The 71,035-nt window shown below is 48.0% G+C and overlaps 2 long non-coding RNA genes across 3 annotated transcripts; both read left to right on the top strand.

Annotated features, from left to right (window-relative positions):
* Window positions 1-28,902: 28,902 nt before the first annotated feature.
* On the top strand, window positions 28,903-47,141 carry LOC106046710 (uncharacterized). Of its 2 annotated transcripts, none has more exons than XR_010825824.1 (3): window positions 28,903-29,052; window positions 32,049-32,160; window positions 45,023-47,141. It is a non-coding gene; the product is annotated as an uncharacterized lncRNA (long non-coding RNA). The 2 variants fall into 2 exon arrangements; XR_001213419.3 differs by lacking the exon at window positions 45,023-47,141 and adding an exon at window positions 44,629-44,808 and having other exon boundaries at window positions 28,904-29,052.
* A 2,639-nt stretch (window positions 47,142-49,780) lies between these two features.
* On the top strand, window positions 49,781-58,077 carry LOC125184260 (uncharacterized). Its single transcript, XR_007167992.2, has 3 exons — window positions 49,781-49,913; window positions 50,759-50,872; window positions 57,130-58,077. It is a non-coding gene; the product is annotated as an uncharacterized lncRNA (long non-coding RNA).
* The last annotated feature ends 12,958 nt before the right edge of the window (window positions 58,078-71,035 follow it).

A 71,035-nucleotide genomic window follows, 5' to 3' on the forward strand; every position in this document is an offset into this window, starting at 1 on the left:
CCAGCTGAAAGCATACTGCTTGGGGGATGCTCTGTAGGGCTGTCCCCGGTGGGGTTTTGCATTGCCCCCACCCCAGGAGGGGCTGCGCGCAGCCGCCCCAGCCCCACGCTGTTTGCTTGGGTTTACGTTCCCGCTAAGCCTCCTGGCATTAACAAGCCACTTCTCCCCGGACTGATGAAAGGATAAAAGCACCGAGTCGTGCCTGGGTTATTCGCTTCCTGGGGGATAACTCAACATCTTTCCCTTTCACCAAAGACTTTTCCTGGGGAATTTTTGGCCAGCTCTTTGCAGGATGGTTTTATTGCTGGCGCAGGGTGGAGACGGGCTTTATTTTAAAGTGCTTTGGCTGCTTCATTTCAGTCTTTGTCGGTTGTGTTTCCTTTCATATGAACTTTTTTTTTTTTCTTTTCTTTTTGGCTTTCATTTCCCAGGGCTCCCTCTTATCTGCCGTTGGAGACAGTCCTTATAAAAAAAAAAAAATCAAAACCCAAAGCACTCTCCCTGGGATGCTTTCAAGAGAAAGGCCCTGGCTCCTTTCAAACCTCTTTGGAGAAAAATAGATCCCAACCCTGCACACGCCACAGCCTCCAGGAAAGCCTTTGAAGTAAATTAAACCAAATTAGTGTCTATGATATAGATGAGCAGAGCAGCTCCCTGCTGTGCCACCGGCCTGGCCCTTTGCGTAATCTTTAACCCCGCTCCCTGGCTCCTGCTCGCCTCTAATTGACCATGAGGCACCTGGGGGGGATTTGGAGGCGATGCCATCTGCCCTCGGCGGGGCAGCGTTTCCTACTGACCACACCGAGGGCACGGGGAGCATTTAATAGCCCTGGGAGAAAGCAGGGCTAACAAATTATATTTTTCCTTCTCCATTTTTTGTTTATCTAATCTTGTTTTTATCTCTCTTCCCCTTAATGAGACCCCCCCTCCAGTGCCTTGGCCGTGCAGGTGGAGCTGCACCTGATCTCTTTGCAGCCCGGGAGCAGCAGAGCTGGAGGATTCCCAGCCCTGACAGCCTTAAACCTCTGCAGGTTGTGTTTTCCCTGTGCAGCCCTTTGTGTGGCTAATTTGCCCACAAGCTGGGATGAGGTACGCTAGTGTTTAACTTAGCCAAAAAATGTTTGATTTTAGCACGGGGAGAATGGGTGTTGGGGGGATTTGAGCCTCTTTCGGCTGCGGTGTCGTGCCTGGAAAGCAGCATGCGACTGGGCAGGCTCAGTGTGCACGCAGGCACTCAGCAGATACTGGTGTCCAGAGCTAATTGCATGAGCAAATTACACGTGTGCATGTGTGAGGGAAGCGTTGCACGTGTGAGGGTTCTGCTGGCACCAGGAGGTAGCTGCACACCCGAGAGTCCCTGGAGCAGCTCAGCCCTTGGTGCCCGACCTGCAGAGCTGGGCTGGGGCCTGGCTGCAGGTGCTGTTCTGAACGTGCACGGCTCTCCCGGGGGTCCTGAGCTGTGCCCCAAACCTGACTGGGTGTGCTGGGCACCAGAATAGGCCTCGAGTCCCCAAGTGGGCAGCCAACTGAGCCCCCTGTGCCCGCTGGGTGTGTTAGCTGCTTCTCTGGATGCTTTTGGTGCCCTTCAAAGGATGGGTGCAGGACTGGTCCCTCCCAGGGGAGAGCAGGGCGCAAGCACCGGGCTGGGCTCTGCCCAGGTGCCCCAGGCACGTTTAGCTCCTGGTCCTGGGGGTCCCCAGCTGTGCTGGGGGGTTGCAGCAGGTGCTTCCCTCTTGGGGTTCACCAGGGCCTTCACAAAGCTGCAGCAGGGCCGCCCACCCCTTTCCCTAAGAGGTCTCAGAGCAACCCCTGGGGACACCCCGGGACAAGTGTCACTGCGCTGGGACATCTCCTGCAGCAGCAATAGTCTGTGAAGGGCTTTGAGCCCTGACGGTGGCACCAGCTGAGCTGCTTCTGGCAGGGAGTGACCAGAAGCATCTGGATGTGGCCAGCGAAGGCAGAAATGGGAATAAAGGCGTGAAATTTGGTGTTAAAACCAAAAGGCCATGCTGGGTGCCGCCTGGCTGAATTTCCCAGCCTCAGAGAGGATGCTCTGCGGTCCTGCAGCAGCCTGAGAGCATTTCCTCTGAGGCTGTGCTTGCCCGACAGCATATGTGGCAATTATTTTGGTCCCCGCAAGCATTCGTGTGGACAGAGGCTTCAGAAGGGGCTGCATATTTTATAAGCACGGCTATAAATAAATCATGGCCAAATTACATCATGAAGCAAAAACAAATCCCCGTGAAGCTGACAGGCAAACAAACAAAATCCCTGATCCCTGGAAATATGCAAGAGCGGGCAGCAGGTTCCTGTGGCACTTGCAGCAGGCTGCAGGGCTCCGGGCCCTGATAGCAAACGTGACATTTGGCCGCTTGCCTGGACTCCGAGTCGTGCAGATATCTGCCCTGCTTTCACTGTGTCATGTCAAAGTGGCATGAGTCTGTTCTAGCTTTAAAATCACCTTATTTATTTTATTTTCCATGTATCTGGATCCTGTGCAACCTGCATTCGGATTTTGCTTATTGTGTGTAAGGATTCACAGGCAGGGTCAATTTTATTTTGAAGCACCAACGTTTTGTCTCTAGGCTGTGGATTCAATGCTACCCAGCTCAGACTGACACTTAGCAGTCAGCACAGCGGGTGGAATGTTTTGGGGGATGTGGAATAGGTCCATTTCCAGGAGGATTTGCACCCTCCCAAAACCTGGTGCTGAGCTGTCTCTGGGTGACCTGCACACGCGATGTCCCCTGCCTCTGCCAGTCCTGGGCTGCTCTGCCTGGAAAAATCAAGTGGTCCCACAATGGGGCTTAATGCTGGGCAAAAGGAGGAGCCAATAAATCTCTATGAATGTAAACGATGTCATCTTTAACCGAGGCCGTGTAGCGTGTGAAGCTCTTACCAGGAGGGTGGGCAGCTCCCCGCTGTAAGGTCAGCCTGGGTTATCTGGTGCCTGCAGGGCTGGGAAGCGGTCTGTCTCAGCAGGTTTATAGCCCTTCCTATTTCCCACCAGCCCTGTAATGTCAGGCACGGTGCTAGAACTCTCCTGCATGGAAAACCTGGGCTTGTACCTAGAAGAACGCAAGGAGAAGCTTTTTAGCTATGAATCAGAGCACCGAGAAGGAAATTCTCATTGCTGGGGTGGTAGGAGGAATTTCAGGCTGTCCCTGCTGCCTTGTAAGTGATCTAACTAAATGCTTCAGGTGCCCAGAGGCAAAAAATGAGAATAAGAAGGAGTGACATTGTCACTTGGAGGCTGCTGCTGGGATGTCAGAGCGTGCCCTGCACCAGCACAAGTTTGGGAGCATTTACTCCAGAGCTGGCTTTCCTGGGGCTCATACCCGTGTTTGGGTGCTGGGTGCTGCCCTGCTAACACCCCCAGCTGCTTCGCCTTTGGCCCTGGAGCTGCTTTGCCACCCAGGTGGGCACTGGGGCTGTGGGTGGGGATTTAGGAGCTCCAGGCTGGCCTCTCCACCTCATTTCTGCCTGGTGGCATCCCCTGGGCTCGCCCAGCCCAGCAGGCCTGGCAGCAGGGCCGAGCACACGTGGAAACCAGGCAGGGAAGCACGTCGGTGATGATGGCAAACCGTGGCAGAGCAGGGAGCTCAGCCGGGACCCTTCCTCTCCCTCATTCTTTGTTTTATGGGCTTATAAATAATAGATAGGGTGGGCTGGGGGTGAGGCAGGAGCATGGATGGCTTGCCCGGCGTGGCATTGCTTCCCCACTGCACAGCTGCTTGGAGAACCCTTGGTCCCCATCCCAGGGGCTGGGGCCGGGTGTCCCCCTCCCGACTGTCCCCCAGGGGTGGCCGGGTCCCAGCAGTGCCCTCCAAACCCCAGGCAGGGCAGCGGAGGTGGTGGGGAGAAAGCTGGGCAGAGGGAGGGGAGCCCTTAAATATTCCAATCGCTCTATCTTCTGGGAGATAATACTTTTAATTTTCGTCACACAAAGAATATGTCCTGAACCAGAAGGGGTTTGCCTAATTCATCATGCTTGCTTTCCACACAATAACGGGGCTGACAAGCATAACATTTTAAAATGAGAGAAGTGGACATAATTAATGCTCATGAATTGCAAACGCTTCTTTATTAAAGGGCTTTCGCTTGCCCCTGGACCATCTGCTTCATATCACTGGGCAGGGGTCCTGAGGCTATAATAACTTGCAGCTTTAATAATTTTACCTCTTAATTAAAGCTCATCTCCAAGTGCAGGAGCACAGACATGTTCCGGGCCCAGATTCGATTTGAATGGAGGAAACCTTGAGGGATGGATAATAGAATTTGCATCCTCGCCTTTGAAGCATCCCTCGGATGAGGGCCGTGGCCCCGTGCAGGACCTCCACATGCTGGTGCTGGCTCTGCCTGGGGGGCTGCGTGTGCCCCCTGCCTGGGGGGGGCTGGGGGGCCCATAGGAGGTGGGGTCTGCCCCTCCGTGATTGCCTTGTGTGGCTCCAATGGGGCCGTGCTGGAGGAAGGAGCAAAGGGACATGGGGTCCCTGCCTGGGGAAGGGTGAGGAGGGAACAGAGAGGCCATAAAGGCTGAAACTTCATCTGCACCTTTCCATCCATCCCTCCCAAAAATCCGTTGTGGTTTCCCTCTCAGGGCTTCATCTCTGCCAATGCCTTCCAGAAAGTCACCGTGGTTTCTGCCCAGAGATGGGAAGTCTGAGCTCTGGGCCTCCTGTGATGGCCGTGGCAGCGTTTTGGAGAGGCAAGGCTAAGACATCAGGTGGGCTCCTGTCTAAGCAATAGGAGAGATGATGGCAATTTTACCTGCAGGAGGGTCCCCAGGCCCCAAACCCTGGTGCTGGGTTAAATAAAGCCCTGGACTGTGCAGGGGAGCGGGTCCTGGGCTCTGTCTGGTGCCTCTGGAGCCTCAGGGCAGCTGTGCAGCAACCCATGAGCCCAGCAGGTCCTGCGGCCGAGCCAGCACCACCCGCATCTGCTGTCCCTGCAGATTTGGGATCCCCGGGCACCCCTCGGGGGGCTGCGCTCCATGCAAATGGGGTGAGCTGACAGCCCGTGAAATACGGGGAATTAATGCACACTTCATTGCTGCGAGGCGCGAGGCCGAAGGTCGAGGGCCATTAAGAAAACTAGGTATGAATTAATGCTCCATAATTCACACATCCCGGGCCTTCCTACAGGCAGAACATTTTATTCTAAAATGTTGTTTTAATTATTTACATGTTAATTGATTGGTATAGAAGCGGATTCGCCGAAGGTGCATTAATGAGGAAGTGGTTGGCTTTTGAGTGACACTTTGTTTGTCCAAAGCGAAAATCAATATGTAACTGAAGAACCAGAAAGACACCTTGATTTTATTTATTTATTTATTTATTTATTTATTTATTCTTCCTAGTGGCTGAAATGCCTTGTGTAAGGCAGAGATGCATATAGCAGAGATGTCCACTGAACTCCATCAGCCTTGGAAAGCTGTGTTAAAGGTAGAGGAGATGGAAACTTGTCTGGGTAGCTGAGAACATACAGCTTGATTGCAAACAGCTATTGCAAAGCCTCTGCCCCAGTGCTTCCCCCCATTGCAGCTGGGCTGGGAGCTTCAAGGGTCCCTTCTGCCCCCGGCAGCCATGCAGACGCCTCCCACACATGTAGCACTGGGTTTCAGCTCCAACATCTGCACGGAACAGCAGTGGTCCTGGTGGGGGCTTGGTCCCTGAGAGCCCCCTGGGAATTTCCCTGCTAGCAACCAAGCTCTGCTCCCCTCCTGCCATGTCGCTCCCCTGCGGCTGCGCTCACCTGGGGCGGGAGAGGGCAGGGGAGGCTCCTGCTGCACTGTGCAGCTGGTTGAATTTTCTTTACTTTCTTGGAAGCTCGGAGAAAAACAGTTATTTTAGTTGTTGCAACAGTTTCCTTTTGTTTTTGCTTTGCTGACCAAAGCAGCTGGTTTTCAAACACTTCTTCAGGAAAAATCTTCTGGTTTGCATTACAGAAAACAAAACAAACAGCTGCTTTTCTGCAGCCAATGTGTACTTTAAGGAAAATTCTTGCTTTTAATGAAAAATTGGAACAAATGATTAATCATGGCTTTTCTTTTTTCTTTTTTTTTCCCCCTTAAAAAAAATATTGCATTTCCAGTGACATGCCGCCAGGCAAATTCCCAGTTTGAGGGGACACACATGGTGCTGCCACTGGTTCTGTCTGCCGGGGCTCACCCAGGAATTTGGGCAACGGCCATTCCCACCCGTGATGCTGCAGGTAGCTCGGCTCGGCAGGGACCATGCGCTGCACAGGGGAGCACAGAGCACGGGAGCAGGGCTTTGCAGCAGCCGACTTCTCCTGGGCTCCTCGTGGGCTTTTGGAGCCTCATGCACCATGGATGGAGTTGGGTGGGAAGGGCTGTCCTCCCTAAGAGGTAAATCAGCCCTGAAGTGGGCCTGGGATTGTCTTTGAGAAGCTTAAACCACATTTCAGGAGAAACCCATCGAGCTATGATTTTTATCTTCCTTAACTGCAACCTTTTGGTCCCCTGCTGTCCCCGAGCTGCGGACCCCACCATGAGCCCAGGAGCTGCAGGGAGGGACACACCACCACCGCCTCTGCAGGCAGGCAGCGCTTATCCAAGCTGTCCCCTCTGGGTTGTGTTTTCCAGTAACTGGGAGAGCTAAAGACGAGTTGCGTGTGTTTCTGGAAAGCTGTGGTTCTCCAGGAGTTGCCCTGTTTGTGGAAGGTGAAGAAAGCTCCGAATGCTGTGATGAGCCCCAAGTGTTGTGTGCAGGAGAAAGGGGTGAAGGCTGGGGAAGGGCTGGAGGCTCCGTAGGGAGAAAAATCCCCTGGGATTAGGAGGAGAGGGGGAGACACAAATACACCCTGGCGGGTTTATTTCCAACCCAATACAGAATCAGACCCCAAATTCTGCAGCACCAGAGCATCCCCAGACCTTTGGGAAACATCCACCCAGTGCAGCAGCCCACCCAAAACACTGTGGAGCCCAAATGAGCCCCAGGAAGCCTTCCTAATTTTATGGGGGGTCTTGGAGCCATGGGGAGCAGGACAGGCTGAGAGAGATGGGTCTGGCCACACTGCTGCTGCTTCGCAGTCGCGCAGGAGGGCTCGCCAACGCCTGTGCAAAGCAGAGCCTGGGCTCTTTGAAGGCAAATCTGCAGCCACGAGAGGGTGCATTTGTCCTTACAGTTGAGCTCGCAGCATGCGTAAAAAGAGTTCAAAGGAATTAGTGGAAGGTCCTCGGAAATGCTGCACAGCTGGGGTCTGTGTGTCCTGAGGAGCTGGGAGGAAATTAAAGACCCCAAGCAGCTCAAACATATCCTAGCACTCCGCAGAATAAGCCACGTAATGTGCAAAAAATCACTGCCAAGGACTGGTTTCAGCCCCCTTTAACCCACCTGACTGTAGTGAAACCAAAAGAAAATTCCTTTGACACCAGCACTGTGTGTTTTTTACCAGGCTGTTGCAAGAGAGCATCGGTATGGGTAGTATATTCCAGGGAGGGGGGAAAAAAAAGCTTTGAGAGACTTTGTCCACAATAGGCAGGCTGCTGGAAGCTGCCCTGCATCGCCCAGGAGAGCCAGGGCCACCCAGGTGCTGAGACCTCAGCCCAGCCTCCTACTCCCTTGCATCTCAGCCCCCCAGTCTCCGAGAGGGGAGCAGGGATCCGTCCTGCCCTCCTGTCCCACGCACTGGGTACAAATCCAGCTTCGGCATCATGGGTGACCGCGGGTGCCTGTAGCAGCCAGGTTCTGGGTCAGGACCCAGCCCCTCAGCAGCATGGAAGGGGTTAGCGGGCTGAAATTAGCCTTTGTCTGCAGCAGGATCATGTCAAGGACGGGCAGCCTGTCTTTGGGAAAGGGCTGGAGGAAAGGTGACTGCAGGACCAGTGCAGGAGAGGGGAGCAGAGCGGGAACCCCGCTGTATCACTGATGCAGCCACGGGTTTGGATGAAAATGTTCCTCCAAACGGTCAGTGGCTCTGGGTTTCTGGCAAGGGCTCTTCTGAGCAGCAACCAGACTTTTCCTGCTCCTCCAAGAAAGAGAAGGTGAAGAAGTGGCGTTGGGAGGATGTAGGAGACCCTCCAGGGACGGGCTCCAGCCCAAGGCAGCTCCCACGTGGAGTGACGATGAGCAGGAAGGGGAGGTAGACACAATTTGGGGGTTGCAGCCACCCAATAAATGCAATCTGGTGCTTGAGGGAAGCAGCCTGCGGGGCAGGGAGTGAGAGCTCACCCCCAGCCGTCAGTAAATGAATGCTCCCAGGGTGAAGGCTCAGGGCTGTGGTGGGATCCCGGCAGTGGTGGCAGTGCTGCGGGGCACGCAGCAAGGCTAGGGAGGGTCTGTGCGGGGAAGGTGGCACAGACAGGAGGTATTTTGTGCAAAAACGGGCAGGGAGAGAGGGAAATGGTTCACCCTCTGATGCTTTCTAAAGAAAACTTCCAGATTAAAAGCAAAATCCCATAATATTGTCTAAAAAAAAGGAGTATTGCCCATAGGCATGGATCTCATAAAGGCTGGAAAAAGGCACCTCTCAAAGGAACTTTTCAGTGAAAAGCCCTCGAGCAGCCCACGCTCACGCCCCGCGGGGGCACACCTTGGCAGGGGGCTTTATTTATCCAGCTGGGACGTGATCCCAAGCCTTCATGGCCACACCAGGATGTTTAGCCCAAGAGGTTGGGGGTGACTGAAGATTTATTCTGTGCAGGAAATATGCGCCCTCAAAAGGAAGGAAAAGCAAGCACTTTGGGCACAGGCACGAGTGGAATATTGGCATTATTGGTTCCACTGTTTCATTGTGCACAGAGCCCTGGTTTAGGCATTAAGAGAAGGGAGCTGCAGGGACGTCGAACAGAGGATGGGAAGCACAGAGGAACTGCAGACGGTAAATGAATCTTCCCATTTCTCTCCAAATGAGTTATTAATCATCGCTCATTTACATATTCATTAACCATAACACACACCATATTTTTATTAATGTGGCAAAGAAACAATTATAGGTGAAAAATGGCTTGTCTGTTTATTTTATACACGGATCTTGTTCCTCATTTGCATGATTTAAAAAAAATGATGTTTCTTCTTGCCACGCCAAAAGGAAAGCGGCTGTTCGGGCTGTGTTCCAGTCAGAGACTACGGAAGGGCTACTGGGATGAGCAGCAGGGGAGCAACCAGGATTGGGTGCCTTTTATCTTTATTTTATTTTTATTTTTTTTTGCCAGGAACCGTCAGTCCTGGGCTGGGACGAAGGAGAGCAACCTGGTCCAGGTATTTCAGTCCGGTGGCCTGTGGGTACGTCCCGGCTGTAGGGCTTCAGAGGATGCCTTGAGAAGGGGCTGCAAAAAAACCCCAAAGCCCTCTCTATGCATTTCCACTCAAGCAAGTGAAAGGTGGGGAGCAGAAATAACAAATGAATATTCAAAGACTAATTTGGAATTGATTATAAAGGGGAACCATCGAACAGTCAATAGTTTCTTTTATTCTTAGGAACGTGACGTGAGGCTTGGGGATATCGTTCCTCAGGCACTTTAATCCAAAGTTCCTTCCCACTTCCTTCCCTGCAATTTTATGAGGAATATTACAGGATTTCAGTGAAGTTTTAGTAAACCAGCCATGAGGCACTAGTCCAAAGGGAAAGATTTGCTTCTCTCATGGTCATTTCTTTGGTCAGGAACATGAAGACAGAGTTCAACAAAATGATGTTGCAGTGAAAAAAAAAATACATTGCCAATTAAAATCTCTTATTGTGAGTTACTGCGGGTGAACAGTGGGGCTGGGGGTGTTGTCTGGGTGCTGGGTGCCAGGCATCAAACCCAGCTCTGGAAGGGTCCTTCCCATCCCCATCGCCAGCTCCCTGCTCTGACTGGCAAGGAAAGTAAGAGCCATTTGCCTCTTTTCTAGCAAGGGCAGAAGCCCATTTTCTAGAGTTGTCCCCACACAGGGTCCAGGGCTCAGATGTAGTCTCCAGTTCATCAGATTCCCATCCTGGGGGCAGCAGGACTGTGTTCTTACCTGGCTTCCCTACGTGTAGGCACTGCGGGACACGGCGTACAGGGATGTGCATGGGGAGTCCCTTTTGTCTGCTTTGCATGCTCTGGTCTCAGTACTTGGGAAACAACTAAGGTCTTTGGAACTGCCTCTGCTCTGGGAAATTCAAGAGAAATCATCTAAAAGCAAAGGCTGGAGAGCTGGAGGAGTAGACAGACAGACACGGTGTCATCTCCATAGGAAAGCTGGATTAGAAATTCGGAAAGCAAGGAGAGAGAGGACAGGGCTTCAGGGAGGGAGGCTACTCAGATGCATTCAGATGGTGGGGTTTTGGTGGAGAAAAGGGCATCGAGCATCAGGAGAGGGGGGCACAGCACAGCAGGAGGGCAGCAAGGGCAGTGGGGCGAGGAAGGAAATGCAGCTGCGGCTGCTTACATGGGTGAGGGGACTGGGAGTGCCCTGTACATGGTCCCCAGCACAAAATGCTGTTTGCAAGTAAAGAGGAATAAATTGCATTTTACTACAACATTTGAAGACATTGCTGACATCAGGCACCAGAGGACACCCATTGCAATCCTGGGAGGGATCCTTACGACTGTTGGAGTTTTATTTGTGCAAGCAGCAACCTTGCTGCAAAATGTTCTCCCTATACGAGGGAAAGGGACTCCGAGCAGCCAGCTGGTGGGAGGACATGTATCTCTGTCCGTCCTCGCTCCCCTTCTCATGCATGAATGCACTGGCTGATTTCATCCAAATTTGACGGGAAGGTAACTACCAAAATAACAAACGTGTGTACCTGCGTGGGAAATGGGCTGGGGTTTGGTCAGTGTCACTTTTGCTTCTAATTGCTTTGGGCTGACTCCCGCAGCTGAGCCCAGTGGCTGGCATGCCACAGCCAGCATCTCTGTCAAGGGAGGACCGGGAGAGGAGTTTTATGGGCATGGGCAGAGATGACAGCAATCTTAGCCCTAATTCAGTTACAAAATGAATCAAAGGGGAGACACACATCTGTAGGAAAGCAGAGCATGTTCATTCTGCTGTTCATGGGGCTGCCCATCTTCTGCGTATAGGTGGGAGCTCAGAACACCCCTTATTACTTCTTAACATGACCTTTGCATTTATTTCTTATTCAAATAATAAAAAAAAAGTCTGGAAGGGGGAGTTTCTTTCAGAGATCATCTGCCAAATCTGGTCCATTTCCATAAAAGTCCAGTGCAGGGAGAAATGGTATAGTTTCACAATGTATGAGAAACTAGAAAGCTTTGCCAAAAAAAAAAACCCAACAACAACAACAAAAAAAAACAGCTCTGGGTGTAAGCCTTCCTTCAGCATCCGGGGGTGGTTTCGCACTGCCCTGCTCCTGCTGGCAGGTAGCAATTCGTGACCCTCCCATTTACTGCAAGCAGGCAAAGTGCCCTGCAGTGTCTGGGGTTTTCCATGAACTTGAAAGAGTCTGTTCAGTGTATTTGTTCTCCTTTACTAATGATATTTTTGATCGACCTCTGTTTCTCCAATTTCTGGCTTGCATTTCTCGCCTTCTTATTTAATGATTATTATTACTTAGGAATGCTTTCCGGCCCTTGGTGTTAATGTGTCCTGGAACTGCACTAGAAGTAGGCTGCACAGCCCCGGTTTCTGTTCCCCAGTGTCACAGAGCATACGAAAACCAGACGATCAGACGTTCTGAAAATGTCTTGTATAATACGCAAATCCAAAGGAATCACACCAAGGGCGCTTGGTTAAAACCTGGGGGGAGCTGGAGACGGGAAGCACCCCATGGCTGCCTCTGCGGACCCCGTACGGCTGAGAGCTCCTGGCAGATCAGCAGGGCTGCGTTGCATGAACATCAATTCCTCTTTCAAGAGGGAAAGTCATATAACACAGGCTCCCAGTCAAGCTATACTTGATCACAAGCTTTTGCTTTAATTAATTACAGCGTAGCTGTTTTCTTGCAGTTTGAACCAGAGTTTGCCAGTATTGCACTAACAATAAAAACACAAGAATATGATGCAGCACTTTTCAATTAGTGTTAAAAAACTGGTTGGTATTGCTGTCTGGATTTTTTTATGGGAAACTGAGGCATGGGAATGGCTTTGGGTGTCTCCAAATGGCCTTGGAAGGTAAACATGCTGCTTTCCCACCTCGTCTCTGCATCCTGCTGGGGCAGGATGGGTCTCAGGTCCTGCCCCTTACGGCTGAACCAGACTGGTCTCGTCATAAACCAGGCGGTTGGCATCACTGTCCCCCTGAGGGTTTTCTGGGACTTGCTTACTCTGTTTTTATTCCGGTCGATCCATCAGTACAGGGAAAGGGAATGATTTTTATCTTCTTTATAAAGTTTGAGAAGCTGCTGCCGATGGTCTCCCACCATTGGGCTACCCGAGCCCCAGACCTGCCCCGGAGCCTCCCTCCCTCCCTCGTGCCATAACACCCATCTGCTCCCCCGGGACTGTTCCCATGCTCACAGCTCACACAGGAATCTCTTTTGACAGGATCAGGCCCTACCTTTGCAGAGCCTACAGACTGCCCTTGGTCAAAACGATGGCTTTAAAATTAAGCTCCGAGCTACGTGCCTCTCTCGGAGGTGCTGCCTTTGTCACTCACAGAGAAGTGCAGAGATTTATCAGCAGTGAAGCCGGGGGAGCTGGCTTTCAGCAGCTCCATTTCTGCTTGTGCATCATAATCAGCCCTATTAAAACCAAATCATCTCCCCCAGACTATTGCATTCAAGCATTTCTTCCCTCCTTTGTTTCCATCGGTGCTCTCCTCCTCGCCCAAGCCCTTAAACAACCTTGACTGCAATGAGTTGTCGATCAGCAGAAAGCCTCATCCGTTCAACGTGAAAATATTGATGCTTCTGCGTCATTTCATAGCACATCTGGGGTCCCTTGGGTCCGCATACCATCACTGCCCAGCAGGCCAGGCCAAGAAAAGCACGAGGAAGAAAAATAAATGTGATGACAGTTGGGCCCTTGCAAATGAGTCTGGGTCTGAAACAAGCCAGAAAAGGATAAGCATCTTGCGCTGACCCGCATGGAACGTGCGATGTTCACACCGTGGGGGCAAAGGTCTGCAACGTGAGCTTGCACCACTAATATAGGCAGATTTCCTGCCTATTGCTGCTAAAGGAAATATTTGGACACTTGCTGATCAGCTGTGTTGCAACGCCTACTTGTGAACCAAGAGGGGAGAGCCTGGGCTGCTGGGGGTGGCAAGGGGCTGCTCCGGCAGGAGCTCCTCCAGCAGGAGCTCCTCCAACCCTGGTTTTCTGGGCATGGCTCCTGCCCATGTGTGTGTTTGGGTTTGGCAATCCTACAGGTACGCCTTAGGCTCCCTTGTTTTTTAGCCAGCATGCTCCTGCTTGAGCTGTCTTGGCATACAAACCCTTCTGGCCAGGTGCAGAAATACGTGCTTGGAGTCTGTGCTAGGGTCCAGGGAGCTGCTTCTCAGGTGACTGAAATTCACTCTTCACAGGGACTGAAATTCACTCTTCACAGGGGCTTAAATTCACTTTTTAGGAGCTCAGGGTTGAAGGACAGACTTTTCTTGAAGGCGGGAGGAGTTTGACTCCATCTCCTTTGCAATGAAGAGTTAACCTGAATCCAAACAGCACATTCTGGCTTTTATTGTCCTCCAATGCCACCACACAATTCCTGGGGCTGCTTTTCCCTGCCTTTTTAGCTGTTCACATTCCTCTCCCTTCCTGCACACCATGAGTCTCTGGGTGGTTTATGCACACTTGGCTGAGGCTCAGTTCCCTGTGGTCCTCTCCATTCCTCAGCCTTGGGGCTCCAGCACATGCCCTGGGTTCTGGTTAACTTCTGCTCCACCAGCAACCTGGAAAACTTCTCCAGCAACGTCAGAAATCTCCAGCAGTTGATATTTATTAAGGCTTTTGCTGCCTGTAAGAAATGTAAAAGCCAATCCAAGTGATTGATAGGCTCAATCTGAATTGCTCCGTGTTTTCTTAGCCAGGCTGAGATTTGGCTTAATGAATGAAATCTGGAATTCTCTTCCCAGCAGCAGCACAGCTGACCGCAGCTTCTGGCTGGGCTGATAGCAGAGATGAAATAAAGGCTTAGCAGCACCCGGTCTGTGAGAGCCAGGTAGACAACTGCCATCTGAACCCGTGCCTGTCTCGCGTGCACAGCAGTGGCCTCCGGGGACTGCTGGCCCTTCCCTTCCCAACACCGGTCAGCTGAAGCCACGGTCAGCAGCAGCGATGAGTTGTTTTGGGTTGAGATCTGGCATCACCTCTATCTCGACATACATCTGCCCCTGCTTGTTTGGGAATAAACCATAACTCATGCCTTCAAAGCAAAGCCAAGCTGCCAAGTTTCAGTGCAGAGCCTCCTGTCCATTAAATCTGGAGAAGGTTCTGTGACTGCTGCTATACCCCGTCCAAAGCCTTTTGATCGCAGCTGCCCGTGCCACAAATCTGCCACAGCTAACAGACCACCTCAGCCAACACATAACGTGTGCCCCACATCCATCTGTCAGAGGCATTTTGTGAGCCCTGTCAGAAAGAGCCCTGCAGCTCAGGACTTGCAGGGATGCATTGCCAAGGAGGTATCTTTCCAGCAAAACAGCCGACACATTTCTCCTGCATGCAAACAGCCCGGGGTGGGGTAAAATGTGGGAGCAGAAGGCAACTTCGCGTGACAGCAAACAGAGATGCTGAATCACAGGGCATCCCCTTTCAGCACTGGGGAGTGGTGAGGAATTGCAGAGGCTGTGCCGGGTAGATGGCAAACTTTCTGGCACGCTGCAAAGTCTCAACACGCTGGGTTGTGCCTAGGCAGAAACCCTAGCTGGAAAGCAAGGCTGCAGAACCACTTGTTTCTAGGAGACTTGGAGTCATGTAATCCAGAAGAAAAATTGTCCAACTGTATTTTCAAGGCTAATATTGTATAGCACAGTAATTTGTAAGCGTTCATTTACTCAACAATTGTCTGATCTGTTATTTCCATGCTTTTTCCTTAGGTAAATATACTTCCTTGCATTTTTGCACCTCAAATCAGTTCTTCTCAATTTTGATTCTCCTGCTTCTACAAGAGAGGTTATAAAATGGATGCAAGCATCGCCCCTGAGATGATATTCCTCTACTGCTCAGGGCTGTAAGCTGGCATTTATGGGACAATAGGTCCCAGATTTTATGTTGGGTAACTCAAGAGTGAGTTTTGAGAGGTGTCCCCATGCCTCTGCACAAGCAGTGACAACCAGTCCCATCTGTAGGTACCAGTACAGAGATGTTCTGCAGGGTGAGGCTGCAGAGCCTTTGCAGAGACGCTGTTACTGATAGCAGGTGGGAAAAACAAGGCTGCAGGTGGGAGGAATAGGGCTCGGATTGGGGTGCTTTGCTATAAATCACAGCAAGGGAGAGGTGAAAGCTTTTGTCTCTCTGCTCATCAGTGGCCTTCCCCAGCCTCTGTCCTCCCTTTGCAAAAATCCCTGGAGGTCCTAAGAGGAAACCATCCCAGGTAGGAGGTAGCTTGAGATTTTTTCCCAAAAATAACATATATTTTTTTTAATATATGAAATTGCTTATCAACTGATTGGAAATCTTATGGTTGAAAATGTTTCTTTTCTCCTAAAAATTTTTCAAAATGGAAAATGGGAGCGTTTAAACAAACACCCAAAAACCAGACAGAGTCTGGAAGCAGAGTCAGTATTTAGAGGAAGCTAGACATGCCTAATCATAGTGGTCCATTACGGTGTGACAGGCGAGATAAACATTTCCTGATCATCTCCGTTGCAGTGGGCCTTTTGAGCAGAGGCTGAGCACCACAGAACAACCTGCACAAAACAATGAGCTCATGTATCTGTCAGCACAGCCTCCACGTCCAACTTCCACGCACGTGTGCGCATGTTGACAGCATGGCCCTGTTCTCGGAGCCCTTTGGAGATGCGTCTGACACATGCAGGATCACCAACCGCACGTAAACTTTGAAATTCGCTCTCAGGCTGCGTGAGCAGTTGTTGTGCTGGGGGTGGAAGGCTGCGTGCCCCTCTCTGGGATCAGGGCTCAGACTGTTTGTAAGGTTTTCTGCTACTTAGTCCTAAGTTTTGGGGTTTGTGCCTGTCTTGTAAGATTTGTTTAGGAATATTGCCACCTCGACAGTGCTTGTGGTAGCCTTTTTTGCATCAAAACCAGGGCAACTTGCAGCATCTACTGCATGCCCTGAATCACATGTACAGGGAAAACTGCAGACTGTGCTGTCCTAATGCAAACACCTGAATGTCAGTGGTGGAAGCACATGAAAGTCCATCTCTCCTAAAAACATAAAAACTTCTGCAGCAACATAATGTAGCAATGGGTAATTTCAACAGAAGGGCTCCCTTCTCTTGTCTAAAGAACTGAACAAAAACCTAACAGTCTGAGTCTGCTGTGCTCCATGAGCACAAATAAGAGCAAAAAGCAAGGATGCACCCAGCTGGGTCGGTTGTTCCTTTACATGTGGACACTACGAGGCCTTGGGAGTGTGTTACCCAGCTTCTGGGAGATCAAGTGGGGATGTCACATAGCTCTTCTCACCCGCCCTGGGGACGTGGCCAGGCCAGCCTCAGGCCTCTGTCAGAAGTTAGGTTAAATATCTCCTCTCTGGGCTGGAATGGGGCCAGAAGGCTGTGGTACAGGGCATGGGCTCGGCTGCCCTGGGCTGCTGGTCATCCCTGGGGGCAGGAGCACACTGCAGGGAGTTCTGGTAAGCAAGCACAGCATCTCGGGATGTGCTGAGCAGAAGAATTTTAATTTGCATTATTAAAACGTTTTGCATGACATTTAATGCTGGGGACGTAGTGTGGTAAACAGCCTTATAATTTATGCCCAAATATTACTTGGCACGTTGTCTTCTCAGTGACAAACAGGACTGATAGGGACACAATGCCATACCTTCTCCTTGTTCCTCCCACCATCTGCTTGCAGTACTTGTTTGAGCACATAAAAACCCCACTAATGTCCGTAAGAACTGGCCCATCTCGTCAAGTTAAATATGAACAATGTCAGAACAATTACAAAGGAACTGGGTAAAAATTGCTTAAACATATAGCACTCATCATTAATAGCTAGTTATTGGCACAACTGATGTATATTACTATCACATACTGCACTGATCCAGTACATAAATGTTTTCTTTAGCATATTTTTAATGTTGCTAATTTATCTGTTACTGTCACACTGGGGCTGTTAGCTTTGAACAAATGACTGTTATTAATCACTGGAGAGCTATTAGACGCCACAGCCGTGGTGTTAAATCAACTCAGGAGTGGCACTTGTAGGAATATTCAAACAGAAATTTAAAATTGCCTGGGTACTAGTGGTGTGGTTAACGCCTCTGGGATCAGAGCCATCGAGTGCCTGCAAATACTGCTCCTGTGTGTCCAACTCACCTGGTGGAAATTCCTTTCTCTAAAGAGCGATTGCAGCTTAAGACCTTATTTATTATAAAGTTATTTTGGTTAAAAACAAAGATTGCAACTGTTAGCATTCAGCACCGTGGTGTTAACACTCTGGGCATGCTTTACTCTTCATGAGTCTGGTGCTCTGTAAGCAGCAATGACTTTAGTTTCCCCACGTTGCCCTATTAACCTGCTGATGCTGGGGGAATCCAAGAACTCCTCATCTCAGGGACAGGAGGGTTAGTTCTTCATGACGGCCACCATTTTCCTAGGAAGCTGAGCCACTCTCCACATCTTTCTTGGGCCTCAGATGTTTGCAGAGGAGCAAAACCTTCAGTGCAGGCTGGGCTGCAGGAGGACTTGGCTGAAGTTCTCAGCGGGGGTCACTGAGCTACAGCACGAAGCTGGTATCAAACCCAGATGTGTCCCTTCCAGTCTCCTGCTGTTACCAGTGCCCCATGTGAGTGGGACATAACAGTTTGTCCAGCTCCTTGCTGGCGGCAACAAATAGCAGTGGATTAGGTTAGATCTCCTCACCCAACAGCCTGCAGAGCATCAGTGTGGTCCAGCTGCTTCCCAGGGCTGAATGGGAGAGGAAGGAAAGGTGGAGCTGAATGAAAGCAATCAGACCTCAGTGAGAGCTCTTCTAAAGGGCAGATGTTTCAGACAGCACACTTGGGGGCTCAGTGAGCTTGTATTTTCCAGCTAGGCTCTGATTCACGAGGAACTTTTGATCCACGAGACCTGCTGAACTCTCAGGCCCATTAAATGTAAAGCCTTGCTGGGGGCTGTAACAGGGCTGCCGAAAAGCAGCTGTGAGTGGGAGATTGCTGGTGGTCACAGATGATGCGCCACAAGTGTTCTTTTGAATGAAGTGAAATGTAGTTTGGAACACGCTTATTGCTGTTCTGAAAGGCTGCTGCAATTTTTTTCCTCTCCTTTATGTAAGCTGAGCATTTGGAAGCGGGCATCTCGGCAGCAGAGGGGCCTCTTTGCTGGCCTTGTGGCTGGCTTCTGAGGAAAAACTTGTGAAGGATTTTGGGTCCAAGGAAAAGGTGTTATCTTGGATTTTGTAGGTTGTCAGTACAAACCCACTACCTTTACAGCTTTTCCTGGCTTGTGATGACCACTTACATACACCTCCTTAGAGTGTGGGAGTAACAGGGGAGTTACCCAGAGAAATACCACAAATGGCTTGTAATTAATGGTGGTTAGATGTTATTAATGGATGCATAATGCACTGATCACAAGGGGCTGCTGCTGAACTGACTGTGGAAAATGGGAGTTTGTTTTTTTTTTCCACTTGCTATAGTGTCTTCCATACATTCAGTGGCCTGGGTGTGCAGGTGCTTCAGAAGGCAAGCAGCCAGCTGACAGGCATTTCTTTTCTGAGCAGCCAAACATGCAGGAGAAACCCTCCCCAAAACAGCCAAACCAGCAGGAGAAACCACTTCTGATAATGCTGAGCCAGCTGAGCAGAGGTGTGTGCTGCGGCTTTATATTGCTGCTAACTTCTGCATAGTGGCCTTGTGCTCACTGTCACTGACCAGGGACATTGCTGCTGGGATCTTGTGTTTGGAATAAAATTAATCTGAAGTCTTCTGCAAAGACCCACTGTGCAAAGCCTGCGAGGCCTTAGCAGACCATAGGGATAACCCAGGCTGACTTTCTGTGTAATTCAGGCCCAAGATCCCCACAAACTATTTGTGAGCCTGCTCATGCAGGGCAGCACACCTGCAGAGACAGCTAAAAGTATTGAATTTGCACTTGTTCCCTGACAGTGTTGTTTAACTTCTGGTTAACAGCTACCAAAACTTGCTGTAACTTCACCTGTTGGTGTCACAGCCTCTCCTGGAGGTTTTGTAATTAAATCACCTCTCAGCCTTTTCTTGAATGAGCTCAGTAATAGAGCACCCTGAACCTCTTTATGTCGGTCCTTTGGCTCCTGCTTCACATCCCAGAGCTCCCCACACTGGACAGCTGACCAGCAAATCTTCACCTGGCTGAGCGCTTAATGGAATTAATACCCCAAAGACTGCAGTCCTCCACGAAACAAGGTCCCCTGGGGTCCCCTGGCCGTCAAAGCCTCCTCCAGGCTGCTGGACCCGTGTGCCGCAGCCTTGGTCTCATGGTGGGCGATGAGCAGGGGACAGTTCCCTCTGTCCCCCTCAGAAGAGGAGGGTGATTTTTTTTATTTAAAAAAAAAGGGGGGGGGGATGAACTGAGCCCATGGGCTCTGACACAGCTCAGGGCTCCTCTGGGACCAATTGCTCCATAGCACCATCGTATTTGCAAGCAGCATCAACATTTGTGATCTTTGCTGGTGGGTGCTCCAATTCTTTCTCTCTTTAAGGCCGTGTTTCTAGCAGCCTGCGCTTAAGGTGCCAAAGTAATCTCTTCAGGCTGATGAGATGCAAAGTTGCAGGCAGGTAGAATACAGACAAAACAGATTAACTGCCTCATTCCTTTACACCGAGCTCCTTTCTGGCGTGTAATGGAAACCTAAAGCCTGCCTTTCTTTTAACTCGGTTCTAAACAGTAGCTGCTATAAAGTATTAGGTTGGAATATGAACTCTGTATGAAAGATGAAGGGGGAATGATGTATTTTAAAAAGGATCTCAGTAGGTCCTAACTTAAAAGCATCAGTATAAATTCATTGCAAGTAATATGCTCTTAATTATTCATTTTCCTTGGCACTGGTTAAAGAGCCGAGTAACGGCTTCTGTCTCTTTATATTTAGTCTATTATTGTTTGAAAAAGGCCAGGGGGAGGCCAGCCCTGTGCAGAAATGATATTCCCCCTTATATATACACACATACATATTACCAGCAGCCATAGTAAAGGGGAATATAATCACCAGCAGCTGAGAGACAACGACATTTTTATAGACCTCCTGGCAAACCTGCAGCAGGAGAGAGCCTGACAAGTCCTTGGCTTCCCACCACATTCCTGTGCTGGGTCCGTGCAGGAACTGGGGCGAGCTCCAAGGTGCTTTCCTCCTGGGAACCGGCTCACGATGGCCAAACTGCAGCTGCCTGCTCGGACCCCCCTGCTGGCCCTGGAGAAGACTGGGGTGGACCTGCAGGAGCAGGTCTTGCTGCTGACATGCTCACACATGGCTGATTTTTAGCAAGCTGGTTGATCCGGGTGAATGTGGGGATGCTGCTGAGCTTGTCTGGAGGTGGCAAGAAGTCACTGTCTGCCCTCGTAGAGCAGACAGCCCCAAAAGCTGCCTTGGTGGTTTCCATCAGCTGAACGTGGTCCTGTCCTTTGGCAAGTGAAGGTTTCTTCTGACTGCATGGTGAGAGCATGGCCAAAGTGCTTTGCTGGATAGGGCCATGGATGGGAATTGCTGGTCAGTGACATTCAACAAAATGCTCTTTAACTGAGACAAACATTAAGGGGAGTGCTGTTGGTTTTGAAAAGCTTTTGAGCTTTTTTCCTTGAAAAGCAAGGGAGACCTCCCTGGGGCTGAACACCTAGGGCACCTCCTGAGACCTGAGGGGGTAAATTCAGTGCTCTCCTTCGCCTGGTTGCACCTGTGGGCTTGGTCCTGGACCTCTCAACACTGAGTCAGCCATACAATTGCTTGCTTGTAGAATTAGCCCCTATTTCTTACATTCTGGTGGCATTTCATGTGCTGTTGATAATTTTGCTTTAATTAGGACAGACGGCAGCAGAATTGGTAGTTTCATCACTGCATTGAAAGCCAGCAAACCAGCCCCATCCCTTCAGCCAGCCTGTGCTGGCAGTGGGGGAAGGTTTTTGCTGGGTACAACCCCAGAAACGCACATCCACAGCTGGTGGCATGTCATTACTGAGAAAGGCACTTCTGTCCTGCTTTTTGTTGTCACCAAGGTCCTGTTGCACGTATATTTACCTACTCACGTGGCCCCAGGTGTGTGAGAAGGGTCTGCTCCATGCTAGCTCCTGTCCTTTGTAAATAATATTAAGGCCTTTGCTGTCTAAAGGCAACCCAGCTCGATTCAGAGCAGATGGGTTGAAGACAATTTCTGGGGGGAAAACTGTTGATCAATTGTAAATAAAATTAGTCGAGTTTTGTCTAAACATCAGAAACTGAATGTTCCTGACTTTTTGGCAGCCAATAAGCAAGCATTTCAGGTGTTTTTGTGGTAATCCATACCGAAGAGAATTAGCTGCTTCATCAAAATAAATAGGTTTTACTGGTGCTTTTTCTTTGATTGGTAGACATTTCATTTTTCAGTTGTCATGGTCCTGCAAGCCTTTGAGCTTTGAGAGAAAGTACTCAAAATATAGTTGGGATGAGCATTTCAATTGGGCCAGATTAACCTGTTTTAAAAATGTCTTGAATCGAAAATTTTGGCTGTCTGCAGCTGATGGAGCTGGCACGGAGTTTCTCATCATTGTTGCTTGAAATGCTGACTCCTCTCAGGTTTACTCAATCCCATGCCTTTACCCTGAAAACAGCTTGTATACCTCAGACAGCTGAGGTTGTGTTTAAATCTCCCCTGAAAACAGGCAAGTTTGGCCACTTCCAAGGTTGTTTTTTTCTTTTTCTTTTTTTTTTCCCCTGGAGCCTGAGCTGCAGCCCTCAGAGGTGGTGCCAAGCAGTTTAACACTGGCACTGTTTTTTCCAGCCAGCGCGTGGGAAGTCTGCGGCACTTACTACTCACACTTAATATTTAGTGTGGACAGAGTCCTGGTGTCTGACAGCTCTGTTTACCCACTGCAAAATTCGAGGGAAGATGTGAGAGCAACACCTTCGGGCCCCTGCATGATGGTGCTCTGCAGAAAGCCCCTCAGGAATGGACCGGGACGAGGAGCCCCAACCTTGCAGAGATGCCAGCCCAGAAGGGCAGTGTCCATGTGAGCCTCTTTCCCCCTCTCTAGGTGTAGGTCCCCCCAGCTCCATGCTGTCCCTGCAGTCCTTACGTTTGGTGACCTCTTATCCTGAACTACTCCTTTCTCTCCCAACTATTTTTGACTTTTATTCAATGTCCTTTCTTGTCCTCTTCCATTTGCATCTTGTGCATGCAGGGAGAGCTGCTCGTGGGGGAACAGTGTTGCCAGCTTGTGAAACTTCAGCAAGCAGAGGTCCAGGAACTACTCTGGCCTCCATTTGTTTGAATTTTCCCTCAGTTTTCATTAAAATCATTGAGCATTTGTCCAAGGAGATCTATATAGTTCTCTGAAACATCATGATTTTATGAATATATTCCTCCCACTTTGGACTGAAATATGTGATGAGTGCAAGAATAGTTTTTAGCATATCAAAGACACTTTTCTGCTGGAATTAGCTGTTTTTCAAAGTAATAATGTAGGAGAAATTGTAATTATTATTATTATTTCTACCTTTGATAGCTGCAAACTAACTGGAATGAGATTCCTTTAGCACAGCAAAATGCAAAGCAAATTTAACCATGCTCTCCCCTCTGGGAACTGCTTTCCCTCTGCTCTGCCCCCCCCCCCCCCGGTGCTTTAACATCAGAAAGCTGAGGAACTGCAGCTTCACCAAAATGAGTAACAAAAGGAGCTTTTCTTATTTGGGGTTTTGCTGCGAGTTGTCAAAGTTGTATTTATAACTTGTCTTATTCCTGCTCTTACCATGGGACAGATCGGAGGAATGGTTTTTCATTTCTGCAGCTTGTGCAGAACTAATCTGAGGGGGTGACTGCTGCTGACACGTTTTGATTTGCTGCTAGGAAACTCAAACTGAAGTGTGTGTTTGGATCATTTTCACAGTAAATCTCATCGAGCTGGTGTGCTGTGGAGCATCGCAGTGATTGCTCCAGCGCTGAACGTGGAGTTCGTGAGTTCAGGTTCAGGAGGAACCCTTCCGAACTCCTTCCTTTCCATGTCATTCCCAAAGTCCTCCTAAGTGTTCTCACTGGAAAAGGTGGGTGGGAATCACCTTGAGGAGAAAAATGGTAATTTCAGCTATGAAGTGTAATGTTGGATGAAATCAAGTAATTTATCCTGATGCAGAGCCGTCACCAAGCCTGTCCTCAGTGTGTCGGCGTGGTGAGGTGTCTGGCCCCGTGAGCTGGTGACGGCAGAGAGAGCCTGAGCATGGAGCAGCGGTGGCAGTGGAGTGTGGTGCAACAGGGAAAACACTCGGGTCCAGGGGGAACGGAGGGGAAAACTTGGTACTTCCAGAGATGTTTTATATTGCAAAAGTCGGATGGAGTCCCATAGGTAACAGTGTAATAAAGACAAATTGAGATGAAAGGAACAGAGGCCAGCTGAAATGCACATAATACAGATCTGTAGAAATGAGCCTACATATATATATATAATTTATAGGGAATAAATTCCTTTCTGTATCTGCATGGTTTCTGAACACTGTTTTATAGAATTCTCTAGCAGAAATGTAATTCTCTTCTTTCCACCATTCTTTGGGATGCCCTAATCCTTGGGCTGGTGGTTATTCCCTAGAAGTTCTTTTTTCAAAGGAGTTAGAAAATTTCTTTGGGGCCTTTTTAATAAAGTGCAATTGGCATTTCATAACTCAGTCTTTCATAAGTTACAAAATGAAAGCATTTAAGAAATTCTCCATTAGTAAGGCTAGTAGGAAAGTGGAATTTTATCTTAAATCCATCTGTAAATCCTCTGTATTTATCATTTATTTCTGCCTTTGGCATGTACTATGGTCAGTGTCCTGCTTTTTTCCATCCACAGTGCACCTTTTACACAGCAGCGACGGGGTTCTGCTCCGTCTGGCTGGGTGGATAATGGCCATATTCACCAGTGCATTTTTCCAGCAGATCTGACAGCTAATCTAAGGAATGACGCTGCAGTAAGAGGCTTCAGATAAATGGAAAGAAAGAAAAAGAGAACAGGAAATCTCACCGAGCCCAGGGGAGCCCCCACTGCCTGCTTTTCTCCAGGAGGTGTGGAGCAGATTGGGGTGTTGGTCATGAAACCCAGCATGCTGGGAAGGAACAAAGCCTTAATTATATCCTGAGCATGATGCCTGGTTATACCAGGTTATGTTATTTTTAATCGTTAGGGCTCCAAGGGTTTGAGAATGTGGTCTCAGTCATTGAGATTTTCAGTGTTTTGGAGGCTACCCGGGAGATCCTGGTGTCCATGGGGTCAGGAAGAAGCATGGCCAAGGTGCAGCCTCATCTCTGGGGTGTCCACCCAGCAATGTAAGCATTCCTCTGTGTGGACATCTAGTAAAATAAAACAAAACCTTGCCCAACACCACAGAGGGTGACGTGAGTTGTGCTGAACTGAAGGCAGGGAGGTGCTCAGCATCCCGGGCAGTGCAGGTGATAACCAGTGCAATGCGCAGACGCAATTCAACTCCGAAGAGGAATAAGATCTTACCGTGGCCTCTCCACAACAGAAGAAGGCACCAGCAATTTTGCATCCATGTGCAGGCCTGATCTGCAAGACGCCAAATACTTCATGCAACTTACCGAGTACCATGGATGCCTCCTTTTTTCCTTCTTCCCTCCAGCCTCTGCTGGGTGCATGGTGAGGAACAGAGCTTCTGGAAACATGGGCCAGAGATCTCAGCCACATTGAAGAGTGTCTGAACATGGCAGCTCCCGGTGCTTCCCAGGGTGCAGATGAAAGCATCTTCAGAGGGAACAGAGAATTTGTGATGTCAGCCCATAAATCTCCTGTCTCTTTTCCATCTTCACTTGAACGCAGAGAATCAGTTTCCGATAACATCTCCAAATTGCTGGGAGCAATTTTGCAGCTTGTGTTAATTGCAATCTTCTGTTGAATGCCTCTGAGCTCTTAATAACTTTGTAATTAAAGTGCAATTAACAAATTAACTTGTATATATCAAATGGAATGCTAATGTTGTTGTTAATGAGGAGATAATTAGCTGGTGTCATGGAGAGACTCATGGGGCATCTTCAAGATGCAGAACCCTTTTGGCTCACATATGAGGTTAATGGAGTTTGCTGTGAATGAATGAATGAGTGAATTGTCCTCCGATGACATGCAGTGGAGCAGTCATAGATAGCCAGGTAACCAATTATTCTACGGCCAGAAAAGACGGTTCTCATTCAGTCATTTTCTAGGCAGCCGGCCAGTGCTTTACAAAGGTTTTCTATAGCATGACTGGAACACGCGTTCAAAGGCACGGCTGGGCCTTGAGAGGGGCTTAGCAAGTGGTGAAACCACTCAGCACCATCCAGGCCTGGAGAAAAGGTACCTGCTCCCAAAAAGCCCCGTGCAGGTTGTGCATGCTTCACTCCAACAATGCTGGAAGAGATGCAAACCCTGTAGCACCTCTGTGGGACACGTGTCCCCCTCCAGCTTTGGGGCTGTAACATGGCAGTCCAGCAAAAGTGTCTTTATTTGTCAAAATGGACTCCAGGAGTCAATCTCTAATGGAATTTAAGTGGGGGCTGTTTCCTCATAGCCCTGGGAGAACACAAACTAGCTTTGGCAGAAAAAGGTATGAAATCAGGAGGCACAGAACTGCTCCATCAGACATCCTGACTCACTGGGAGGAAATGTGGCCTGGTTTAGGGTTAAGGGGAACAGCAAGGGAGCTGAGGGGGCATAGGAGACATCTGTGGCTTAGATAATAGGACTTTAAGGTCCCAGATAGTATGCATACATGCCTGAGAGAAGCATGTTGCTTTCATGACTTTTGATCTGGGATATGAAATTTGCTATTATTGGTTGAAGCCTAAGGTCTGGACACATGGGTATGTGTGAGGGTGGAGGTCCAGGCTGCAGGATGCAGTCAGATGTTCCTAAAAAGAATCAGCAGAGAGAGGTGAAGCCCTTGTTTCCTGGCATTTGGTGTTTTCCCTTTCTCTTTGGGGGGCTTTCCCTTTACTCCTTTCGGGTTACTTTCCATTCAGAAAGACCATTGCTCTTCTCCAGTGCCCCCAGCCCTCAGGCAGCACCACCATTAGCTGTGGGATGCCCTGTTGAAGGGCTTGCTTCAGGAATAAGAGTTAAGCTCTCCTGGCTTCTGGTTTGCAGGGTGGAACTGCTTTGCTGGGATGGGCACGCTGCAACACCCTCCCTGCAGTTCAGCTCTCCAGCACGGATGCGGTCTGGGAACAGGAGACCTCATTCCCAAGGAATTTGCTGCTGTTATTTGGCCTTAATTTTCCTTTGCTCAATTTCATCTCATTATGCAGTTACACCCTGCCGGGCCATGTGGCAGCACTCTAACAGGTATTTAAAATGTTCCAGAGCGAGCCAATTGGTGCGTTTAAAATCCATTCCATACCATGACATAATATATTTTCAATACACTCAAATTTGTCAAGTTACATTGGGACTGAAGAGACACGGACCAATTGCACAGCAACTTCTGCTCGCAGTCAGACGGGTGCTGTGCCCACCACGTGGTCCTGTGCCTGCAGGGCTGGCTGTCCCCTGCGTGCTCGGGACCCATCAGTGCAGAGCCATGGCTCCTGGAGCTCCCCTGGCCATCACGCATCTCTGCCAAAACACGTGAAGCTGCAGCTACAGCAGCCTTTTGATCTTGTTTGCACAGTTGCTGACACGGCAATGCGTCGGTTTAAACGCTTTAGGTGTCATCCCGGTGTTAAGATTAAATGTCATTGATAATACTCCGAGTGCTGCCTTTTTTATTTCCTTTTTTTCTTTGGCTCTGTATTTATATGGCAACAACCGAGTGCTGAGAAGTACCGGGAGGAAAGAATCGTGGTGCCACACCGGAGAGGTGGCAGGAGGAGGGGAGCCATGTGCTGGTGGCACCGTGCCTTCCCCAGGCACTTGCAGCCTCAGTGGGGATCAGGCAGCAGCACACACCTGAGCTTGGTCCAGGACCCCAAATCCATTAACAGGAGCTGGGAGCTGCTCTCGGGGTTTGCTCTCTGCTCAATCACTGCCTTTCATCCTCCCTCGCTTCTCACAGCTGCCCAGGGAGCTGTACAAGGGCTGTGGAAGTGTGACCAAATTCGATGTTTTCCCCTCAAAGTTGGGACAAGGACCTGGAGGTGGGAATGCGATTCCTCCTCCTGAAGCAGAGACCCCAGTTTCTTCCCCAGGGCCAAGCTGCTGCCCAGGCAGGCATCGCCCAGCCCTCGACCTGCTCAGCAGCAACCTGGACCTGGGGACATCAGTGGCAGCAGGACCAGCCACATCTCCCTGCATCCACCTCCCCAGGCCCTTCTTGCTAGTGATGAAATCCACCATCCCACACAATTAAACTGGTTTCCAGTTTCACTGCAGAGCAGCAGGCCCTTTCTGCATCTGAGCTGCCTAAAATGAGGTGACTTGAGTGGGAAAAGCCTGCAGCTGCTGCAGCCCAGGAGGGAGCAGCCATGCTCCCAGTGCCATGATGCTGCCCCATAGCTGAGCTTGTAGCAATATGACTTTCAGACATCTTTCAATCATTTTTCTTTAGAAAACTAAGCATGACTTCACATATCACACAGGCAAATAAGCAGTTGCTGGGCAAGAAAGAAACTGCTTGTGATCTGAAGGCTTGTCTCAATCTCAATGACTTTGCATTAATTATGTGCCCCGTGCTTTCCTGAGTAGCGATGCTTTCCTGAAACATGGTCTTAGGTTAGCCATAATATCCTGCAGATAAACATTTCCCCCCTCCTTGTATCTACAAAGAGTGGTAGCTTTGGACTACATATTTATAGACAGACCCTGAGCTATAAATTGGACATTTCTGCCGCACGCGTTCCCTTAAGGGCCAATAAGACTACACACATCAGCTAAGTAATATTTTACTAGGACTTTCTTTAATGACTTCAAGAGTGCTTGTTCTTTCCCCCAACCAGCAAAGCATGAATAACATAAGTCTACAATTAATCCTGAATTACTCATACAGTGGACTCCATTTTCCTTTGCATTCAGGACAAGTTTTAAAAAGTTATTGCTTTCCCCCTCCTTTCTCTCTCTCTCTCTCTTTTTTTTTTTTTTTAAAGACTTCTTTAATCAGACCAAATGGAGCTTAAAAGTACTGGAAATGTCTGGTTTTCTTTCATTCTCAGCCTGTTCAAAATCAAGCTAACGACAAGGGACAAGAAAACTGCTTTGCATTTGCTAGCTGAGAAAAGGGACGCGAGGCAGGGGGACTCCTCTGCATGGTGCTGATGTTCGCACACGGGTGGGAATCTGGGGGCAACTCTGCTGGACCCCTGTGGAAAGACAGAGGTGGTTGCTTTACACATTAAACCTATGATTTGTGACCTGCCCAAGAGTGATGATTTTAGGGCGAGTTTAAAAAGTCCAGAGAGCTGGGCTGAGGCTTGAGGCAAGTCCTGAATGTGATGGGCTTGACCCCAGACCTGGTTAATGGTGAGGACCCCAATCCAGCCAGGTGCTAATGAATGGCAGCTCCCCCGAGACCCAGAACCAGGCTGGGACAGCCCAAAGCTGGGGCTTAATCACTTCCAGATGTGCTTGGGGCTGCCTGGTCCCTCTCCACAGCCTGGTACTAAATGTTTGATCTACTAATCACCAGCAAACATGGGAAACACCTGAAATGTCCTTATGCAGTCAGCCCCCAGCACTTGTTGCAGGTAACTGCATGGCCTTCATCATTCAGTCTTCCAAATGAAGCCACCTGGGGGGGCAAGGCTGCTGTGGAGCAGCTGCAGGCTATCTACCACTGCCTGTGGGACATGGGAACCATGGTGAAAAGCTCCCACCTTAAGGCATATTGGCCTCTTTTTCAGTTTGGTTGAGAAGAAGGTGGTAGCAGCTTGTTAGACCTGCTAGAGAGAGAAGAACTGATCCCTGTTTCCCAGTGAGTGAGGTAATTCCTTTACTTTTTTTTTTCCTGTCTCCCAAGAATTTGAAAGGATTCACGTTTAGCAGAAAATGCTTGGTTTATGAATGTACTTTTATGGGGGTGGGTTATGAAGCACAGAGAGACTCTAATGTTACTGTTGAATTTGTTAAATGCATTTTTAAAGGTAAGGTAAATAGATGTGGCACTGAAAAGTTGGTAGGGACTGAAAAATCAACACAGCTTATTTTGAAAGTGTTTAAAAAAAAGAAGGATCCTGTATTTATTTATTTGTATTGAAATAACTTGATGTAGAAGCTGTCACCCAGGTCTATGTGCAGTTGCCCTGTGCACAGGGCAGTGGTGGCTGTGTTTCCAACTTGGGTGATAGGATGAGGACGCACATGCACACACACCCTGCACGGATGTTGGTCCCAGAACCTGTGAAAGCAAGGCCCTGCTCTGAGGAATGTGCTCGAACCCAGTCCCACGGGGAGCTGGCAGGGCTCTGCACGCTGACGCCGGCCGTTCGCGCCGCACTCCGTATATCTGCCTTAGCTCAAACCTCACCGCTGCGCAGCCAGCTAATCCTCTGGGAAGCGCGCAGGGCTCAGCTCCTCCGTGTGTTTTTTTTTTTTCTGTTTAGTCTAGACTATGAGACTCAGTGGCGCGGTGACTTCGTGGGTTGGTGATGGATTTACTGGGGGTGGGATGTGGTGAACAGGGGGTATTTATGCACATGTGCTGATGCACCCACACCCCCTTTGAGCGTGTTTCGGGCATGGTTGCTGAACCCTCTGCAGATTGCTGGCTTCCCTTTATTGCCCTCCTGCCTGCAAAGACCTGAAATACCTCTTTTTGGGGGAGGTTGGGACAGTGGGCAAAGTAAAAGTATTTTTAAAGTAAAGTGATTTTCTGTCCTTTGGGAGTTGGTGGGAAGTGAGCATGGGAGAATCTTTCTGGGGATCCTTTACCCAGCACTGTGCAGCAGCAGGGCTTGAAGAGTCCAAGGTCACCAACCCACTCATGCACCTTTTTGCCCTCTACAAGATGTATACTGCTTTCCTCGCCTGAGAGGTGGGCTCTGGATAGTGAGAGCTCCTTTTCTCAGCTGATGAACTGCAAAGACAAAGAAGTAGCACTCTCACTGCCTTGGTTTTATGTTTCCACCCACATCACTGCTAAGACATTTAAGAGTCCAATGTCACAGACAAGCAAGATGTATCCAGCTGCGTTCTTATTCCTCAGGAGGGGGTTGTGGGGAGGGTGGTATTAGTTGGCTTTCAGTTGACTAAAAAAAGCTACCTGAGGCATCAGGCTCCCATTGAAGCATCTCACGAAATCCCTTACATTTCACCATGTTGTGGGAACTCCAACTCAACATCATGCCTGTAGCTCTTGTGTGCTATGCCCATCTTCTTCCCAGTCCTTGGTTTTCCTTGCTCCCTGTCCAGCACCTTTCAGACAATTTGACATGACCCCAGGTGGTCTTCCTGCAGGGGTGGCCCTTCCCTTTCTCATGTCCTGACTCTCACGTGCCAACCTACGGCGTGTGCCTCACCCCGAGGCTGCCTTGCTCACGTGTACATTGACCCATGAATGTGTCAGCAATGAAATGTCTGCTCACGACCCCCTTCATTGTTCACCCAAAAGCTGTCCAGTCTGTTCGCCAGATCCAAATCACAGTGAATAACACAGAGGTAAGAAAAAACATCTCTTATTACCAGGGTCCCCAAACCTCCAGTAATTTAGGGGATGGAGTTCATAGCATACAGTACTTGTGTGGTGGTGTCCCCCTACTCGTCGCCACCAATCCATTCATTTAGTCTGGGTGTTCCTTGTTGAAATGTACATAAACTGAATAAATTTATTTCTTGACAAGAATAACATCCAGCATCCGCTGCTCTTCCTGAACTACATCCAGATTGCCCAGCGAGCATTTAGTTGGACCAGTAATTATTCCTGCCTTCATTTAAAATAGATTTTTCTGCTTCCATAAAAGACTTAACAATGTAAACATCTCCCCTCCCTAAGGTATTAGGCTTTCTTTGTCTTTATTTTCTTTTCACATCCAGTCCATTCCCTGTTGACTTTCAGGTTTAGCACGTTATGTTCTGCAGCCACTTTGTTCTGTGGAGCCTTTGTTGTTCCCTGTTCTTCCTCCAGGCAATCCCTTGCTTTATTTATAGGGCATCGCCTGTACATTGCACACCCACGCTGCTTCCTGCTTGCAGGCATGCGCTGCAGAAGGGACCTTCTAAGGTACAGCAATTATTCTGTCATGCATAGCTCCCCTTTTGCCACCCTGGAGCTGTTACAACCCCATCAAAAAAAGAAAATCAATAACAACTAGAAAGGAAAAGTCTGCAGTGTTCTCTAAAAAATGAAAAATTCTCATGAGGGGAGATGAGGATGGAAACACATGTTCCTCCTTTGCCCCCTCCTAAATGTGAGCAGGAGTGGAAAGTACTAACCCACAGACATTCTGGCGCAACTGGGTAGCACAGTGTATTTTCCAAGTCTCATTCTCGATTGACCTGAAGGTGAGGCTGCTCCTGATGTGCACCCATGTAAGCATGAGTAGGATCGGGTGTTTTATCTCTCCTCCAACAGGGAAAAGCCCTTGTAGTGTCATGGGAAGGGCAGAACAAGGACACTCAGGTCTCTCCTCCTTGCTGGAGCCGTGGCCATGCCATCCCAGGGTGCATTCTGCTGTTCCACATCCAGTACCTGTTTCCAGTCAGTCTCCCTCCGTGTCTCTGCGCCAACACAGATTTCAGTGGCACTTCCCTGATTTATGGTGCTGCACAAGGCTGAGTTGAATTTTTAAGCAATGCCATTTAACCCAGCATAACTATGGCCTTCATCCTGCTGAAGCCCAGGTTCCCTCACAAATCCACTGACACTTCTAAAGGTATTTTGATTCAAATAACACAAAAACCTCTAGGGGTGCTGGATGTTGCCCTTATCCTTGAGGCTTGTTGGCACAAGCTGCCTCTCACTTGAATGCTTGCTACCCACAGACCCTCCAAGGAGGCTGGAGACCTTTTTGTACCTGCAGAAGCCACATCTCAGCAGCATGGGAGAAACAGTGGATCTTCTATTTGAATTGCTGGCTTTTATTCAGTGTGCCTGGTAAGCCAGTAAATTTTGTTTGAATTCAATCTTTCTGGCAGTTCTCTTCCTATGAACAACCTATAGTATAGATATAGCAACAGTGAGTAGAAATAAGTGGCAAATCAGCTCCTTCATAGTGGGTGCACACTTCTTTGTCTTTAAAGGAAATCTCAAAACTGAGTCTTTGAAAATGTGTCCAGTTGAGTTCTAACTTACGAACAGTTGAGAAAGATTCTGTCAAAACCCCCAATTTTAGAAATGGATTTAGGGAGCTCTGGAACCTGTCCCTCGGTGCCTGGCTCATTTGGAGGTAGCTCTCTTGGTTGCTTGCCCAAGTTTGCCCATCCCTGACACAGAAGTGTTTAGGGCCCTGGATCACTGTTAAATGATAATCGCAGTTTATCGCAACACTTCAGGTGTCACGAGACCAGCTAGGATTGGTCAAACCCTGTACCTAAGGATTATTCAGGTTCACGAGTGCAGGCAGCCCTCACAGGCTGCAGCACGCTTTGGCTCTGTGCAGGTTTTTGGGACCAGCCCTTTGTCCCCCAGCACCGGCAGCCCCCAGGCATGTCTGCAACTTCCCCATCCCCCTTTCCCTCCCCCAACCCTGCTTCTCACATCCCGAGTTCATCAGTTTAAATCGCATCTTGGTGTAAATTGATTTCATTCCAGCCTCTGCTTCCACCTCTGCCTTGCCTTTAAATTGTATCTAGTCTTAAATCAATCTTATTCCAGCCCTCAGCTGCTGCGCTCTTTATTCTTCCATTTCAACTGCAGCTGCTCTTAAAGGGCCCTGGCTCAGGGATGAGTTTCTCTCCCAGCCCCTGCTACCTTCTTGCTCCATTTAAATCACTTCCAATATCAAGCAGCACTCACCTTCCCATCCTCCCAGCCCTCGCTTGCTCACGGCTTAGCCAGTTAATGTTTCCCCTTTGCAGCTCATCTGGTTTTAAACCAATTGTATTATTTCTTTCATCTCCATAATGTTCTAAATTATTCCTTACTTTCTGGCCTCTCCTGAATTTCCTCTTTCTCCCTCCGTGTTTCAATCTGTGGTGGTAGTCATAAGCAATGCTTTTGGAAATGTGATGTGATGGCTGCTGAATGTAGCGTGCAGGGCAGGAGGACAAACCACGGCTGTCCCAGCGGAGCTGGGGCTTAAAGAGGGGACTGTGGGAGAGGGAAGAAGGATTCTCTTCTGGCTGGGGCTCTTGAGTTGGGTTATAAAGTGATTCAGGCACGTGCATGCAAGTTTGGGAGGTCAGTGATGTAAATAGATGCTTTTGGGGATTTGCAAAGGAGTGTGACAGAACAGCTTTTGGGTTTTCAACGAACCCAGCAAAACTGACTATGAAGGTCCCAAGTTGTACTGATGATTAGAGCTGCAAGTAAAAAGGTGCCACGTACCTGCTGGTTTTTCCATGAGGTGTGAGAGGGCAAAAAAGCTGCATCTTTAAAGTGATTCCATGCAGGCTGCTAAAGAGGAAGGTTCCCAGACACCAGGGATGGTGATGTGACCAAATCCCACCATCTTCTGGTAATAATCAGGTGCCTCCATGTCATAGTAGCCTGTGGAAATCTCTTCACAGTCATCTATGCTTTGAGATGACATGCAAGAACCTACAGTTGCCCAAGGAGCTATTTCTTTAAACTACCAAGGACTTTAAAAGTGGGGTCAGAATTTGTCAACAGTCTCAGCAGACCCTAATTTTGTGTGTTCACATGCATATACAGGTTTATTTTCAGAAAAGAAAGAAGTAAAATATTCCTCTGTCCTTTCTCATTGAGTGTGCATGGTGGTAGTAACTGGCCACAGCTATTCTCCAGGTCTCTGGTGGCAGGGTTGGTTCACGAGCATCTCTGCACTGGGTGTGAAAGGTCTGGTATCCACCACAGGAATCACCCCCTGAATGTCACCTGTGGTGGTTGTCACCTGTGGTGGTATGAAGGTGCAAAGGAAGGTGTCACCATCCACCCTGTGCATGCAGGACCATCAGGAGGTGGCTCCTGGTAAAGCCATTCAGCAGCTCTTGGCCAAAGGCTTTGAATGATTACTGACCCATATGGACTGTGCTCCAGGTCCTTAAGGTTCTGTGTAGGCATCCTGGGCTCTATGGATGTCAACAATGTTCCTAGAGCCTCTGGAGACTTCAGTCAATTTGAGCTCACTTTGGGAAGGGAACAAGTCCAAAGACAGGAGGAAGAAGGACAATGAGTCCTTCAAGCTGAAGATAATTCATGCAAAATCAGGTTAATGTGGATCGCTGCCTTGTGACCCTGTGTCAATTCCCTGAAGTCTCCAGAAGAGCTCTTATTTCCTTCGATGTGCTTTGGTTCAGGTGCTAGCTGATCACCTGGAGGAGCTGCCTGACTCAGATGCTCCAGGGTGAATGCAGTTGGTTAGGATGTCTCTGTTCCCTGTGCTTTCTCCCTTAGGAATTTAAGGGTGCAGTTCTGTGTTACTGAGCAGACCTGGTGCATTTTTGGGCCTGAACAAGGCAATTAGCATAGTCTGTGGCAGATCAGCATTAAGTATTCCCACACTCACAGAGGTCCTTTAATTGAATCTTGACTGTGTCCCTGCATCCCAAAGGCTCTGGTCATGGCAATGTTGCACAGTGGGTCCTTCCCTAAAGGATACCATTATTTAACAGACAGATAATGTCCATCAGATGTCTGGCCTCTTTATCTAAGAGCAAGGTACACATGGTGTTGTTGATGGATTTGGAAGCCAGAAAGACCTAATGGTAAATGTCTCTTTCATTTCTGCTAATAAAATCCTACCCTTCTAATTAAACTTACCTGGTAACATCATCAGGTGATAAGTGTGTTGTGTTGCTGTGTGGTGACTTTACTGCGTGTGCTGACTTACAGCAGCTGCAGGTTGGGCCCAGGTTTTTCTTGGATTTGTTAATTCTTAAATGTAGATGCCCAGCAGTGACTAGAGAAACAAATACCTGAGTTCTCAACTTGTCTGACACCCCAAAGGTGCAATGAGATGTCCTGGCTGGTGTGAGCAGGGCTGTGACTAGAGCTGGGCATGCAGAAAGCTGAAGCCTTCTCTGTGGAGGAAATGGTTAGAGACAAAGCACTCCATCCATCAAGCTGTAATGTCACTGCAGGTGTTGGATGGTTCAGCCCCAGGGACCCCCATAACAGCCCCAGGATAACATCAGGTGTGAGCCTTGCAAGGCCATGCTCTGTGGAAGGGCAGTGTCACCTCTTCATTCCTCCTCTTGGCACCAGTGTCACTGGCTGTTGGCCCTGTTGAGTGGTAAAAGCAGAAACTGAAGATGTTGGGAAGACGTGCTGTAGCAGCTCAGACCTTCTGTAGTTTGGTGCCAGGAAGGCTGGCAAGGTGCACGCAGCTGTGATGCACACTGGTACCTCCACTCTGCCCTGCACAACACAACTTGCCGATGGAAATAGTTTTCATCACTTCCAGTTTATGGATAGCAAGTGAATTTTTTGTTAGACCTGAGCCACAGGAGGCTGGGGAGATTTTGGGAAAGTGTTCCTGCCTGGAGGAAAAAGAAAAAAGAAAAAATCTTGTAGGCAACCTGGCCAGAGTTTAGCATCAAATTAATGTTACAGAGGATAAGAACTGCTATTCTGATGATTCCTGGTCTGCATTTTGAACAAGTTTACCAGTGAATCTTTTAACCCCTGAAAGAACAGACAAAGGTGGGGAAAAACATATAAAGCAGGGTAGGTGGGATTTTGGTGAAAGAAAACGCAGCCCACAGGCAGGCTCTGAGCCAGTTGCCCAGGCTGTCAGGCCAGGCTCCAAAAACAAAGTGAATTGACAAAGAAGCATTCAGAGCTCAGAGGAGCAAGTTATAGCAAATAGGTTATTGTCATAAGCATTTTTGCTGGGATTTACACATGTGGTTAGCATCAGCTGGCTCAATAGCACACAGTGCTCCCCACTCGGGCTTTGATTTCTCAGTCAGTCGCCTGCATGCCCCATGGGTACCCTGCTGCAGCAAGGGATGAGCCTGTGCTGGCACAGGGGATGCCAACTCCAGCAAAGACCTAGAGGTGTCTGGGGCAGAAAATCTGGACATAAATCTTCAGAAAGTAGTGATGTCTAAGAATAAAGAGTTGCTGAGGAATTTCTATTGTGTAAGTGTTCACCAGCTTTCTATGAGTTATTCTTCTCCAGGAATTTCAGGAAATCTCCATTAGAGGTTGTCTGCATTGAATTTTTTTTCCCTGTTGGGGTAGGACACTGGTATATCTGCTCCCATGGTGTTCGTGCAGGACTGAGCCATCCCCACGCTCATCAGGAATCCAACCTACAGGACACTTTTCTTGCACAGTACCTATGTGGAGCAGCTGAGGAGATGGAAAGAGAGCTTGCACCAGATACTGTTATTTTTTTGGTACCCCTGGCTCGGCCATGCTATGCTGGAGGTGGTTTCCCTTTTCTGTCTTTGATTACCCATTAGGAGCAGGCATTTCTTCTATTTTTCCTCTCCTAAACTCTCACCTTCAGGCTGAGAGAGTTGAGTTCTTTATGCTCTGTCCTGCCTCTGCAGGGGATGGGAGTAGGAGAAAGCACGCGAGGCGATGAGAGGGAACGCTGTGCAAGCGTGGGAAGCGGTTCCAATTGGGGCATTCAGTGTCCACATACTCGATCAGTATCATTAGCTGGAGCTGGACAAGGTTGCAGAATTTGTCTTGTGCTGATTGATTTTTGCTTCTTTGCTGGAAATCTGGCAGGATCCTTGCCCAACGTGTTGGACAGCCCTGATCTAAAGCCTGCCCTGTTGGACAGAAGCCCGTTCTGTTTGGTTTGCAGCAAGCTATTCTGTCTCCTAGCCAAATCCTGGGCCTTAAATCGAAAAGGAGAGCAAAATACAAGTCTTCTGTATCCCCTGTTCAGTACAGGCAGCCTAATCTGTTATACTACTCATCGTGTCTTTTTCTTTTTTCCCCCACTTTTTTTTGGTAGTGGGCAGCTGAGAGGAGCATGGAAGCACCTCAGGGCTTTCAAACTCCTTCCCACAGGAATTTCAGAAGCCATTGACGATTGTAATCTCCTGTGTAATGTATGTCAGAGGTTGGGGGTCTGGAGAATGGGGGGCTTTTCCTGTCATGTGAGAACAAGCAGGTAGATGAGAGAGACGCTAGCAGTGGCCTTACTAGGAGAGAGCCAGCAGAAGCTCAGTCTTTGTTAGACACCAGAACTTTCACAGGGAAATTCGTCCTTGGGGACACAGGTCAGGTTTAACTGGTTTCTCCACTCAGGAAGCTATTCCTTTATATCACATACATAATTACATTTACTCTGACAAGGAAAAATGTCTCCAAGATGAATTATTCTGTTGCAGCGATGCTCAGGGCTGTTGTTACCCTGAACCCAGGCCATTTTCCAGTCAATCTCCCACTCTACGGGAGCTGCGTCGCTAGCAAAGAACAAACTCTGCATTTCAAGGGCAGCCCTGAGCATCAGGGAAGGAACTTCTCTAGCAATTTGAAGAAATGTTGGGCCCTTGCAGGTTGGCGAGGGATCATCTGGGTTGCATGTCTTGTAACTGTGCATTAGTTTCAGAGTCCGATACATGAAAAGCTGATTAGCTCTGCAAAAGGTCATGACAGCCCATAGCACTTGCAAATGCTTTTAAAATCCAACAGTGAAAAGGAGAATACAAGTTTAAGGACTGCAGTGCTGTATTACAGACAAATCAATGTTCAGTCCACAAAAAGCACATGGAAACACAAAGCACAGATTTCTGCGTGCCTGGGCATTTGCCGGGTGCCACAGCTGTGCAGAGCCACTGCTGCCCTGCAGAGCAGCCTCCAAAGTCCTAGCAGCCCCATGACAGTGTCAGAGTTATTCTCATCTTTGTGATGGATGGAGGCGGTGTTTGCTGTCCAGATAACCCCCTCTGATCACAGTTTTCTTGTTCTCTGGGATGCTGTTTTATTTCTTCCTGCATGAAAGGTGACCAGATAGTGTGTGAACATTGGGCTGGGCAGGGAGGGATGATGAATGGGACGTGCAGCTGAAGGATAGTCAGACCTTGGCCTGCTCATGGAGCAGCAACTGCTTTTTCCTTTTTTCTTGAGCTTCTTCCGGGACACATGGGGATTCCTTGGTGTCACGGTACAGTGGGATCCAGCTGCTGGAATAAAAGATGGACAGAGAAGTGATGATGTAGGGCTCGGTTGGTTTTACCCAGCTGGCTTCTCATGTCTGATGCCTACCTGGGGTTTCTGTTAGCTTTGCAGATGTGACTATGAGAGCAATATGACTACTTTCATACTCTGGTGAAATAAGGATTAACGATAAATACTATCCTGTTGAAGTTTTTGGAAAACTTGCCAGTGACTTTGCAGGGACTGAGATATTAAACCCAATGCCTCCCTGAAGAGCTACATTTGCCTCTGTGTGCTACATTCAGTCGATGCAGTAATCGTTGAGAGACTAAAGTGTGCAGAGTGGGTTAATGCAGTGTTGTACAGCCAACTTGTTTAGCATTTAGTGTACGCCTGTTTTCTATGGCTGTTAGGTTATGCATAGGGATGGGGCAGAGATTAGCACTGATAGAGGGGGTTGCTTCCTGTGTTTGGGGCAATGCCTGTCTATGCAGATGGGCTTTTTTTTTTTTGCTATGAAATGCCTGTTTTGTATGGTAATCCTTCTAAAGCAAGGCCATTTTAGAGGTACAGTATGGAGAAAAGGATTGCACATCGTAAGTGATATCATAGTTACCAGGCGCACAAATAAATTACTGACTTTCCTCCTGTTGGTGGAGGCAGGCCGTCTAAAAATGTGTTTGAAGGCTGCCCGGTTCTCATTTGTAATCAGGTTTCCTACAGAACAAATAAAAGCCAAATGGGAATGATGGAAACTACTCAGGGACAATCCAGGCTGTATAATTGGCTTTCACACTCCCTCTCTACCACCCTAGAAGCCAAACTCACTAACGTCTTTCAGTGACTTCAGGGCTGAACAACATTGTCCCACTGGTTCTTTTTATACGAATAATTACCCATGACCCATCCAGAGCTGTGTGAATCTGGGGATACCAGAGCTTTTTGCAAATATTGATGAATGAAGTGCGATTGTCCCATGGTCTTGAGCAGTGGGTAGCCATTCCCTCAATTCCATGGTCATTTTGAAATCCCCCCCCCCACCTTGCTGCCAGGGTTGGGTAGAAGATATTTTTTTTTCCCCCGCAGGAATTCCCAGGGGTTTGAAAAGGACTCCAGTTCCAAATGGGCACATAACATTCAAATCCTGAAACACAAAAAATAGCTTATCACAATAAAATGCATCGATACAAAATATTTCATAGGTCTAAATATTTTTTTTCATAGCCATTTGCTGTACAGCTCCCTGAAATGTCTGAGATTTAGTTGTGCTGAGTGAAGCACCCTGCAACTCAAATGTCAAAACTGTCCTTTTTTAAAATGCTGCCTGGCTTGTTGCAATTGGCAAAGTTTAGAAAAATTTGCATTTTTGATGAATGAGCACTTGGGGGATGGGGAAAAGGTGCAACTCAGGTCATCGGAAAGTGTTTGATCAGCTCCAGCTCGCTCTATCAGAGCTGGTGGCTCCTCAGAACAGCACAGCTACAGGGAGGTGTCCTGGCTCCTGGAAAACAAGCTGAGCAACAGTTCTGGGCTGCCTTCTCTGCCTGTGCACGGAAAATATCTTTTTGCTGCTGAAGGTGCCATCAGCCAAAGTACACACCGTGCATCCAGCTGCCTACCTGCCGAGGGAGCAGCATCAGGCCAATACCGACGGCTGGAAAATCCCAGCACCAGGGGGTGGCTGAGCTGCTGGGATCATACATGGACACAAAACAGTGAATGAATGCTGGCATGGGAATGCCTTGTCCTCGGCCAGCATGGTCCCTGTGCAGTGTGGAAGCTCCCAGGCGTTTTGTCATACCTTGTTTCTTGACAGAAGAGCAAAACTGATTGCCCCTCTGTGTACTTCTCTAATGGTAAGTAATTTGGAGGATGCTGAGAGCAAGCACTTGGGTGATTTGCCTGTATTCTCAATCTCATAGACAATTATCAGCTCAGCCTCCTTGCACAAAGTGGACTCAGTTTGTCCCCCATCTGCTCTTTGGGGTGACACAGCCTGGAGCCCATGCTGAAGGAAGCAGAGAAGCTCTTTCCCAGAGCCCCGTGTTTCAGAGGAACCAACAGCAGCTGTATTTATTTCCGAAGGAAGGAAGGATGTGCCCTGTGCTAAAGATATAATCCATACCTTTTCATAGAAAACATTCAGAGCAGAAGTCCAGAAGACCTGAGGTGATGCAGAAGTCCATCAGTAGGGATGCTCAACCTGCGAAAGAGGAGGATGGAGGCCCACAACCTCACTGATGGGAGTCCTTTACTGTCCCATCTCTCATTCCATGTCCCTTAGAACCCACCATGGTTACAGGACAAGAGAGCTTTCTTCAACATCTGGGAGCAATTAGAAAAATCCAGTCAGTAAATGTGGTGGGGAGAAGTGACAGTAAGAAATGGGGCAAGGAAAGGTAGGTAAGGACTAGGTAAGGACTCATTTATAGGTAAGGTACATAGGTAAGGACATAGGTAAGGACTCCACCTCCTCCATAGGACATAGGTAAGGACTCCACCTTCTTTCTTCCACAGAAGAAATAATGCCATATTATAAAATTGCTTTATTTAGCATAACACATTTGATCCAGAGACACAGTACTCCTGTTTTTTGGGCAGTTGTTTCTCTTGCAATTATTTTTCTATCTCAGTGACTGTGTCCACGGGGTGCAGCCACCTCTCCTGTGCACGTGCCAAACTCGCGTTAAGTCTCTGGGAAGCTGTGCGTGTGTATCAAGAAGAGAACAGATCCCCTTTCTGTTCTCAGGAAGGCTTTGCGTGTGATTTATGAGCCTGGAGAAGGAGCTTGGAATAGCGAAATGCCAAATGAAGGCATGCCCAGCAAGTGAAAGACAAGGTGAAATCCACGAGCCTTCAGAATTAATTACTGGAACAATGGAGCTGACGCAGTGATGAGAGCTCACCATAGCTGCTCCAGCCAGCTTTAGGTGTAAAGGTGCGTTTGTTCATGGCTCAGGGTTTTCGTCTCAGTGCTGACAGGGTGATAATTCAGTCCTATAAAGCAGCAAATTATCACTGCCTTCATAGCATTAATTTCCCTCCCTAACAGACACCATAAAAAAAATGAATGTTTTTTCCTCAAGGCCTTGGCGTGGCAAATTTCCCATGGCAGCCCATGAGATAGAGCTTTATCTCCAAAGACATCCTGTAAATAACACATCAGGATCTTCATTCGTTAAATAAATCTAATAACATACTCAATTCATAACACAGCATCTTCAACGCCCCTTCTAGAGACTATGTTGGTGCTTCCTCTCTTTTGACCCACATGCTGAGCACATTGCATAGGCAGATATAGGTAGGGATGTATGGATAATTATATGTATAAAACAAAGCATGTATGGGGCTGTGGGTATACATGGGCCAGACCTGCTCTCCTCTGTCACTCCTGGAGAGCCCCTGTGTCCCCAGCTCCATCAACGGGTATGATCTCTCATGCTGAGCAGTCACCTGGGGGCCTGCTGCTAAATGCCCTGATCCCACCAGAGATGATTGTGCACTGATTAACATGGGCCCTCAGACTTTTGTGAGCTCTGGCTGACTTGCTTCAAGCTTAATCCTTTTGGTGGGACAGCACTACCAAGATCAGCTGTACCCATTTATCTTTCTAACTGGGAGCCTTCATACATCAAAGCCTGTCTGCAGTACGCAGGTGTTTGTGTGCATAGGATGCTTCCCCCCTTTGCTCTGTGCAGTAATCTGTGCTGGTCCACAGCTGTGATGCAACCCCTCCACCAGCGTGCTGGAGCGGGGGAGATGTTTGGGTCAGGAACCATTTCATCCTCAGTTTTATGGGGATGCCTTCAGTCCAAAAAAGTGGTGGTTGGAAACTGCCTCCCTCTGTCCAGAGCCCACTTGAGTTTTATTTTTTTTATGTGCCCTTGAAATCAAAACCCCCTGAAGCCCTGTGGTCTCATCCTCTGTCCCTGGGGGACACTGGGAGGTGACAACGGGTCTGTGCACTCACAGGACAGGGGTTTGAGAAATTTAATTTTATGAGGAAATGCTGAACCGTTAGTGAATGTAGTAATCAATCCTGAAAGATCTGCTAGAGCCCTGTGGTGGGTTTGCCCCTGCTCTAATTCATGCTGAAAGGGTGGAATTTTGTGGGAATTGTTTTCAGTTCTAGCAAGATAACATTCCCTCTTTCTTTTCCCTTTTGATTAATATAATAGAGTAAAAGAAAATTAATTTGCTACTGGACTAAATTAGTGGATGTTTCACCATGGTGCACATTTATTATGGCTGAGCACTCCCCTGCTGTACAAGGGACCAACAGGGGACATTGCAGCGTTTCCTGATTTACTGCTATTTGGGGGCACTGACAGTTTGATAGGACCTCCAGCTTTATTTATTTATTTTAAAGTTTGGCAGAGGGAAAGGGGTGGGAAGGAAAGAAAAAAGAAAACTCAGAAAGAGGCTTTGTATTCCTGGTTTTTCTGGTCTGGATTCAAGCAATGTTTTCAGTGGAACCCGCTCCCATTGGGTCCTCCAACGCTGCGCTTGGTCCCTTTGTCCTCCCAAGGCTGGGGCTGCCTCTCCCCTCCGGACTGCATCCAACCCCCGATCAACTTCATAATTAGCTTCTGTAATAGACCACTTAATCCAGATAAATGCTCGTACTAATTACAAGGGGAAGTTTGGTCAGAGCTGTTCACCTACTGCTGCGCCTCTGCCCTGGGAACTGATACCCGCTGGCCCCTTGTTCTGACCACAGCCCTGGGGCTTCAATTAGCCCTGGCAATTCCAACGAAAACATTTCTCCATTTTTCTCATTAAAAGATGAAAGAGGAGAGAAGAGGAGAGCGCCCCCCTTTACCCAACCCCGTTTAAAAAAAAATAAAAATAAAAAAAACACTGAGCGATAATTTTGCGCTGCGGAGAAGCCGCTCTGCTTTCATGGCCCCTGATTAGGGAAGACAATGGGATTAGTTCAAACCGAGTTGAGAGGCCTTGACGACTCCTTTGCTGGCTAAATTGCGGACGAGGGTGGATAATGGGAGATTGATTAGGGTTAATAGACTTATTTTTACAGGTCACGCCGCACAGCACTCTGGGTTGCGGTGCTCCAAAACATATTATTGCAAGCCATAAATCACGCAGCTTGGAGGGACTGCAGGGCTCCCTCCCTCCCAATTGTTGCCGAACAATTGACTTTTGTCTCCCTGTTGCTAGTGCTACTGCTGTTGCCCCCAATCTTTTGGCAGGGCCCGATCCTGGGGGGCTCAGCACCTCCCCCAGCACAGCCAAGCACCCCGCAGAGCCATGGAGCTGGTGCTTGGCACCGCTCAGGATCTGTCCCTGAAAGGCTGCCATGGGGCGGGTGGGACGGATGGGGCACTGGGGATAGGGAAGAGGGGTTGAGCCTTGTAAAGCGCATTTTGTGAGTCCTATGCTTGGGTATGAATGGGGACCTTAAGAGCAGCTCTGTGGGACTCCCAGATTTGTTTCCTCTCATTTCTAAGGTTACCAAGTGTGTTCCAGCAGCTGGAACAACTGCGCGGTGCTGCTGGTCTCGCCTGGGCTCCATTGAAACAAGCCCAACCAAGGGGAGGTTTCCAAAGCGGTGGAGGGGAAAGGAGTGGCAAGGGGGGCAATGAATTCCCACAAGGTTTTCAGGCTCTTTTGGCTCAAAACATGACCAGAGGGAGCACATGAAAAGCTAGCACTGCTTATAACCCCATAGGAGCATCGCTTAAATTTCAACTCCAGGTCAATGCTAAGCAGGGTTAATTGCGTATATTGGAAATTGCAGGCATATAGGTTTTGTTTAGAGAAGCCAAAGAGGAATGCTTTCTAACAGGTGGGGAAGGTGGGAAAAGCTTATTCTGTTCGATGCATAGCAGTGTTTCCTTCAAGGCAAGGCTCTGTTCTGTCTTACACCAGGAGAAAGCTTACTACCTTGCTGGAGCGCTGTGCTTTTGCAAATGTGAGCTCTTCTGGTTTTGTATCACTGTACCTTGGTCTCAGATGGGATATCTTATTTTCTGCAATCGGTAGTAGCTCAAAGTGTGTTATATTATTCCACTGCAATCCACACTACAACAAACTGCAATAAAAATCCCCTCTGACAGCATGCCACAGAGTTACAAGTGATTGCTGCCATGAGCCGTATCATTAAGTGCCTGCACCATGGTAAATACTAGAGCTAGAGCTGGAGATTTTTCCACTGGCATAATTATCTGAAGGAAAGTGCCCTGTTTGCAAAATCAAAATTTTCCGTGGGGAAATGCATGGTTTTGTTGTTTTCCTTCCTCTCTGCCTTTCACTGCTTCCCACACAGGCACTGTCACATCAGAATTTTTCAATTTTGTTTTCCTGAGAAAAGAGCTGGGTTGTTGGTGTTTTTTTTTTTTTTTTTTTTTTTTTCTTCAGAGCACTCCACGCCTATGCATGGAAATGCCACACAGCTGCAGGCAATGCCCTGTACAAGCACTACTGCTCCCGCAGCACTGTCAAGGCAGGGAACGCCGGCGCGGTGACAGGCCATGGCCACGGCTCTGTGGTCCCTGGAGCACACACAGCACGAAGTCATCTGGTGGCCAGGCTGCTCTGCCAGCAGGATGTCCTCGTTCGGGACAGCAAAAGCAGTCTGGGCTTGTCAGAGAAAGCACTGACAAGATCTCTATGTATTTATGGCCACAGATTAAATGGAGCAAAGAGTTTTAACTCCTTAGCATTTCTAAAGGGCTGACTGCTGCAGTGCTAATGCTCTATGTGAGAATTGCCCTGTGCCAGGTGATCTCATCTTTTTATCTCACATTTCCAGGCTTTCTCTCCTTTCTTGCAATGCCTGTACCAATTGAAGCTGCAAAGAGAAACTTCTTGGCCATGCAAGAATATCTGGAGGCTTTGTGAAAACTGTCTTCTCTGCAGAGGAAGCAGGATTAATTTTGGCATGACTCAGGTGTCACACACTTGCATGGACCAGAAAACAAAAGCAAAAAATAAATGTAAGTGTGGTAACCAGCCGGTGTGTGGGGATGCTCTAAACTGGTGGTGGGATCTCTACTGTCACTGCAGTCATAACAAATACGTCGCTGGCTAATAGCACCCTTTGTCCAGAGATGATAAGGTGCTCCAGACAGTTGTCTGTCTGTAATCAACATGTGCATTCATGAGTCTGAGTCAGCAAACAGTTAGATGACGTGCTTGGCATCATCTGGTTGGTCATTGGCAAAGGTCTTAGGGTTCAGAGCTTCTTAGCTCCCTGGATGGCTGCAGGCAACATCAAGGACTTTGGTGCAGATGGATGAGTCTAAAGGAATTCACTGCCTCATCCCTGAACTTAGGCACAGTTTGCATCATAGCGTCTTGGTCATCTTCGCAAAGGCATTTGCTACATCACACTTTGCAGCATCAAAAGTATCTGTCCTGACATCACGCAAATGTCTGTCCAAACTGCTCAAAGGCAGGTAAATACAGAACGAAATCAGATCTTAACCACAGTATTACACCGTGCATTGGGAAATGCCTCGATGATGCGCGAGAGGAACGAATAAAACCAATTACAGAGTTACTGCAGCCTGCCCGAGGCTGGGCGAGCCACGGTGGTTTCTGCAGACAGGATTGCTGTGGGGTAAGCACATCCTGAGCTTGACTGCTTATGGACGGGCTCACTGGCAGCAGCCTTTGGCGAGGGCTTCCCCCTGCTCCCTGGGGACAGAGGCTTTACGTGCTCTGCCCCTGGCCTCTCCCCAGCTCCCTTTCAAACGTGGAGCCACCTCTGCATGAGTGCTCCTGCTGATTCTCATTTCCAAAAATGGCCTTGCACACAACGTTTCCTTCCTGTGAATGTTTGCAAAAATGAACCAAATGATTCCCAATGCTGACGGAATATGTTTGCATTTCTTTATGCAAAGCAAGAGCTGCAAATAATTTTTGGCAGCCTCGTCCTGGCTTGCAGTGGCAAAGTAACAACAGAATGTAGGTGAAGATGATGACAACTTTATAAAAACAACCAAATCCAGGCAGATCAAGCATATGTATCTCATGTTATGTCTTCACTACCAAAGGAGAGGCGTTTTTACAAGGAGAAATTTAACTGGAGATACCTACCTTGGTGTACATCGCAAACAGCGATAAGATAGTTTTACCTGGATGTGACTGCCTGGGTTTGTCTTGACTAGGTGTATCTAGGTAAAATCTGTAATTCTTTGTCTAGACAATGATCTCACAACAAGAGAATGAAGTTTAATAAGCCGTTCTGGTGGAAAAAACCCTTTTGTGTAATGGAGACAAAGCCAGGGCCCTTATGAGCAACCCTACAATAACAAACCTGTGTGTGCATAAACGTAGCAGATGGGGAAGGTGATGGCACTGGCAAGAGGATTTCATTTCAAAGTGTCAAGCAGTTATTTCAGATAACAGGGTCAAAGGCAAAACCTCCACCTCCCCACCCAGAGTTTGCTTCAAGGGAAAGGAAGGGCAGGGAGCATTTCTCTGTGTGAGCCCTGCTCACTGCACCTTTGAGAAGTGCTAAGCAGGGCAATGGGAAGAGGTGAATCTAAAACCCATGTGGCCGTGCATTTAAAAAGCTGTCAGGGGCTGCTCAGGGAAAGGGGAGGCTTTGGGTCGCTCCTGGCAAAACAGCAAAAGGCCGTGAAATTCTATACTCAAGTACACTTTATCTTTTTCTTCTTTTTTTAAAATATATTTTTATTTTTGAGATGTTTCTTTATAGGGTGCGAGCTTGCTGTGACCTCAGCTGCCTGCTACAGATCCTTGGGAGTTTTTTTTCCCTTTCTGTCTATGGCTCCCTTGGCACCAAAGCCCTGGGTGTGTTATGTGATGCTCAATAGCTAACATTACACAAAGGCAGGCTGCATCATCCAACAGGTTGGGTGCTTCTACTTTCACAGCCTGCTTTCACAAGTGGAAAAACGCCTTCTGCTGAGTGCAAATCGCACCCGGCAAAGAAAGCCAATCCTCCAGAAACATCTTTGTTTCCCTTTTGCTTTGTGCAAGAAAGAGGAAGAAAACAGCATCAAACATTGGCAATTCAGTACAACGCCAGCTCTTGATTTCGCACCGTAATGAGGTTTAGGCTGATGAAATCAGTCTTGTTGGGATGAAATATTGAAATTTCTGGTGCTTGAGAAGATCTCAGTGAGACTGAGAGTGTATGATGTTGATGGCCCAGTACTGCCCCTCCCTGGATTCAGGCTCTTCACTTGATAGAGCAAGAAGCAGCCTCTGGCCTGGACATCTCATACCTGGTGCTTTAACACTCTTTGCAAATTGGTGTTTTCTCCCAGCTGCTTCTCACAGAGCTCCTCTGCTCTCTGGGAGAGCCCTGTGAAGGCATCCCCCTGCTGGGGGGGTCAGAGGGGGGTGCAGGGGGGGCACAGGGCAGAGCACGGTGAGCTGTGTGTTCTCTGCTGACAACTGCCAAGAAAAGTGCAAAAATAAGCAAATCTCAAAAGCGAGGATCCCATGCGATTAGCAGTGCTTTGCATATGGATGAGAAGCTGAGCTGAAGCAGTTGTGCTTTGGAAGCAGCCGTCAGTGCTGCTGGCACCAGCCTGAGGCACAGGGGTGGCTGTTTCTCTTCCTTGACATTGCTTTTGCTCTCCTCTGGGCTGGCAGAGGGGGCTCTGGCTGCAGCACCTTTCAGTTGGCTCCAGCTCTGCCACCTCCCCCCGCGCTGCAAAGTGGTGGGAAGGAATCAGAGCAGGGGCTGAGGCTGTGTCCACGGGTTTAGGAGGTTTTGGTGGCCAACTGGGACTGCTATTGCTTTGGGCTCTTCTATAGGAAGACCTCTCCCATGGGTGGTGCAAACCCTAAATGGACTCTCTCACCCTCTTTCCCCACCTGTCTTTCCTCGTGGTGTGTGGTGGGAGCCATGACCTGTGCTGTGGGTGTCTCACTCGTTATCCTGAAGCTAGGTGCCTAGGCAGGCAACTGCCCACCTGCAGGAGCTCTGTGGAACAGAGGAGAGACAAGGAATTGCAGCGAAAGCTGGAGGCACCCGATGTTGAAGGGTAATTCAAGGAACACGCCCTGCCTGCCCAAGTGGCTTTTGCTTCTGGGGACTTGCATCAGGACAAAAGGAGCCAGTGCTGGGGAGGATCCTAAGGTCATCAACGTGCAAAGGGGCAGCAGTGGGTGCAGAAAAGAAGAGAGAAGCCCCAGAGCCCCCCTGATGCTTGCCACACTCCCAAGAGATATCTTTGGAAAATGAGTAGAATGGCTCAAGAGTTTCCTTTCTTTTCTGAGTCACTGTAAAGCTTTGACGCCAACTGCAGCACACGGGATATGGATATCTGTTGGGGGGGACCTTCTGCTCCTCTTCAAAGGAGATCATTAAATACATTTCAGCTTTTGTGTAGACTTTTGTGTGGACTCAGATCATTCATCAAAGATGACTTTTGATCAAACCCCCCTTGGGAGGAACCTCTCAGTAGTAGACTTGAACCAGGGAGGGACGAAAGACAGACAAGCTGAGGGAATAACAACGCTCTTTAGGCACCGTCCTTCATTAATATCTTCAATAAACAAACATGTACATCTGAATATTGCTTTCTTTTACACACCCACTGTTATCACTTAACTGTATTCCACATGAAAGCGCACTTGTCATAAGCCATTTCAACTCCTATTCCAAGTTAATATATTAGCACTCATTTCATTTGCATTTTAATGGCGAGACTACACTTTTCAAATAAATGACTGCACTTTATCAAAGGATTACTTCATTTTGACTGTAATGCCTCTTTGCCATGTGGGAATCAGGGAGTGAGGAGGTTGAAATAAGCCTTGCAAAGCAGACCCACTGGTTTCAAGAGCACCAGCCTTGCTCTTTACAACTCCATCTTTGTAATAAGGGGAAAAAAAATAGCAACATGGAAACATGCTGGCTGTTTCCCTTTGTACTGAGGGGAGATGCTGGTTATGTAATTTCAGCCCGTCATTTTGTTACGTGCATGGGCTCCTCTTCTCCAGGGAACATCACTAAGGGTTATTGATGGCCTGACGTGAACCCACGGATAGCAGTCCCTGGGGTTTCTGTCTCTCCAAGCTTTGAATCTCAGCTGTGCAGCTGAAGCTTATTCCAGTGCTGGGCCCCATTCCCAGCAGATTGGAGCAGCCCCCTCTGGAGATGGGTGGAATCCAGCATCCCTGACTCAGGGGAGGCGTAAGATGGTGACCACGCTAGGGACTCAGCTGGCAGCTTATAGGGCTAAAAAGCCAGGATTTGTAAAACCAAAAAAATCATTCTTTACTTCTAGAGGTAGAAAGGTGTGCAATGCTGCATGTGGCATGTTAAATCTTCATGAAGCAAACACAGCAAGAAAAAACAGGAATGCAAAATGCAGTGGCAAGGGCAAGAAGCTCCGTAACGCCTGTCCTGCCTGAAGCAGCACTGACTTCCCACTTTTTTGCAAAGGAGCCAAGCAGAAAACACAGGGGTGCTCCAGGTATTGCTGGCTTGTCCTGGCCCCAAACACCCCTGGCCCAGCACAGGGGCTTCAGGCCCTTTAAGGGCTCCTGCCTGGCTCCACCTGGTGCAAGGGCTGGAGGGAGATGCAGGAGGAAGCAGCAGCAGCAGCTGGGGGGTTTGGGGGCTGTGGGAAGGTGCCTTGTGGCAGTTCTGCGAGAAAGCTGCTGAAAATGGCTGTGGGTGGCGCTGGCAGAGGGCTGAGCACCTCGAGAGGCATGTATGTGCTGGGAGCTTGCATGAGGATGGGAAGTAATCCACGAGCTTCGAGAGGCAGCCTGCTCTAAAGGGCTTTTCTGGCTGGTTATTTGATTTGGGAAGTCCTTTTCCCTTTGCATGAGCGCTGGGAGTGTTTGGGGGTGGTGGTAGAGCCCCAGGTGCTGCTTGCCTGTTAAGCTGACCACCTGGCTGGCTGAGCGCTCCTTACAGGGAAAGGGGGTATGGAGCTGTATGGGGTTAGTGCTTGCTGTTTAATATCAGGCTGTGTAAGAAGAGTTCTCTAGCTGAAAGAAAAATCCTCCCCACCAAATTTTAAACTTCCTTCTATTAGTGTCTGCTTGGCGGAAAAAAAAAAAAGCTGTGGTTCATAATGCCCCAGCGACTGTGAAGGCAATCAAATTGTCCTTAAATATCAGCAAGTTTTTAAAATAAAACTTAAGTCAATCTTCAATTTGAATTGGAATAAAAGTGAGGTGTCAGCTTTCATTTGTCAATGGGAATGTTGCTGTGGGAAACGTTATTAAAAAAGCATGTGGATTAAATCCTACATTAACTGAAGATAGGATAATGTACTGATCTAGAGCCATTATTTGCAACCCAGGCTGTGATAATGAAGGATGCTGGCAAGTTCTAATGTGTGAAATGTTAGTGGGGATAATAAAAGTTTCTAGCAGTTCTATTTTATTTTTTTTAATGTTATAAATTAATATGTTGTATTGACAAACTGAACCATGAGATGCTAAGGAAAAGCATCCCCACTGTCTGTTTGTAGCAGGGTTTTATCAAGAAGGAAAATCTGAGGGTCTTCCAACCTGGTTATTGATTAGCAACACCTTATTTCCTCAGGAACTTATGCACTCGGAAAGCTTTTCCAGCCTTGGAAGTGAGACATCGCAGACAGTAGCAGTGGATTCTTCTGGAAGTCCTCCAGGCGTGGGTGCAGGGTCCCAGCTGGCAGAGGTAAGCAGGCTTCTCCTTGCTCGTGTCCTGTGGCTGCACCCCACGAGTCAAAGCTTCTCTGGGTTGTTGATAAATGTGCTGTGATAGGAGCAACCTAGGGGAAGGAACTGTACTGAGGAGCTGATGTTCACATTGTGAACCTTTTACGCCTTTTTATCTTGGGATGTTTCTAGTCTGGTCATGGGGATTGGTCCCCACTAGCAGTTGAAGCATGTTAGGTACATCTTCTGTTTGGAGTCTTCCTTGGGGTTCTTTGTGCCTACCACCGCTTTGGGATGAGTGTGTACGTGCAATGTTCTGCAAAAAGCCTCTGCTTCTAGGAAGTGTCATCCCTTGTGCTCTAGACACCTGTCCCTCCCGTGGTGTGGCAGAGGCGAGGACAGCTCTGTCCTGGTGCAGCAGGCTGGCCGTGGTGTCGCTGGGAAGAGCTGTGACAAACTGGCTGATGGATTGCCACGAGGGCTCTGCGCAGAGCAATGGGCTTCGCTAGCAGATCTGCTGAAAATGGGGGCTCGCTGAGGGGTGGAGGGACGTGAGATGGAGACCATGGGAAAAACAGGCATTGGAATGGGTTGTCCAGGCAGGTGGTGGTGTCACTGTCCCTGGGGTGTTTAGGGAAAGGTTGGGCGTGATGCTTAGGGACATGGTTTAGTGGGTGACATTGGTGGTAGGGGGACGGTTGGATCAGATGATCTTGAAGGTTTTTCCAACCTTAATGATTCTTTAACAGGGAGAGCAGCAGGTCAGTCTCCTACTGTCAGCTCCAAGTAGGTAGGAGGAAAACCTGATGGAAACCATCGGCTTCCTTCTGGATCTGCTGGGGGTTAAGAGCCTCTGGCTTGGCAGTGGGACCTCTGCACCCTGTGGCTGTCTCTAGAAGGGTACAGAAGAGAGGGCTCTGCAGTAAGCCCACCTGATGCTGGTGCAGGCAGCCAGGGCCTGATCCCGTGGTGATGCCGAGCACAGGGAGGGATGGGGATGTGCAGCCCTCCTGGGGCCTCGTGGTGCGCTCTGGCCACTGAGGTCACACCGAGGTGATCGCTCTGCACCTCTGCTGGCAGCCCCCCAGCCAACAGCATGGACCTAACCTGTTATTCATCAGCATTTTAATTGCTACACTTCTTACCACACGCCTCAACTATTTCATAAACGCTGGCTCTAAATCCCCCGAACATGTTTAAAATAATTCCTGAGGCGTGCACGGACAGGGCTGCCCGCATTCCTCCTTGGTTATATGTAATGCAGCTGAAGCCTGGGATGGCTGTGGCTGCCTGTATTTACGCCACAAAATCTCCTCTGTGCTGCCCAGGATTTGAGTCATGTAACTCATGCGGGCTCCCAAAAAGCTGAAGCAGCCAGCAGGGCTTAGCAGCTGCTCCTAGGGGCTTGGAGCAGGAGGCTCTCTGCAGTACGTGGCACATACACATCTCAAAGTAGTGGTAGGAAAAATGGCTCTTGCACATGTTTTGAGGAAAAATCCCTTTGCTGTGGCGCTTTGCATGTATTTGCGGCCTGCCACTGCCTTACTGGGGGCTGTGACAGATGCTGGTGTGTCCCTGCTCTGCCCTGTTTGATTGATGAAGAGTACAGCTCCCCGGGGGCTCCCAGCACGGTCCTGGTGCTCAGGGCTCGCTCCCCCTTTGTTCAGCTGGTGTCCCCGCATGGTGACAGATGGCCTTTGTGCTCTGACCCTCTTCCTTCTCTGACCAGTGACTTCCAAGTGCCATCCATCTTCCCCTGGGCTTGACAGTAGAGAGCAAGCAGGCTCACCCCAGAGGGGACATTTTTCCCATCCTGATTTGGGTTGTTTTGGAAGAAGGGAGCATTCTGTGGGATCAAAATTATCAAGACTTGGTACCATGCCCTCCCGAACACTGTGGTGACGGTAGACATGCTTTCTGCTGTCCTCCACTTCCATTGCACTTGGTATCTGTTGCTTTCAGTAGGTGGGGCAAGTGGGGCTGTACCTCTGAGGTGGTTTGTTATTTCCCTTGAGAAGGAGCCTGGGGTCAGGGCATGTCCCATCAATAGGGAAAAACTCCGTCTGAGCCTGCCTGTGTACACCACACTTAACCAGGGGGGTAAATGACGATGGTACTTGGGTCCTGAGATGAACCTGTTGCTCTCCATGGGTGTTTTCTTGCTGTATGTGATTTAAAGGAGAACTCCAGGGGTCCGTGATGGCAGCAGAGCACGACATGCACTGAAGGACAAAATAAGGGAAATCTTAACTCTTTGTTGTGCTGCAATGCGCCCATCAGCTGGTCTTACGGGATGCTGGTGTCTCCTCTTCAGGTGTGGAGCTGTGTTGTGGATGAGAAATGGGCTGAGATAATGCAGGAAATCTGACAGATTAAGGAGTTATACTTGGGGTGCGTTGAGGAGATACTGAACAAAGTGGCGTTGGCTACAAGTGGCCCCAGTCACAGCGTAGTGCCTTCAGTCAGCTGTAGGTAAGGGCAGGTGTTGGCACGTGTGACAGTGCACAATACCTGCCAGTCCTGCTGCAACCTTAGGGGAGGACATCTGGGATCTGCAGGGCAGCATTTATATGTGTAACTGCTTGCACTTCTGTTTGCTGTACATGTATAAAGATATGAGCTTTGATTTTTATTTATTTATTTAATAATAAAAAAATAACCAGACCCAAGATTGGCATGTCAAAAGTACTGTAGGAAGTGGAGCTTAAAGAGCTTTCAAGGGGTCATCTTGTCCAGCCCCTAATGCATGCAGGATCAGCTCTGTGTCATCCTGAGAGATGTTTGTGTAATTTATTCTTGCAGAGTTTCAGTCATGGTCATTTCAAGCCTCCTGTGAGAACCAGTTTAACTGAACCCCTGACTTTTCCTGGGCACAAGGGAGTGGGATCCCTGATGGGTGGGTATTTGGGTTGTGGCTGGGGAGATCTGGGAGTAGCTGCATGTGTCTGGAGCCATGCATGCACCAATACTGGGCCTTGCTTGTAAAGGGGCTGGGGAACAGCCTCTGCCCTCCTTGGAGGACTAGTGCCTACAATGGAAAAAGAAGCTGTGACAAATGCATTCAGTGCTGGGCTAGTGAGAAAGGAAGGATTTCCTCTGTGAATAACTCCTGTTTTCCACGTCTGCAACTCCAGTGTGTGTGAGGGGGGATAACAACTTCATCCCGAGAGCAGGTCCCCAGAGGAGCCTGCTAATTATAAGGTGCACTGACCCCAGATATCTTCCTGTGACAACTGCATTTAAAATGTGCCTGGTGGCTTGTAATGCAATGTGTGTGTAGTAATACTTACTGCATATGATTCATATTTTTCATAAAGCCATCACATGATGCTGAACTGAATGCCTTGGAGAAATCCAAGTGCGCTTTCTTAGCAGAGCTGGCTTGTCTAGCCAGCCTATAGTCTTGTAAAAAAAAAAAAAAAAAAAAAAGGCTTGATTTGACAACTCCACCAAAAGCAGGGTTTGTGGTGACTCGCAGTCTTTGTGTGTTGGCCTGTAAATCCCTGGTAGTCTTTAATGTGCTATTCCACTGTGCTGGTATCAGGGCTAATCGTGCTATAGTTCTGCAGGTCGCTTGTTTTACCCTTTCAAGTGTTGGAATTACATGCTGTGATGTGATCCCTTCGCACTTCTCGAAGTCCTGAGAAGCTAGAAATTAAAATTCCAGGTGCAGATTTCTCCCAATTATTTTTTGGGGACTCTTGGGGTTCACTACATAGTGCCAGTAGATTTGATAGGACTTCAGGTACAGTCTCTTATTGCCCTCTGTTACACAGCAACTAAAGCTACCTCACCCTAATTGTACTTCTGTCTGGCCTTGAAGCATATTACTCTGTGAATGACTGTGCTATGGGGGGGAAAAAAAAGGTAAAAGGATGAGTGAATATGCCCAAACTGCCCATAAAAACATAATAATAAAAAATAGTACTTTTCCAGCCACCAAAATTAAGGCTACAGATGATAAAGCAACATTGGTGCCATGAACCTTTTTCAAGCAAGGTTTTACTCCTAATGCAGGCTAGATTTGAGCAATTGTACTGTGCAATCCCTCCATTTCCATAGCAAGAGAGCTCACGTTTAATGCCTTGCCTTATGGGGTCTCCTTGCATTCTTAATGCCTTGCCACTCAATAGTTGTATGCTTTGCAGGACCCTGGAGATGAAAGAAGCAATATTGTTGCGAAGGTTATTTCTAACACAGGAGCAGTTAAGAAACTGTCTGCACACAAATGACAAATTATTGTAATCTGAACAAAGCACGGGGCAGTAAAGATCACACCAGTTGAAAACTTTAAAGGAACGATAGACAGAAAGATGAAAAGATGAATAATAAAAAGGTTTCTAATGCTCCCAAGTGCAGCAATGTGGCTAATTGGTACAAACGAGAGATGCTTGAAAAGCAGACTTAAAGATTAGTCGCTAATTTTTGCTTTTCTCCTTTTAGTTACAGTGGTCCCATGTGCAGTGGTGTTGGGGTGCACTTCTGCAGGCTGCTTTGCCTCTAACGGGCAGGAGTGGGCTGGGCTGCACTCGGATCCTGAAACAGTGGCTGATCCTGCCTCTGCTGTGAAATCAGAAGGAAAATATTCCTCTAAATTTCTCCTAATCCCATTTTATCAGCCTGGCTTGCAGCCTGGTACCATTTTTTTGCATGGTAGGGAGGAGGAATGCTGCTGCAGCAGTTGCGAAGGGCTTGGGGTTGATGCACTCCAGGAGCACAGAGCCCCTTCCTCTCCTTAAAACATGCAAGTGCCTTCCTGCTCCTGCGTGAGCAAAGGAGATCCCAGAAGGAAGGCAGGATCTCAGCAGGCAAATCTTCTCTGAGCTGGGGGCAGCTAGCAGGATTTCTTTTCTGGGGTTACTTTCTGAAAAGCTGGTCCTTGGTGTAAAAGGTTGCATTTGAGCTGATGGCAGAGCGGTTGTTTCAGCATCCGGGATGCACACCCCTGGCAAGTGGGTGAGGAGAAGGAGAATCCTAGGGTGTCTTTTAGCATTTCCCCTCCAGCCGTTTGGAGCCCTAGGAGCAGTCAGTGTGTGATCCTTACTAGGAAAGCTTTAGCTTACAAAAAGGGAGTTATCTGCTCTGTCAGAGCTTGGTGGCTTCTTTTGTTCCAGACATATCAGAAATGGGCAGTATGGGAGCGTGCTGCCAGAAGGCTCTTCTGGGGGCAGGCAAGCCTGGGGGGGAGAGGGGATAAGTGGTTTGAAGGAAAGTAAGAAGCAGCTGAGACACTGAGATGGCCTGGGCACTTCCAGTGACAGACTGGCCACGTACCTTGCAAACCAGCTGTGCAAATTGCCACGGAGAAATGTCACTCCATGGAGCCGCCAGGCAGGAGCAGAGATATCTGGTAGCGGAGCCTTGGAGCTCCTGGGATCATCCAGAGCACTTGCGATGGAAAGGTTCTGGCCATGGAAATTTAAGCCAAACCTCCAAGGTCTGCTTTGTTTGAGTGTGAAATGCTGATTTGCATTATAGTTTGCACTGGGCTTACTTGGTGCTCTGCCTGTTATTAATCTTATCTTTGCAGAGCCTGGCCTCGGTTTTAGTTTGGCAGCAGGACCTGTGCCTGGGCACGTTTGCCTTGGCTCTGCATTTTGTTGTAGACCTTTACTTGTGGGCAGTAAATCAAATGCATGATAAGTTTACAGAGGATCTGGACTGCGTCTAATAGATGCCATTACATTGCTTGTTCGAAGCTGTGTATGTGACAAGGTCACCTCATAAAGATAGTATACATTTCATATTTTCTTGACTCCCATGGAGGACTGTGGGCGGTAGGGGTGTAGGGATTGCTGCAGTACATGGAGCATAAGGAATCCCCTGTGTGGTTTATCTAAAACCCATCAGTAGTCTGTCGTCTTTTCAAAGTTACTGCTTTTTAAGCCACGGTCTTAATGTGTCCCTCTGTCCTGATGGTACCGAACTCAACACCTCCTCCTGATGGGATTTTTGGGCCCCGGTGTTGTGCAGTGGGTCAAAACCCCTGCTGGGCTGAGGGGCAGCACCTCCTGCTTTGAGCAACTCATGGCTTAGGGCTGGTGCTAATTTGGGGGCTGCATAGGGGAGGAGTGGACCCTTGTTGACTTCTGCCCAAACCTGCCTTCAGTACCAAGTGTACTGAGCTACTCTCCCTGTTGAGGTCCAAGTGCTTTAGGACCTGTTCCTGCCCTGGCTGTTCCCCCAGATCAGCTCTCATTTGGTCCTCTAGTGTTTTTTTTTTTATTTCCCTTCAGAAGGAGCTGTGTGTTTTGCTTTTTTTTTTTTTTTTTTTAGCAGGTCTAGCTAAAACACTGACACCTCAAAATACAGGGGAAACTCTGCTGTCATCTCCTGCAGACAGACCTCTGTGTTGTGCGGACCAGTACCAACACGACAGACACAGGTTTCTGCTGATACAGACACAGGTTTCTGCTGATACAGTGGTCGGTGAAGCAGCTGTTGAGCAGTGCTTGCAGTGGCCAGGAGGTGATGATATAAGAGAAGGGCAATTTTTATAGCAGCTGATGGACTCCGGCTCTGTTCAGGTGTGGCTGCAGAAATTCCCGTTCCTTGTTCATGCACTGATAATAATGGAGACCTAGAACCATTGGTTTTTTAACAGTGGAGCAAAAAATGTGCTTTTTTTTTTTTTTCCTCCCACAAATTTTGGCTTTAAAAAAGGATGTAGCGATGCAGTAAATTTATGAGCCAGCTAACTATCTTTGGGAAATAACATCTGTATCCACTGCAAAATACTTCTGTCCTGGAATAAAACACCCTGGCTGCTGCTTTGGTTTCCATTTACCAGCACGTGCTGCAAGCCAGAGCAGTTCTGGAGATCTGGAGCTTGCCGTGAGACGTGGAAAACAGCCGTGCTTTTGCTATTCAAGCCACAGTGAAAAATCAGCAGACCTTCTTGATGAAGTGTTGAAACTGCCGAGTGCTGCAAACAGCAACAGAAGTTCACCTAGCTGCACAGGACAGTGCGGCTTCTGAGGTCCCGTGGGGTCTATCATGCGGCTGATTGTCTTTAAACTGTACCGTCCATTTCTTACGGACTCTAGAGGAGATTCAGGCTCATTAGTACATCAGAAATGTTCCTCATTATCCAGTGGTAAGCAAGCCAACAGACGCTTTACCTTGACACTGTAATGTTTAAGTGGGAGGAATCTGTCTGCCAAGTGTTAAGTTGTCTTCATGTTTTAAATAAGTATAATAAATAGGAAAATAAACTCTTCTTGATCTTTACTATCTCATGGTAAGTTATTTGCCCTTTGAGAAGGTTTTATTTTGGCACTTGAATCAGACTCTGGACTGGAAAAGCCTTGTAATTCAGAATGGGGTAAAAAAAAAAAAGGAGCTGCTGTACAGCAGGGCAGGAAGGCTGATTTTTAACAGACATAAGGTACTTGGAGAGTCATTAGTGCACTTCTTTTGTGATGTTAAATGGTACTTCAGCAATAAATGAAGTCTGGTGCTCAGAATGCCAGTATCCCTTTGGGGCAATATGCTCTTACAGCTGTGGTGGTTCCCAGCTCCTAGGGCATTATTTTAGGATGAGAAGCTCGCTGGGTGTCACCCTGTCACCTGGCAGAAACCAGTGCCGGGGTTTTTGGCTGTGTCTGTGAGCTGCCTTGTGCTCAGGCCAGCTGCTGGTTGCCTGCACGGTGGTTTGGTGCCATGCTTTGTGGGGTGCTGTTAGAGAAGGCCATGTGCTTCCAGGCATTCTGGAGTTGCTCACACACTGAAGGCTTAAAATGTAAGTTAGAAGGCTGGCTACAAAGCTGAGAAACTTCTAATAAATCTGTTCTCTCTTTTTGTCACCACAAACGTCCTTGGAAGAAGATCAGGTCGGTGCTGACTGCTGGGGACCTGAGTCCCCTGCTCAGCTGTGGGACCAGCTGGGAACCCAAGTCCCCTTTTCATCTTCTCCCCCAGCACTCAGAAATGCTCGTACAGGAGGGTGCCCTGTTAGCAGACAGGTAATGTGAAGTTAGCCAAAGGGGCAAGCCAGAGAGGAGGCTTTTATGCTCGTGGGACGCAGCTGCTGTCCCTGCTGCAGATGGAGGCGTCTGTGGGAATGAGCCCTGGGAGTCACCCAGAGGGCACCAGGTCCTGCTGTGTGCAAATGGGGTGGCTTCCAGGTGTGGGTCCTCCCTGTGGATCCCTTCAAGATCTCAGGTTTTGAAAACTGGAAGTGTCTTAGCTGAAAGATGAATTTGTATTTAGGTATTTAACATTGTATTTAACATTGAGGAACAGCTATGGATACTGGTAAAGGCTTCAGGCCGTGCTTCTTACTTAGCAAAAGATGTTCCTATAAAGGGAATCTTAAAACACCAAAATATGCAACGTGACCTTGAGGTGGTGTGGATGGTGCTTAACATAGGTGAGAATGCTGATTATCCACAGCTGACATTACATTGAAGTAACACTAATATATCTAGATATTAAAGATGATGCTTATAAAAGGAGAAGCAGAGGGGAGAGGCTGTCAGTCACCTTTTAATGTGTGACTGGGCTGGCAGGGGGAATACCTCTATGACTTCTGAGAGCAAGGGAAAACAGATATTCATTGCAATAACCATTCATTCCAGCTATGTTTTAGCACCCTTGAGAGATGGTTGTGTACACACCTTAAATACTGCCAGGCATATTGAACAAATGTGTTCAAATAACTCCCCTGATTAAACATGCCATTACTCTGGGTTAACTCTGTGTATGTGTGCTCTGCTAGGGATAAAGGAGGGGCAGATTGCTTGTATTTAGACCTGCCCTGACTTTAGTGTGGTATATAAATAGCTCTCCCAAATACTTGAGCCATTCATGTTCTACTTTCTAAAGGCAAAAAAGGCTTCTTAGGTAATGGAAATGGTGGTGATTAGTGAAGGTTGTGGATAAAAAGAGGATATGAAAGTAGCACAGAAATCCTTTGATATACCACTTGCTGCTCCTGAGGCATTTTCTTCTCCTTGTCTTGACTTTAAATTTCCCCTGTAGTGTGTCAATGAGTCTGCCTCCTAAATTTACACTCTTAAGCTATTTTGCCTTGCTGTTCTATGTGAAAATATACTTTCCATCCTGAGTTGCGCTGGGCATATCCTGGGGAAAATGCTATTTAAAAAAAAAAAAAAATCAATCTAAGAATATTGATTTGAATCTTTATAGAAGCCATTTGGGTTAGATTTGGGCCCTTGCTGTGTTCATCTAGGGAATGATATACAGTCAAAGCGATTCATTTCTTCTAAATTTAGCTACCAAAAATCAGGCGTTTAGTGTAAGCCAGTTGTTGAGGCTTCTGTGGTCAAAGCAGCTGAAGGAGCACTGCCGAGGGCAATTTGTGTTGTAGGAATGAATCAGCTTCTGAAAGTGCCTGACTCTTTCCATGGACCAGAGGAGTCTCAATGATTAATGAGATTGCACGCCCAAGAACTGATTCAGGTGCCTGGTGCCATTTTAGACACAACATCCTGTGCAAGGTGAATGTAGGGAGCTGGGAGAGGATTGCTCTGGTAAACCCATTCCTTTTTAGAAGAGATATGCACCTCTCTTCTGGCCACCAGGAGGGATACTTCAGGGAGCTTAAAATGTTACTAGACACTCTTTTAGGCACTAATGCCTAACATTTAGGAACTGCAAATTTGCTGGGTTGTATTGGTGACTATTTTACTGTCCTTCCAAACCTCAGGAGCTGAACTGGCATGGTACAATTGAGCCCTTTCCTAAAGGGCTCATAGAGCTTCGGGCTTTGGGGAGGCAACTTCCATGGACACAACCTTCTGTGGATATCTGGACTTGCCCACTGAGCTCTCTGTGTGGGTGTTTTCATCACCCTTGTGTCACTTTCAATGTCCTGATGCTTTCCAGTGGTGAGTGTTGGTTAGGGCCGGTGCCTTTAGTCCCAAGTGCTGGTGTATGCAACACCCTAAGGTATTTCCAGCATCAGTCCCATCCTGTGCTCATGTTGATCTCGGCTGAGAACTGCTTAATTGTGCTGGCAGGCTGGTACTCCTTAGAGCTGCATTGCTGCAGGCAGGGGCACGCGCAGGGAGATGCTTCTGAGCAGGGGCAGGAGTGTACCACTGCACAACAGTCACCCTGAATTACTCTGTGGAGAAATAAGGTGAGGCTTGGAGCCAGCAAATATGTCTGAATTGAATCCATGGGCATTAGTTGTAAGAAAACGCTGAGATATTTGGCCAGAAGTCAAATAGTCCAGACGAGCTGCAGTGGCTCACCAGAGCTTTCCCTGCTCCCCGGGTCGTGTTGCTTTACAGCGATTGAGGATTTAGCTCATGGTCTTTGAAGCAGTGGAAAAAAAATGAGTAGAAAATAGACCCCTCAGCAACACCTGTAATAAGCAACAGGTACATTCCCGAAGTTATGTAGCAGCTTAATTAACACAAGAGAGGCCTGCCAGACTTAATTTATTTTTAAAAGCCCCATCAAATTTAATTTGTGAGTGCAGTTCTTCCATCTGCTTTCAGGCATTATCTCTGGAGTTCAGGAGAAAAACATATGTCTTGTGGTTAATAAGAATTTGTTTTAATGGATCATATGACTGGGTGATTAATAACTGCTCGACTCCGATTGTTCTCATTATAACGATAACAAGCAGCCCTGCTGCCCAGCCCCAACCTATTGTCGTGAAAAAAAGATCATAAAATGGGAGATGAAAAATTCCTCTGGTTAAGATGAAAGCAAATGGATCAAGAGGCTGGCTGCACCGAGCAGTGCAGGGAAATCTGCTTCCTATGGTTCTTATTATTTCTCTTTTGGGATTATGTATCAGATCATCAGCTGCACACAAAGCAGGGCACTTCAGTCTGTATTTAGACAGGAAACCTGATCTAACGTCTGGCTGCCAAAGGCACTGCGTTGGCATTCCGGAGGTTCATGATAAAACTCCCTGTGTAACCCTGGGCAAGCCCCTAAACCCCTTCAGAAAGAGGATCCACGCAGCAGTATTCTCTGCCCTCGCCACTCCTTCCCCTCGTTCACTGGCTTGCTCTGAGTTTAGCTTCGTGGCACTTCGTCACCCAGTGAATCTCAGCAGCTCCATAGCCTTTGGGGGAGCGGCACCGGATTTCCACGACTGCAAACAGGAACGTGACCCTTCTGTTTAACGCCCAACTGGTGCTTTTGTTTAATGCAAGAACCAAATGCGAAGCAATTCATCATATTTGCTTTCATGATACGCTGGCTGGGTATTAGAAATGTTGGGAGCTTTGTTGCTTGGCAGAGATTCAAACCAGTTATTTAAGAGGAAATTCTGCTTATTAAAAGAGTCCAGTGATTAGGTTATCATCATCTCGACTTCTCATTTTCCCTGTTCACGATGAAAGCTTGAAAGAGACAGAAATTTATTTGGTTGTTTTTAAAGGCACGAGCTGAAATGCGCTCCCAGGCAGGAAATAGAGACGTTATTAGTTCACAGCCCCCCGGGGGAGATGGCAGGCGGTCAGGCATGTGTTCCCCGGAGTCGGAGTCATAAAGCAACACAAACCGGAACAGGTAACTGGTGTCATTTGGGCTTTGATTTGCTTTTCCAGTGTTAACCTCGTGTTAACCTTCAGAGCAAGAGGTCAGGGAAAGGCTGCAGCCTCAGCCACTGGGAAGAGGAGCTCGGCTCGCCTGAAATGCACGGTCCTCGAAGCTCGTGAAGTTTGCCACAGCAATAAGAGGAATGACTCCTGAATAAAGCTTCCGTCTCAGCTGAGAACACTCAGCCAATTTTTGTGCAAAAAGGGAAAGCAAGAGGTACTTTGAAGAGGGGAATAAAATCAGTGTTCCTCAAAAGAAGGGGGTGGGGTGTGGATTATCTCAGAGCCTTTCCCTTCTCTGTGCATATGTGCTCATGCAATGCCCAGGCGCTGGTGTTACCGTGGAAGTGCTGATCTTGTGCCCAGGCAGAGCTCCTGTTCTTCAGGCACCTCGTTGCTTTGTGCTGCAGCAGTGGCTGTGCTCTGGGTGGCAGATCTTAGCTACCTTCTAGCTGAGACCTGGAAGCAGATTTTCTTCCTCAGGGCCACAAAGTAGCTAAAAACCAGGCATTGCTTCCTCAGTGCAACCTTTCTGGGTGAACTGGCCTCTGATGACTTCCTTTTAGATTGTAATGCTTGAAATCGTCCTCCGCCCTCAAAGCTTCCTTTTTCACTGAGCTATGGGAGAATGTCAGCACCGGGAAAGAAGTGTAAAAGCACAGATGTGGGCATGAAGCCTCGGCACTGCAACATAAAAATAGTTTTGCACAATTGCACCCATGGAAATGGAAAGAGGGAAAATCAGAGTGCACGCAGCAAATTTTTCATTGGCGGCTCCGTTCTTTCCATAAGGGACAGACAGATGGGGCCAATTTCATCAAACCAGGAAGCTCTCTGCCAAGTTGCATTCATTCATCTGCTCTGAAATATTAGGTGGCATATGGCAACTGGTCCTTTCTGATACATTTCTGCAACGCCATGATGATGGCAGCATCTCCGTGGTGAGAGATATGCAATGAAACAGGCCGTGAGATGGAGGCAGGAGAGGCATTGCTGAAGGCAGCTCATGACCTGCATTAGGGGACGGGCAGGAAGATGCAGGGAGGAAGGGAGGACTGTGATTTCTGTAGAACGGGTTTTATATATGTATATGTAAATCCTCTAGAAGTACTTGAGTAAAGCCTGAAGTGCTGCTGCACAAAGTAGCACGGAGATGGTGTGGATCCACCTTGGGCTTCACTTCCATTTGGGCTGTTTGTTGCAATAGTATCTGTTGCCCTGGACTCTTAGCAAACTTGGGGATGTACCTATTGTTTAATGTTCCTGCTTTATCACGGAATTCTTTCTGGCAGAGGTGGGATTTGTATGCTGAAAAGGAAGCGTTTATATTGCAGACTATACATATCACCCAGAGCCCTGTTTTTAGTAGTCATCTCCGCAGCACAGCTCCCATCACCTGACTGTGGATGAATCCCCTTGGTCAATGATTTCACAGCCATATACCTTGAGTATTTCTGCATTACCAAGGGAGACAGTTGTGCATATCTCCTCAATTCTGCGTTGGATCCAGAGTCACACAATGCAGCAAGCGCAAGAAGTAGGTCTGTTTGGAAAATGCCGTTTACTTTGAGTGAGATACTTAAGAATATGGTGAGTTTAATTATAGGTTTCAAACAACACAGGGTACACTTTTATTTGAAGTTTTGTTTAGTATTTATTTATTTATTTTTGTTCTTGGCTTGCTTTTATTTCTTGCTATAAAAATGAGAGATTTTAAGAAGGAAAAAAATACAGGGGGAAAAGCTCTGTGGCTTTCCAAACCTTGAAAGAGAAGAAAAATTTTAGAGGAAAAGAAGACAGAAAGGAATGGAATGCGAGAGTCCTTCCAAAACTGGAGGACAAAGCCCAAATGATACTTCTTAAAATGAGCATTTATCATTTTGTTTCCATCTGAAAGTTTGCATTTAAAAAAAGAATCCAACCTAATAGCTATGTTTGTGGAAGCTCCCGGGTTCCCTTGGAAACCTGTTTTATTTTTTCATGGCCAGAACTTTATGAAGAAAATTGTAACCGCGTCGTAGCTGCTCAACTGCCTGAGATTTATGAAGCATGTTAATCAATCACCTCGTCCTGCAGGTGCAGAATTTTATAAATAGCAATTACAGGGAGATGGCACGGTGCCAGTCCTAATCCCCCTCTCTCTCTTCCACATCCTGAAGTCAGCATCTTCAGAAAGCCCTCTGCTTACTAAGGCTCTACAAATCATTACATCTGTTTTTTTTGATCCAGTTCCCAGGCAGCATCTCTTGTGCCTTCACACTATTCTCTCTTTCATGTGGTCCTCTAAGTGCTCTGCTTGGGTCCCTTTGAGATGTTCACCTGCGCAGAGCTGGCAGAACTCAACTGTTGGCCACAGCTGAGATAGAGCTTCCCTGTGCAATGCTGTCGCTTAAAACGGGTCAATAAATCACTCTTCTCACCTTCCCAAAGGGTTATGACAGTGGAAAATTGAAAAGGGCACATTTTAATGGAAAATCCTTAGCCTCATCTTTTTTTAATTGATGATGCGTTTGAATGTGAACAGGTTCTTCCCTCTGAGATGCTGCTCCACAGGTTTTTTTCCGACTAAAGTTCTGGTCAGAGCCTTTGCTTCTATGCTCACCCCTTGAGCAACCACTGCTTTTCCATGTGCCTCCCCTGTTGTTTGCCTTGTTCACACAATGCAGCTTGGTGCAAACTGCCCTGGAACCAAAGTCCATTCTTGACCTTGCCTGTGCTTCATCCAGCATGGACAAAGTCTCTCCTGGACTCTGGGTGTGCCTTGGCCATCCCTGCTGCGACCTGGGGGCGCTTGAGCAGCCATGTGTGATTCTGGTCAGAGCTTCTTGTGCCACCCCTCAGAGGGGCATTTGGGCATCAGTGTTGCTGGGGGAAGAGAAAGGAGCAGAACTGTCAAGGTCATGGACTTGTCAGTCAATGTTAATGTAGCAAATTCTTATTTATTTATTTATTTAGAAAAAAGGAGGATATGTGCCCCTGCTGGGGAGCACTAGCTCTGCTGGTCTCTTTGCTTTGCAAAAGTACCCAAATTTAAAAGGTAAAAAGAAGTGTGTTTCCAAGTGATATTATCCCCTGAAAGGTCGGTATGCTGGAAAATAATTAGCTGTCAAGGCAAGTTGCTCGTGCCGTCTGCCCCCTGTCGCCAAATGAATTTCAGTGGGCTCAGATTTGAGGCAGAATCACCAGGGGAAGGGGGAAGCTGTCCCCAGATTAGATATGGCAAGCTTATATGACACAAGAATTTATTACTTAGTCCAGCTTACAGGAGGTCAGAAAGAAAATAACAACCCTCTTTGCTTTGTGAAATAGATAGAGAGTTTGAGTGTAACCCAGGGGTGTTAAGTCTTAATAAATTCCGTGGGTGACTTGCATGATAGACAGATTTATCTCCATCATGCTATTTTGTTGCTTCCCAATGAATCCTAACCAGCATGGATATGAAACTTTTCTCCCTTTAATACACATCAGTAACTTAACACAACCTCTTCTCCATGTCACCTAGCAGCAGTAGGAGCCCAGGCCATGGTTTTACCGGGAAAGCAGCATTTCTTCAAGGTGGAATAGTATGGCCAGACTGGTTAAATACCTCATATTTCCTTGTGTTGTCTGGCAACGTGTGTGGAGCAGTTCCCAGCCCACTCCTCAATGCTTTTACAACATTAAGAGGCTTCCATAAACTTCAAACAGCAAAAAATTATATTAGAGGAATGTCTTTAAAAAAAAAAAAAAAGGCAAAAGAAAACTCAAAGAAAGCATCTGAGTATATTGGGAGTAATGGAATAATGGGAAAGTAATTCCCCTGGGATGCATTAAACTCAAATTCTGCCTACTGTACAGGAGTCTTCTTGCTTAGCTGAAGATGCCCATGCCATCATTTTCCCTCTCAAAACAAAATTGATAGAACTTTTCAGGGAAGTGATGGACGTTCAGCTAGCGGGCTGTCTGGGCGCGGGAGATGGAGGTGAGAGGGGTAGGGGGATGGCGAAGTGGGCATTAGGGTCACTTGTAACAGCAGCTGGTGGGGCCGCTGGCACAGTGTCCAGCTGGAGAGGATGCAGTGGCCTCAGATCAGTTGTGTCCCTGATATTCCTGTATCAGGGAGCCTGGTGGTTTCTGCTCTGAGCCGAGCTGGAGAAACTCTGATTTACTCCGGGCGGAGAACCGAGGTCTCCCCAAGCAGCCCGGGCAGGGTGGGTGGCACAGGAAGGAGGGATGTGCGTTGGGCAGGGGGACGTTGGGCACTTCAGCCCTGGGTGACCCATTCCTTGGGGAAAGGGGCTGAGACCCTTCATGCACATCGTGTTCATTTCTTGCAAGGGACTGCAGAAAAAGGTAGAGGGCCAAAATGTCCTCAGCCAGGGGAGGGAGCGGGGCCACAGCAGAGCTGTGCCTTCTGAGCCATGGCGTTCCTACCCCCTGTGCTGTTCCCACTAATTCCTCTGCTCTGTCTGCCCAATTCTGGCCGCCGGAGAAGCTCTGGGTCTCTGGGCAGGGGGTCCTGGTGCTGTTGAGGAAGGGGCTGCCCAGCCGGTGAGCAGCCCCTGGGCAAACTGAACCAGAAATGTACAGCGTGTGGGCTCTCGCCTGGTGGCTCCTGCTTCAGCATATGGGATTTCTTAATAACAGCGAATATCCCCCAGTGGTTTCCCCCGCTCTTATTCCTTCTAATTAAATAAATACCAACACATTTGGAAGAAACTGTGTAGTCATATTGCATTAGCCACAAGAAGACGGATATTTTTTTTTTTCTCAGAATATCCTACAACTATTAATTAATCCAACCTCCCGACAATTCTGCAGGGATATATGATAGTGATCAGTTATGGATGGGGAAATTGAGTCATATAGACCTGAAAGGACCGGTTCAGCACATTGTGGGGCAGGGCTGGAAATAGAAACCAGAAAGCTTGCGTTGCTGTTTCCTGCTCTAACCACGGTCTGGCTGCCTTCTCCTTGCAGAGCGGCGTGCAAGTTGGTAGAAAAGTTTTCACTAAGGGAAGTGATCTGAGTTGCTAGCTTTTCAAAGGGTTATTGCAAACGCAGATTGATGGGGCGGGGAATGGACTTTAAACATTATGGCAAACACCTTAGCAGTGTCCCTTTCAAGTTAAAGCTTGAAGTAAGGGAATTTGACTGATGTATGCTTTTATCAAAGCTCTTCCCTATTACGTTAGGCACAGTAGCCTACGGAAGTTAAGAAGTTAATGGGGGAAGCAGGCATTAAACAGAAAGATCAAATGCATCAGATAATAGCCAAAGGGATAAAAAACGATACAGCACCTGAGAGTGGCAATAAATGTAAAATGCTTATCTCTCATTTCAGATGTATGATTAACTGCTTCTAAATATACTGGGAACTGTACAATAAAAAGGGGAAGATGTGGATGAGCTATAATGTGGTCAAAATGCTTCAGGAACTCTGACCAAAGAACCCATAAAAGCCTTCTGGACTCCTAGCTGCCAAGGATAAGTTCTGTCCCGATGAGGGCAAACATGAAGATATGAAGATTCAGGGATTTATATATATATATATATATATATATATATATATTTTAACTGGAAGAAAAAAATCAGATAAACAGCTGAGGTACAGAAAAGCACTGTAGGAAAAGTTTTGGATTGTTGAGGATGGAATATGGGGAGTAGAGCAACAGTAAAATTCTGTTTGATGTTCCAGAAAGGAAATGGCTTTTGTTTTCTTTCTTTCCGTTACCAGAAATGCCCTTCGTAGATTTAAGATGGGGGAGATTTTTCCAATCTTGCGTCTCTGAAAAACTCTTACCTCTTTTGCTTGTGCATTTGCAAATATTAATTTACATGGGAATACTCTCCCACTTATTGCTAGAATACTGGGTTTCTCCAGCTGCAAAACATCTTTTGGAAATATTTTCAAATCAGCACTTCAGCCCATTGCAGAAGACGACTTTGATGTTTGCATTTCTGTTAGCAGCACTGCTTTGCCCCACTGGAACTCTGCATCCCAGGGCACTAGAGAGCCTTGCAAAAACAATTCATTCAGGCTTTTGACGTAGCTTGAAAGCGCTGTTTCATGCAAAGGAACAAGTGCCCAGAGGGTTTGGTCTTCTGCCTCCCTGTATGCATTGTCTCTAACACAGGGCAAACTGTGAGGACCCAAAACTCAACAGCTAAAATCTTCTCACTGGTAGGGCGCACACACAATGTTCACACCAACTGGGGGCAGCTCTCTGCAAGGTTGGTTTCTGGGTTGGTTCTGACCAGGTCCAGCTGTCCGTCCATACGTGAAGGTCCCTGGGGAGAGCTGTGGCACCGTTTCCCAGAGGACCACGGAGCCTTCTCAGCTGCAGGGCTGAGCATTGCTGTGTGCCTGCGACAGGATAGAAAGACAGCCCTTTGAGAATGGGCTGGACCTGTCGTGAACAAGTGGTGAGCTGGGAGAGGCAGGAAAACAGTGCTCAGAAATGTGAGAGAAATAGGAGAGTTTTCGTTGGTTTGCCCAGGGTGGAGTTCCAAGAGGAGTGCAAGATGCTGGGGGTGACATCCTAATTGAACTCCTTTGGGCTTGATCCCTGAATCAGCTTGCAACCTCTCCTATGGTACAAAATAGCTTCAGGGAAGTGCAACATGATCCTCCTTAAAGGCCATTTTATGGCTTCACAATAGCACAAAGAAGCCTTGAATCTACCACTAATTTGGAAAGTGGCTGTCAGCAAGCCCTGGTACTTGTTTCTGCATGCCCACCCCATCTCTGTGGCGCTCTGGGCTCCACTCCACAAATAGGTGGGCATGCAAAGCCCTGGCTGTGAAGGGAAACTCAGGTTTGGAAATATCCAAGCTGCTGGGACTGGCGGTGGGGCTGGTGATCCGTTGGGGTGGTTTCACAGAGAACCAACATGCACCCATGGAGGAGATGTAATTTGTTCCAAGGAGTTTAAACCACAGTAGAGAAATTAAGTTAGATGCTGGCTATCTGTTCGGGCGGGGGAAAACGTGGGGATTGGATGGGGGAACAGAAGAGTCCACACTGAAGATTTTTAGGAGATCAAATCAACTTTTTTTTTTTTTTTTTTTTTTGAGTATTTTACATTTATTTGGTCCTGTCTTGGGACAGTGCCCTGGGACCCTTCCTTTTGGCTCTGTTTTATGTGCAGTCCCATTAAAAAGAAAACTAAATCGCTCTAATCAAGGCATTGATTAGGTGCATTAGGAAGGTGTTTGCATTGGAGCTGGGCCAGCCTGGCCTGGGTATTTCTCCCAGAAACTCCAGGGCTGCTCCTGTTCGCAGCAGGGTAATGTCACTGATTTCCTGTGGATGCATTGCTTGAAGGGAGGCCTGAAAAGGTGTTAATGAATGCTAAAGAAGTGAAATGATACATGATAGCTGTAATGGCTGGGGGAGTGGGAAGCTATTAGGGGCTGCTGAGATAGTTCTGATATGGTGAGATGGAGACGGATTAGACAGAGATGTAAAAATAGCACAAACTGGAAATTTAGATTTTCTGCAGTAATCCCAGTTTACAGCTCTGGTCTCTGCTCCTGTGGCTCATTCGATACTGCCAGCACCGTGAATTAGTGTGCAATGTGAGTCATGAGTTTTTTTCACCTGATTTTTTTTTCCTGTCCCTTACACTTTTGAGACTCTTCATGCAATCCTCATTTATCTTGTGAAGGCTTGTAAACTCTTCCTCGTTTGTAAGCTTGCATGTCAGCCGTGCCAGGGGCATCTAAGTCAGGCAGGATCACCTTCACGTGCACCATGGCATGGTAGCAGACCTGTTAGCTTCAAACCAAAGTCCCAAGGGGGCACAGACACAGTAAGGATACTTGCATTTGGCCATGCAGGTGTGCGTGATCTTTGGTGCTGCTGAAGATGTGCTGGCAGTCAGCTCCTGCCAGGCCTCCGGGCTGCTCTGCTGCAGCTCTGGGATGTGTTCTTGCACAGCTGTGGTGCAGGATGCTGGAGCAGGAGCAGCAAGCTGGAAATGCAATAATTTTGTCTAATGCTCTTGAGGGCATTTCTCTGCTGCGGAGGCTGCAGCTCTCAGGGACGTGCCCGTGCTGGTGCTGTGCTGCAGGGGGTGTCTCCAGGAATGGGACCACAGCTCGATGGAGAAGGATGGTCACGGACTTCACAGGATACCTAAGCACCAGAGGTCCTGATTGTTCTGTTCCTCTCCGGGCTGCTTCCAAGCAATGGCTATTTACCAGAGACTGGGTCCAGACAAGTTGCTGAAGCTCAGGTTAACAGCAGATTAAAGCCACCTAGTTAGGCTAGAAAATTCTTTTCTCTGCTGCTTTTCTCTCTGTACCAGCAACCAGGATCTAGAGTGATTTGCACCAGGAGAAAGTCAGCTTTTCTCTGCCTCGACCCCTTGAACCAACAACTGGTGACACCTGGGATGGCCAACATCTGCTGTACCTGCGCTGCTGGCCTAGTGGCAGTGGTTTCTTCTGAATCTCTCAGCATAGGAGAGACCTGTGGGGACAACCTTGGCCTTCCAGGCACCCAGGGATGTGGTGCCGTGGCTGCTGCCAGGGGACTCAGGACAGCTCCCACCAGGGCTGGGGGCACTGCTCAGACTTAGCCCCATGCCCTCGCTGGAGCAGAGGGCTGTCACAGACAGCAGTGTCAGGACACAACTGTGGCAGTTTTGGGGTAGAAAACAGGTAGTTCTCAG

Source organism: Anser cygnoides, chromosome 19 (assembly GCF_040182565.1).
Source record: "Anser cygnoides isolate HZ-2024a breed goose chromosome 19, Taihu_goose_T2T_genome, whole genome shotgun sequence".
In the NCBI taxonomy this organism is placed as follows: Eukaryota; Metazoa; Chordata; class Aves; order Anseriformes; family Anatidae; genus Anser; species Anser cygnoides.